We start from the raw sequence: 61,374 nt of genomic DNA, 5'->3' as shown, positions 1-61,374 counted from the left end.
TAACTATTGTTCAAACAAAACGTTGCTTTTGAACCATAGGAAGAATTGCAGCTAACCATTTTAAAAACGCCTTTTAAATTATATAAAGGATGTTTGGTTAGCTACATTTAAAATATGGAATGGAAATGGAAATGAGAATGGGAATGAAGTATTCTCTTTATTAGTGTTTGATTAAATAAATTTTACTTGAGAACGATAATTATTGATTCCCTTTTCTCTTCGCATCAATCACATTTTCATTACTATTGATATATTAAGTGAGCTGCTATATACCGCACCTAAATTCCGGTCTACCACCCATTTTTGACATATTTGCCCTCCCCACTTTTTGAAACAAGAAAGTGTAATTTTCTCAAATCCTCTCTACCTTCTTTGCATTTTCTCTCCAAAATCATAAACCCGAACAACAATAATTAAAATTAGGAAAATAATTGATATGTGACAATCTGAACCTCGAAAATGGATTATTACGAGTCGGAAACATTAAGATTTATATTTTTTTTATCAAAGAACTCATGAAAATAATATATATTTTTCATGACGATTTTGCATTTTTCGTCACAAAAAATAGGAGAATTTTTAATTTTTCGTCACAAAAAATTGAATGATTTAGTATTTTTCGCCACTAAAAATTTTACGATTTTGTATATTTCAAAATTTGGCCTAAACGGATGCGTCATACCACCCGACCCATGGCGGGAACGGATGCGGCGTACCACCCGACCCATGGCGGAACGGATGCCGCATCTGTTCCCACCATGGCGGGAACGGATGCCGTATACCGTCCGACCCATGGCGGGAACGGATGCGGCATACCGCCCGACCCATGGCGGGAACGGATGTCGCATCCGTTCCGACCATGGGTCGGACGGTATGCCGCATCAGTTTAAGTATAATTTTAAATTTTCTCTCAAAAAATTTTTTTCTCAATTTTGACAAAATTTTTATGGCAAGGGCAAAATTGTCCAATGGGAACGGTGATAGGGAATTTGGGTGCGATATATAGCAATACCTTATATTAAAATGGAGAAAAAAAAAAGTACATGTCCATGAATAGCCACGATTTCCTACCATTGAAATCATGGTTATTTTTTATTTTTTTAAATGGTTATTTATTTGTTGGTAAGATGATGATATACTATATTTTATTTTATATACTAATATATATATTATAAACCAATTTTTGTTTTTCTTTGAATTCATAAAACATTGTTTTTATTTACAATAATAAAACAAATTATATGAGTAAAAAATCATTAATTTTATTTTAATATACTAGTTTGTTTACACTAATTTTTCTTTCTATTGCAATATCTACATATTTTTAGGATGATTTATTAAAAAAACCAAGTAGCTTCAAAGAGAATATCATTCTGATTCCAAATTGAACTAAACATAATAAATAAATATTCATTCTGATTCTAATTCCGGCATATTCCGATTCCAATTCCGAAGTTCAAACCAAACGGCTCCTTATATAAATCATTTCCACAAACTAATAATAATACATTGAAAATTAAAATATAATGAATAAACCATCAACAAATTAACCGTCGTCTCTAACTTGGAACCAGATACATCTTAACATGAATCCTATCTTAACATGAATCCTAGAAAATACAGAAGGTAAGTTTAACTAATCTTTTTTAAGTACGCAAATTTAGGATTTTTTTCTAGTATATATACTTAGTTTTATAAATAAAAACTAGGCTTTTGACTGAGGTTAAAAACTTTAAATTGTGAAATTTTTTTTTTTCAAAAAATTTGCGCAATGCGCTTACAATTAAAAAAGAAAAAAAAAACCCCACCAGACCCGGATGTGATTCGAACCCATGACCTCCTAAGGTATAGGTAAGCTCTCAACCACTAGGCTAAGAGCTTCACCACAAATTAACTTTTATTTGGTAAGTTAACTTTTATTTTGTTTATTTATTCATTGTTGGTGGTTTTTATATATTTTATTTACTGTTATATATTGTCATATTATTATTTTTATTTATTTAATAAATTTTGATTCCATTCTATTCTTCAACTTCTAAAATCTCCTTTCAGAGTGATGCTAACAAGATTGCCCTTCTTCTTTGTTGATTATTACTTCATTAAGTAGTTTAATTTTCTGCCCTTCATGCTAACACAAAATTTGAAAATTTAATCATACTGATTTACTAATTAAAGTCATATTATATCATATTTTTCAAACATTAATTATGTTTAAAACGTTTACCAAGTAATTAACACAATTACAAACAAACTATAAAAAGCTCAATAACTAATAACTAAATCTCTCATGTATAAATTAATCACAAAAGATTGCATATCTATTATGTTATTGATACAATTATCGACAAACTTACTTGAAAAGTCCAAAACGTGAAAATCAAACAATAGTCAAACCAACTTCTTCAAATTTTTCGTTATGTAAAAGTAAAATTATTTTGCAAACATTAGGATACAATATTACCATTTTGTATAGTTGAGGTTCTACACTTTCCAAAAAATGACCGGAGCAAATTTAAATCTTATCCTTTTTCAGAAATATAGATTTCTAACCTCAACCAGTGGTTCCGAACAAACTTTGATTGATCCGGCCGGATTGGTCCAGATCTGACAACCTTGAATCTAACATAATAGTTTTTGAAACTTGCTTTTGTAGATAAGTTTTACTTTACATTATTAACTATTAAAATGAACATAGAAATGCATATTAGTAAGTTAGTTGTAAAATGTGACTGACTGAACTATAGAATGTAAAAAGTTGCTGAAATATTAAGTCAGAAGTGATCATTTTCTTGTTCTTCAGTACATCTCTTCCTCTCAGCAACTCCAATAAACAAAAATTTGGAGCAATTAAACATCAAATCTTGAGAAATACCGAGTATGAAGCATAATGCTGTCGAATCAGCCGTTACCGACCTAAACTGCGAGCTTCTGTTTCAGAGTTTGTAGATATGGGAAGATGGAGAAGGCGTGTGATCCGTAGTAGCGCTCGAATATATTGAGTAGCTGATTTATGGTATCCACAGAAGAAGGATCATCCTGAGACAGCTGAATACTTGAAAGCTTAACCAGTTCATATCCAATCACAATGTGTTTTTGGCCATAAAGTATTCCAAGTATCTGCTAGTCATATATGATATATATCAGATACACGTTCATTAGCTCAACACGTTGTCAACACAGATTGTTACACATCATATATACTTAATTTCAACAATAACAAATATTATCTGGGATATAAATATAGCAATCCCCTGAATATGGAGATGTCAAACTTTTAAAACATTTCCCTATATAAATGCCAGAACTTAATACATGCTAAATTAAACAGGTCAGTGACACTTGAATTAAATGGCATACTGATATTGAGTAGATAATGAAACAGGTCCAGAGAAAATTTAAATAGGTATAGCTGAAGATTTAAAAGACTTCCGCTAAATTCCTTTGAACTCTTTTAACTTCTGATCATCATCTTCATGAACTTATTCGTCTGAAAATTATAACTTGTTTTGAGCAGTCTATCAATTAAAAATACTTGTAAATGACTATGTTTATGTATGTAATACCTGTCCGATCCATCCTTTTTATAGGGATTGATATGAGGTTTCTCAACAGCGAATTTGTTACATGATAAAATAATTTATCTATTAAAAGAGTTCAAACGTTCAAAGAATTTCATTGATATGCAAATATGTCAGTTTGAGGACTGACTTCAACATTTTCCAGAATTTGGGATTGAATTGAAATAAAACACATTTGATCTGTTAACTGAGGCAAGAAAATCAAGTTCATATGAACATGAAAGCTTTCATCACATGCAAAATGTTACTATAGTTCTAAAACATGAAAACACATGAGATTTGCGCAAGGAAATGATTAATTTCTTTCAAAATTTCAGTGCAGGTATCTCAGTCAACTCATGCAACTGAAGAAAACGAGAAGGAAAATTTTCATTCTTTCGAAACTAATCTCAAAAAAAATTCAAATAGGACAAAAACAATTTACTCTTAATGACTAATGGATGTCAGAAGCATTGTGCTGCCAATTCATTACCTTTATCGATGCTTTACAATGTTCCATGGCAGATTGGAAGTCTCCCACTATACAAAATGCTTGAGCAATATTGTCATGAGCCTGCAAATGATACATCATAGAAAGTCAAGAATATGCTACCGAACACACACTAAGAATTTTCTGCAGGCTAGATGAAGTGCAGATGAACTGTTTCCACCAAGTGTTAGGCAATTTGCTCATATTTGTCAAAAATCACATTCGACTCCAACAACACATAGACCAAATATTCCCTCAATTAAATAAATAAATAAATCTAGTCTCAATAATGCCATATCTCAAAAACAGAATAAAGTCATGACTGGATAAGCGGAACATACCTCTGCAATGTGCTTGTTATATCTATGCAAAACAGGCCTGAGAGCATCAAGGGCACTTAAAGCATCTGAAAGAATCGTAGTTGGCAATTCTTTTACAATAACTGCATCCTGCAACCTGTTGAAAATTGAAAACACATGTTGTCACAAGTTTATATATTTCAATTACCTAAGTCTATTCTGTAGGTTTTGGTTATGATTAAAGGACACTGTAGTCGAATCATAAAGCCATGGCAAGTAAAATAAAACCATACTTTTTGATATAAACCCATGCTTTCCTCGTGGCTTTATGCAGAGCTTCCAAATTGCAATAAGAACTGCACTTTAGACAATATCCAGCTTGAATTGGTAGAGTCCCATTGCTTAGCTCAAGTGCAAGATTAGCCACATTATTGAGTTCATCAACCTATAATAAATTCACTTTCATTAAGGAAAAGAGAAGAAAAATGACAATATCTAATGATGATGATGAGGAAAAAGGTATTTAGCGGATTTTCTAGAGTCATAAGATATTACTTTTCCCCCTTTAAAAATATTCATGCAATATATTTTTGGAGCGCAATAGCACAACCAAACTTGCAAGATTCACCTAATAATAAGATCGGAATTCCATTGCACAGCAACAACAGTACCTTTAGATGTGGTTCCAAGTTCAGTGTTTCAGGAATTTTGGACAAGTTCTTCAGTTTATATGTTTCAGAGTTAATCAGACAGCTATCGAGGACTACACCATCACAGTTCAGATTGGCACAGTGAAAAGCATTTATAACCATGTCAGATAGATTTAATCCTGAGCAGCCATTACATTGACATCTAAACGAGTACTTATCTTCTAAAAACTTGAGACGGTCTTTACTGTCTGATTGCCCAACCTGTAAAACAGAACTCCACATTCAGCAATATGCCTAACATAATAAAATATCTGTTCCTCAACACAAACAAAAAATCAAATGCAAAAAAGAAGAAAAGATAAGTCAAAACGTCAAAAGCACATGGAAACAACATAAACAAAGAAATGTGCTTGAAAAGGACCTGAGGACAATAGGACAACTCCAGAGGAGAACCTGTCGTTACGAATTCTGTTGTTCGAATACAGAGAGTACGGGAAAGAAAATATGCATGGATATTTGGCTCGCAAGAATGGTTGAACAAACTGCCCACTGTATAAATCGCTTGACCCACTGGAACCTATTAAAGATAACCACCATGTAAGTCTAACATAGACAGGGGAGCTGATTCATTCTCAACTTAGAAAAGGACATAAGGAAATAGGCACTTATTTGCAAATGACTATCATGAACTACTAGGCACCCGGCAAAGAAATAGAGATGAAAAATTAAGAGCATATGAATGAACCTGTTCCACACTACTTGTCGGAGCACTTCCAGTTTGGGAAAAATTCTGAAACTGATCTATTGGGTGGTGAGCATCAACAGATTTCATTCGGACAACTGCCATAGCATTTACTCTAATTTGTGATAAAAGTATGATTGTCTGCATGCAGAGAAGAAAACAGAATTTCAAACTGGAGAATGATTAGATTGCATAACTGAAGATAAACGTCTTGGATCTGAATTAAGAAGTTCATTATGAACCAAGAAGGTCTTGAAGGGTCTATTTTTTGTCAGAAATATAGGAAGAAGAACTAGAAGTCTTTTAAGACATCCCAGAAATTATAAAATTGTTTGGACAGCCTTATTTAGATTCTCAAATCTTCTTGTAGTCATTTTGACTAATTCAAGATAGAGTTGAAAAGGCCATCTAGAAAGCAGGTTAAATGAGGAAATTGATTTTACTGTTATATTAAGTTTCAGTTCTAGACTTGAGTTAAGAAAAATCAAATAAGATTAGAGCGAAGAAATTATCTAGTAAGATTTTTTTTTTTTATCAAATGTTCAATTTGCCAAACAATGACTATCCATAGTATAATCTCTCTACTGTTCTCCTTTTCATGAGAGTTGAGGTGGTTGAGTTGTGAGCCTTTCCCATAGCCTTAAACTATCTTAGGGCACTCATGGTCAACCAAGGGAAGAGAGAGAGAGAGAGTAAACCTGTGATACAGAGACTCCATTAATGGGAATTTCAAAGCCAAAAGAGTTCTGAAGACAGTGTAAGAGTACAATAGCATATATATGTAATTCCATTTTGCTTTCTGGATTGATCTGTGAATAACTGTAAGAAAGATCCTACAATTCAATAAAAAGGAAGTGAATTCCTTATGTAAACAACTATAGTTTACAATAACTATACAGTATATTGTCTGAGACATACCAGGGTTCCCAGAAGGTTAGAGTCCATAGAACCTCTTCTTAGAAATATAGTCTTTGCTATTATTCTACCTGCCAAAACTATATCAGATGGCAATACTGCAGGCCAGTGCACACCACGGCATTCATGTTTATGCTCAAAAAAGCATTCAACGGTTAGTTCAGAGTCAGTAGAAGAAGTGACATCTGCAATATGCTCTTTAACATTTTTGGGAAGGCTATCATCAATTCCTTCTTTCATTTTGTAGTAACTGATTGTCTCCCCACTTGCTAGTGACTGGCAATGCTGGGAGCAGTACAATGGTATAGAACAAGATATACAAGGGACTGTGTCAGTTGGCAATTCATTCAAGCAGTAATGACAGTATTCCTCTCGACAACTCTTCAGTATAATCTGTGAAGGACCATAGAAACTCATTATACAATCAGAGAGCACGTATAGTATATTAAAAACAAATGCATATGCATGGTAGTGTATTAACATTTATAAAACAGCGGACAGAACAAGGGGAATTAAGTCCTGTCTATGTTGTTCACCACTGCATTTCTGTAAGAACTACAGACATGCAATTACATGTTCACAACATATTGTCAAGAAACCAATTGAACCAAAAGCTTAAGCTGATAGTTAAGGCAATTAACAGCTTTTATATTAATCTCTGACAGATTCCAAATGTTGGATCAATCAAGGAATGACATAGAAAATGTTAATCGGAACAGCTTGCGGAGCAGTAATTTTGAGGAATTAAGAATTATTAGTCAAAGTATATGAAAACAGATTGCTATTTTGGTGAAATTTCAATAAATTTAACTAGCTAAAATGGAAGTGCATAAATTAATCTCAGTGAGTTGTAGGTGACATATTTAAGTGTTTTCAGAATGAACCATGAAGAAGAGGTTTACAGAATACATATTAGGTTTCGCTTTAGGTGTTCAATGTGCTGTTAATGGCTGTTTTCATCACAGAACCGTTGTAACAGTAGTTACATTTGTGTTTCAGAAAAACCTATGAGTCAATACGGAAGTCTGAATTCTCTTTACATAAGCATCCTGACTCAATTATGCTTCATTATTATTCCTTTTGGAAAGCAATCAATTGCACGCGTATTCTATGCGATTTGGAGCAGGGTTAGAAGTAATGATTCCTTCACAAAAATATAGGAAAAACTCCCTTACCCATGTTTTCATTGCTATTCGCAATAATTTATAAGCATCTAGTTCTAGTACTACTTCACTTTACAATTCATAGAAGCATGTTCGCTACCCCGTTTTTAAAGTAGCTTTTAAAAGACGATGTCATAAGTTAAAATGATAAGTTACATGAATTTGTTTGGGTGGAGCGAAATTGAGACTTGGAAGGGTGGTACCTGAAACTAATTAAAACTCTTTTCAATTGAGCAATCAAAAAAATCGTGGAGTTTTTCATGCAACTTATTTTGTAGAAACCAACGTTTCCTTACTTTATAAAATCATGAAAAAGAAGGGTTCTTTTGAGTACCAGGGCATAGGGTGTTTCCTTATGGACCAAGGAAGCTTGAGGAATGTCACATGACGAAACCATACCTCTTCCTTTGTCTGCTGTGGTGACACGTGATAACTTTGTTTGTAGTGGCTCATCTGCCATCAAAGATCTATAAACATTTCATTTTCAAACTTGCAACCTAAAACACTAATAATAGAGATTAACGTAGCATATACTGGTAGACCAGAAGCTTGACAGTATGATATCAGTTTGGGGGGAAAATGACATGATCACCGAAGTAATTGATGCAACTACAGGTTCCAATGAAAATACTGAGAAAAGATGAAGTGAAAGATGAAATTCAAATACTGAGAAAAGATGAAAATCTCTTACCGAAGTCACTCAAGATATTCCCAGACCCAGTATGTTGGACCGATCTACTACCCATGCTTTTATATTGGTCTACAATAATCTTCAATTCACTTTCTATTTGTTTCTTTCCACCAAATGACAACTCCACGTTCTTAGCGACATTCAAGTCATGAACTGCATTTTCATAATCACCCAAAGCAGCATTCACCTTGCCCCTCCTGTACCATGCCTACAACATAAGAATGCCATTTCATAATAACCAAAAACTAGTATTGAAAAAGAGATTGCACTTGCATTAGAACCTACTAGTTACTACATGAATACAAATGGATGTTCAACCAGATAAGTAATGACCTCAAGAATTCAAGCAAAGGAGAACATGTGTCAACGAACCATTTAATCCAAAAGCTTAACCTGATAGATAAAGTCCAATAATAGTGTTTACACAAGTTCACTTTACCTTGTGCTGAATTTTCATTAAAAAATGGAGTTGCCACGGTTGGAACCCTAGACACCTCTTGGTCTAGTAGACTCCAATACCATGTCAAGAACCAATTAACCCAAAAGCTTAAGTTGATAGGTAAAGTACAAGAATAATTCTTATCCCTGACAACATGTATTAGAAGGTTCATTCATTGATCCTTTATTTTTCTCCATCACCATTTTTAAAATCATTTCTATCTCCCACTTCCTTTTTTTCATTATGCATGATAATTATAAAAAAAAAAAATAATGCCTCTTTTTTGTAATAAGATTTCAAGGGCCAATGACCAGAGATTTTTAGTTTGAAGATACTTAAACGTGTAGACACCAGTTTTCGCAAGTTTACATGTTGAAGATAAACCCATCAAAAACAGAGAACTTCATATCAAACAATGATGGTAAACACTTCAATCACATAGAGATAGGTAGATGCAAAAGGCATCCTTCCCCTTTGAACCGTATGACAAAAGGAGGGAGTCAAGAATATATAAGACATGCATACTGACCTTCGCATAGCTTGGGAAAATTTGGAGGGCCCGGTTGCAATCCCTTATACTCTCTGTTAGAAGTCCCATTTTCTGTGAACAATAGATGAATTGAAGTTCACTCCGTTCAGTATGGTAGATTAATATAAAGGAAGAAAAAAATACTTCAATCTGCTGATGCATTATTTTCTATTTTGGATCCTTTGGTAATCAGGCCATAGTTAGTTCCAAACCACTTCAATCACAGATCTACTTAGTTAATGGCCAACTACTAGAACTTTTATCAACTTCAATACCATGGTGTATTCTGGTAAAAATTATGGTTTTGCTATTTTGTAGTTGGCTGATAGAATAAAACACATCTGTACAGAACTGCAGGATATACACTTTGTAGCAATTCAAAGGCTTTCTTCATTGAAGACAGTTGTTATTCTAATCCCTTGCAATTAATGATAAAAAGCAGGTACTGTAACTCATATTTGATACCTTTTTATCATTATGCAATCACATCATATTTTCAAGTGTATTTCTTGATTCTCAAATCAGCTTCCGAACCTCAAACTTCTTTGTTTTCCATGGTTTGCTGCAGAGTTCTTTGAGCTCCTAGATCCAAAAGAAGTAACTCTGAGGTATCATTACAACCCCAATTCAAATAACCAATAACACCAGTTTCTTTTCCTTCATGAGTCTCATCCTATTAGTTTTTGGGGCATTGTCTTTTCTTTCGTTAACACCTTGGATATGATATGCAATAAAAGTAATTGATCAGGAACTGCCAACACTTATTTCCAAATTGACTTTGTTCAGGTTTCTCTTTGGTTAATAAGTGTCCAAATTTGTCAAAAGCCGTGTAGCCTTAGAAATTAGAGCAATTATAAGCAATTTCTGCAATATGGAAATAGATAATAAATAGATAAAGAAAATAAAAGGACCCACATGGAATAAAGAGGCTCGATTGAGATATAATATAGCAACCAGATTTTTGTCCATCTCTACATCATCTATGGGAGCAACACGCAATGCCTGTTGGATGGAAGGAGGAAGAAGAATAACACATAGATGCAGCTAGGAGTTAGTCACAAAGTTAGGTTTCTACCCACAGACAATTATAGGAGAAGAAACTTGAATAAGCAACCAAAGACAAGATTATAAGAGCACTGTCCGCACTTAAAGACCCTCTAGAAGTTCCTGCACACACCAAAAGGGAAGCAGAAAAATCGCAGCGCTAGATAATAGTTTACAATCTTAATCTTTCAAATTGCAGTCTCTTCCCCATCCAAATGCTCTCTAATACAGCAAAAAGTAAAATAAATAAATTATAATTCCAGTGTATCGCCTAAAAAAATATTGGCCACCGCACCTTGAAATCTTCATCCTGATTTTGAATTCCAGTAGCCACCATCCCCCCACCTCTAATCCCAAAACTCACCAACAATTTGTTGATAAAAGAAGAAAATTTATCAAGACATAGTGTGTAATGTACGATATGATACCTCACTCACTGCATAAAAAAACAGAATAAGTCGAAAAGAGGACATATAGCAACGCCCTCAAGTCACCCTCTAAACCTCCTGAAGAAGAAATCATAATAAAACCAGAAGACCTACATCACCCAATTACAAGTATGGATAAAAATTCATTGAGATTTCTTCTAAATTGGTTAATCTTTATTGCAGCAAAAACTGCATATTTGTTCTCGCCCCTGCACATACTTAAAAAACAACTCAACAACTAATTTATCTTATGCGGCTCCTTGAAATTTCCATATTCAAAAGGATTTTCCAGGTATAAAACATAATATTAAATGAGTACACAATTGGAATATAAAATTGAAAATCAATAGTGCAACAACAAGAGTCAAGAAACACAGAATTATCCACCACAATATTTACCTGGGAATAGCAAGCCAAAGCTGTATCATAATCTCCACTTGTATAGCATTTATTTGCCTTTTGCTTCAATTCCATAGTTGCATCCTTATTCTTAGCACAAAGGCCAGCTTCAGGATCTGTCAAATCTCTAATCATCTAAAACGAAAGAAGTAAAAGAAAAGGTATACCATTTGTAAACTCTGAAAACAAGGACTATGTCCCCTCCAGGAAAATTAACAAGAAAATAAGAACATAATAAGTATCATATGATATTTACTTGGTAAAATTGTGACAAGTTCGTGAGAAAGTTCAGAAGCGAAGAAGATGTCGATTGAAGATCATCTGCATTGCTATTTGCCACTATGCCTTTTAGACTGTCCGGAATAACAGACTTTAGCTTCTCCATTATATGAAATTTTTTATAAAAGGATATATTATGCAGGATCTGTATGGACTCCTGAAAATTGAGTTACGACATCAGATATTGATTTTGTAAACACAAAATTTTCAGACAATAAAGGTACTACTGCTAATATAAATGCTATGAAGAGTTTTGTGAAAATAGAAATTACCATCACAAACATCATTAAGATAACTTGTTCATTAAATCAAAAAGTTAACAGATTATCAGCATGACATGTATCAATCAAAAATAAAAATATCTATTGATGACAAAGACCTAGGTTCATCAATCCACTCCATTTGCAAAAGGAACAAACAGGACTAGTTGGTTGCTTTCTTCCCATATTCAATCAGCAAATGAATCAGTACCAACAGAGCACATAAAGAATAAGAAAAGAAGAAAGAGCCAGGTGCATTAGGAATAATTCATTATTTAATTCCTGATTAACTTTTTTCATTTTTTTTATTATTTATCCAACAGTATTGTAAGGAGGTTTTTATATTTACCTTGACCATATTTATCAACTTTCCATACCAAACAACAACAAACACCGCCTGTACCATACCACTATCACAGCCACCCATACACTCACCTATAAACTTAACAGTTATTGCCACCGTGCAACCACCCTTACCCTTCAGTATGTTGCTGTTAGTGTACTACCTAATCACATATCAAATTACCAACGACATTGGATTGGCACCAGAGCACCAATTTAGTGATTTCTTCTTCGGGCTTATACCACCCCTGCCATCTTGCCATTACTTCCGGGACCACTAGCATCTTAATCGTTGTTGTCAAACCCAGCCAGTCAAACCGGGATAACCAGTGACTGGCTGCAAGGCCAGGCCAATTAACCCTTATTATCCCATTTTAACTGACAATGGCTTACAACCCAACCAGGAAGACACATTGAAAGGGTTTAATTTTTCTTACAGAATATTTGTTGTGATCCAAGCATATCATGTATCAAAATTAGGCCATATCATATTTCAAATATACCTTATAGATTTTATTGTAGAATCAAGCTGTTGTCAATTTGAAGTACTTAACATAAAAACTTGTTGAATCTGCCTCAAAATATAAAAACTATTTCTTATTGCTTTTTGTTAACCGTTAACACATTCAGGATATTGGTTTCCTCAGTAATAGCTATGCTACATAGATGTGTATTTCACCTCATGTTAAGATATCTGACTAGTTGTTAACTTAATGTCACCTAAATAAAATTTATATAGGAAACCAAGGAAATTAAAGCGGCATTCTATATTATTTCATAAAGTCATGTACCAAGAATTAGTTTTATACCCAAACCTCATGCATACAACTTCCAAGTTGAAACCAAGGGATTTTAATGTAATATTTACTAGATGAAAGATGTACATTCGGCGAATAAACAAGTAAATCTTTGACAAATCTGCAAAAGATAAAAGAAGCAGCTAATTTATCCTTTTCATTTGAAATTAAAGCCTATAAATCCCATAAAAATTCGATGACTATAAGACCAAGTTTGTTAACGTTTTGGATAAATACATTTGGTTTGAGCATCATCAACACCTAAAAAATATTACATGGCATATGCACCAGTTCAACACCTGAGTTCCACTTGAAGTATACAGAGAACAGAGAATCCTATCAATTACAGTACATGTGTGAAATTAAAGCATTCAGCATTTAACTTTTTTGAGATGTTCATGATATACATTTTATGAATCATTCTTCTTTCCAACAGTTCGTCATTACTAGTATCTCTAAACAAGAGTAAAATGAACTTTGCTGAAGATTTAAGAAAGTAATCAATCAATTGAAGTCAAATTCCCACTATTGATAGCAACAACTGAAAAATAGCTAGTGGAGAGAGTATCATTATGTTATTCAAGAGTTAAAGAAGCTCGAGAAAGAGAGCAAGAGAGAGCACCTTCGCCAATTGAAGGTCGGTAAAAGGAGTATCGCCGGTCTTTGCCCTGATGTCAAGGCGGAGCTGTTTGTCACTCACTAGCGGTCATTGTACAGGGAGGGAGTGTCGCCGGTCTTTGCCCTATGCGCACCGTTTATTAAGGCTTTGAGGGGTAAATTACCATCCATGACCCCTCAATTTGTATTTACTTTCAATGTAACACTGAATTTAATTCTTAAGGTTATAGCCACTTAACTTTACACTTTTTTTTTAATATCGATTATTTTGACGAGTTGGTTAAAAATAAATGGCCATCAGTATTAAAAAAATATAAATTTAATAGTCATATCATTAAAAATTGAACTTCAATTTTTACGATGTTAAAATGGGTAGAGTTGAATGAATGGACGGTTTTAGAGAGAAATATTTAAAGTTTTATCTAGGTTGGTTTTCCTATTAGAATAAAAATAAAAGACTTACTCACTAAGGTATTGATTGGATGGAGGGTTCCAGAGAGAAATATTTAAAGGTAAATTACATTCATGGTCACTAAATTTTGTTTCTTTTAATGGTATGGTCATAAAACTTTAAAATGTAACATAAAAGTCATTTAATTTTATACTTTTTTACATGTATGGTCACTCAACTTCTCAAAATGACAGTTGACAACCTCAAAATAAATAATTTCAAGAATTAATGATATTCTAAACAATTTTAATTTTTTTTAAAAATCATTTTGAAGTAATTTAGGTGTTATTTGGTTAAGAGATGGAATAAATTTTTTAAAGCGAAAGTTCAAAAAATGATGATTTTGAAAAATAAAAAAAATATGATTTCATGGTTTATATCGTTATGAACAGCTTTAATTCTTGAATATTTTCATTTTAAGATCGTTAAAAGTGAGTCTAAGGAGTTAGTTAAAGTTTAGTGATTACGGATGTTAAAAAATGTAAAGTTAAATAGCTTTTATGTTAACCTATGAAATTTAGTGGTTATACAAAGCAAAGTTTAATGGCTATGAATGTAAATTACCCAAATATTTAGAATGATCAAGAACAAAATTTCTTATTTACCCTTGCAAACTTTTCCCTACAACCTTTCATCTAATAAGTGGATCCAAACAGAAAAAGGGTTATGCTTTTGCACTTCTTTTTTTTTATAAAAAAGCCATATTTCATTCCATAGAATCACAAATTACAGATAAAACTTCCCACTCATATAGGCTATAGCCAGTATAAGAACCACAAAGGGAAGAAAATAGACTATAAAGAGCAAAAAAAAGACTACAAAGAGCAGTAAAAAGACTACAAGGAGCAATAAAAACCATAAAGGGTACAAATACAACAAAATAGAAATCATATACTCCTCGGAAGTCGAATCACATCGAAAAATAGCTGGAATCCATTCTTCATCATCTAGCCTCTTACGGACATTCGCATCTGAGTCTTTTCTTTTTTTGCAACCACGCAGATCTATAGATCTGCGGACAAGATGAACCTTTTCCGCTCTTGCTAATACCGAAAAAAAAGAATAAACGATAAAAGTATAGCTAACAGGTATATATCTGACGGAAAAGAGATTCGAGAAAGTATATGGACTTCAAACTAGGAATAAAAGATAAAATTGAAGCTAAAAAAACAAAGACTAAAACATAAATGGGATGAGGAAGAAGGAAGACAAGCTTCCTTCTTCCTCCTTTAAGGGAACCTGAACAAAGAAGGAAGCGAGACGGTGACGGTGGCGGAAAGTTGGAGAAGAAGAGTAAATGGGAAGAAGAAAGTGTAGACACCTATATGCTTTTGCACTTCTAAACTAGGTTTGGTTCATGTATTGAAATAAAATAAATATTACAAAAGAATATATGAAAAATAATAAAATAGTTATTCTTTAAAAATAACTATTCTTATATTTAGCTGATAGAATGAAATAAAATAAAATATCTAGTTTTATAATCTAAAATGATAATATTAGTCTCAAGTGCAATTTCTTATTTATTTTAAATTTAAATATTACCATCAATTCTTCAACTACTTAATATATATTATTTAAGAAAAAGAGTGAAAAGGGTAAAAATAGAAAACAGGAAAACGTGAAAACGGTAAAAATAAAACCATGAAAAGTGGTAAAAATATAAAAACGAAAAAAGTGATTTTTTTAAAACATGAAAACCACAAAAACGGTGAAAAATGTAAAAAACGTGAAACAACGAAAAAAGTGAAAACACGAAAAAACTTGAAAATTTAAAAATTTAAAAAATAATAAACCAACCAAAACTTGAAAAATAGAAAAAAATACTTGAAAAAAAATAGGAAAATGAAAAAACGTGAAAACGTCAAGGGTTTAATATCCAAATAAAAAATTAAAGACTTAATAAACCAAAAAAATGAAAGTTCAGGAACCTAATAATGTTTTTTTTTCCTATTTTGTTTTAGGCAAAAAGCATCATTAGGTCCCTGATGTTTCATTTTTTAGTTTATTAAGTCTTTGATCTTTTATTTAGATGCATTAAGTCCCTGATTATTTATTTTTGGTCTCATTAAGCCATTAATGACCAAAAAAGGTAAGTTTGAATATAAAATTCGTTTAACAGACAGTTATTCATTGCACATGCATTCGAAATTTATATTTTTTCACTGTTTGGTAGCAGTTTTGGATGTGTAATGTGGCTAAAGGAAAACTTTAAAAACCTTAATTAAAACTGTAAAATATATATTTTTTTTAATAATTTCAAATACAATTGATGTCAATAACGTATTTTTAACAGAATTAGATATTCACAACTTATTAATTTGGTGATCAATGGCTTAATGAAACTAAAAATAAATTATCAAGGGTTTAATGTATCCAAAATAAAAGATAAGGCTTAACCTAGGAATAGTTATTCCATTATTCATATTTTCTTTGATTCCCAAATTAACCTTATTATAGGGTTAAATGCATCATTAGTCACTGAACTTACATGTTTATCTCAAAATGGCCACTCAACTTCAATTTGTCTCAATAAAATCACTCAACTTTGAGTTGTGACTCAATTAGGTCACTTTGGCGATTTCAGTGATTAAAAAGCATCGAAATGATGACATATATGATATATACGCATGAGTCAACTCAAATCTCTGACCAAAACGACACATGACATCCACATATACATCACATGGCTATCACATGTCGGTTATTTTCATGAAAAAAAACAAAATTTAGTTTTTTTTCATAAAAATAACCGACACGTGGATGTCAAATGTCGCTTCGGTTCGAGATCTGAGTTAACTCATCTGACATGTCACCTACGTTATCATTTCGATGCTTTTTAATCACTGAAATCGTCAGAGTGACCTAATTGAAACAAAACTCAAAGTTGAATGATTTTATTGAGACAAATTGAAGTTGGGTGACCATTTTGAGACAACCATGTAAGTTTAGTGACCAATGGTGCATTTAACCCTAAATATTATTATTAAAAAAAGGCTTAATACATCATTTGCTCCTTGAACTTGTCCAAAAAGCTTGATTGGTCCCTGATTTTTCAAAGTGTTCCGATAGCCTCATCAACTTGCATAGAATGCCGAGCTAGCCCTTGACTTGCGTAAAATGTAATCAATTAATCACTCAGTTGCAACAATGCAAGTTAAATGCAGAAGATATATTGCCCGCATGTAAAAAAAATTAGAACGACAAAGATCGGGGTATACGGTTTTAATATTAGAGAAGACAAGCAGGGGCGGAGACAGCCCGAAGCCTAGAGGAGCTCCAGCCTCCCAGACTCCGGCACTACCCTTAAGGAATAGTGGTTCAATCCTGTATAGTACTTATATTTTAGGCTGTGATCATGTAACATAAATTTGGATTTGCACTATCGGTTTAGGTGTTATCTAATAATTTCTTGGTTATCATGATAAGCCCGGGTTGGAGCACTCTACTCTTCATTTTTTTTTCTTTTTTTCCTATTTTGTAATGTACTCAGTTTTTATCTAAATATATTCCATATTTTTTCTCTTTTTTTTCTATTGTATAATGTGAATATTAGTTTTTTTTCATCATTGTTTTTTATTTAATTATACTTTTTTTCCTTAAATTAAAATATCAATATTATTATCTAATTTAATTATTTTTCCATCATTATTATTAATTAATTGTCATTTTTTCTTTAATCAAAATACCAATGTAAATATTCAAATAAAGAATAATATATTTATTTAGGAGTTTTAATTTAGGAAATTAGCGTTAAATTTTAGAAAATTAAATATGTATATGCACTAAAACGAAACAATTTATGCTGGAGAGCAAAAAAAAATTTGTCCAGCCCGGGCTGGACATTAGAAAATTACTCTAAACCGTATGGCTAAAATTAGCCCCTCCATATATGAAATCCTGGCTCCGCCACTGAAGACAAGTTTTACGGTTGAGAAAGTAATAACTTGTTTTTTAATCTATTTTGTGAATTATGTAATAACATTTTAAGGCGCGTGCAACACGTTTTCCTCATACAATTTATTTGTTTTGCAACCGAGTGATTAATTGATTACGTTTTACACAATTTCAATGAGACATTTTATACAAGTTGAGGAGCTACTGGGACACTTTGAAAGTTCAGGAGGTAAATGATACATTACCACTCAAAAAAAATAATCGAACCAAGTATGTCATGAACAAATATAATCAAACTTGCTCATGAGTTTATTTATAAACCTATAATCGAGCTTGCTCGTGAGCTTTGTCGTGCTCAAACTCGGCTCATTTATAAATCGAGCCAAACATGATCAAGCCGAACACTAAATCATTCATGAGCGGCTCGATTCGTTTACACCTCCACTCACACATGAGGTTTGGTTGACTGCACCAATGCAAATACCTAAAAGCATTGTCACTACTATAATATAAATTATATAATATGTAAGAACATTGTCACTAGTAAATGGTTTAACTCTTCTTAATTTAGACTTTAGAGACTTAACAAAATCAAACACAACTTCAGGACTCAGGAGACGGCCGGCCAAAGCAGCAGCAGCAGCAGCAGCAGCAAGGCAAAGGAGGCGAGAACATGAAGTTCTCGGTGAAAACATGGAGCAACGGCAAGGCTCGGACTGGGCTACTTCAGCTAGGGAACTGTCCTTCCCCAATTGAAACTCCTGCTCTTCTCCTTTCTACTCGTAAAGGCCTTCCCTGTTTTATTTCCCCTGACCTTCTTCCTTCTCTTCCTTACCCTGACTCGCTTCTCCTCCAATTTAGTCCTCTTCACTTGTGAGTTTTTCAATTTTATCCTCTTTTCTGTATGCTTTTACAAACTGCAGCACTTGATTCTATGCACAAAAGGTGTTTGTTATATGGTTTGTGAGAGCACTGTGCTATCACAACAAATATAACACGAATAAAGTTGCCTCATGGCCCGTTTAAGCAAATTCCTTCAGTTCAGCTTAAAGTTATGTAATGTTTTCATATGTTTTACACTTTTAGAAATAGAATGAGACAGGTAATTAGTTGCTTGCCTATGGTATTCCAATTTTTGCCAATTTTTTTTTTTTTTATCTATCGTTTACTGAAAATTAAACATAATGTTTGGAGAGCATACAACTTTGGATTCAATGGTGAATGGCATATGGATTATGGTTTGTTTAAGTGAATGGTGAATAGCATGCAATTTTTTTTAATTTTGATTTAGTTTATCTGATGATCTTTGCGCCATATATGCATTCTGAAGCTTGGAGGGCATTTCAGTGAACACGATATCAAACATTGGAGGAATCCATAAACTTGTTGGATTAAATGAATACGCATTTGTTGCTGTGCCGAGGGATTCCGTTCAATGTCTTCCAGAAAGTGTTAGCACAAATAAAAATGGAGCATCTTTTGAGACTCCTTGTGGAAGATGTTTGGTAATTCATCTGACTTAATTTCTAATATCAAATGTTACAGAGCCTCTCATCCCCTCATCTCTGCTCGTCTTTTTCTCTTCTTTTTCAAATTTCATCTATGGGAGGGATTGCTTTATGAACGATTCCATATTGAACATATTACAGATGAGACCTACACAATACATGCAAATGATTTCTTCCATGAGGCCAAACATTTGGGCTACCTTGGCAGATGAAGTACCTGCTTGGGTGTCTGCAAAGAGGAACACGACGTCAGTGGATCGAACTGTAAAATGGGTTGATGAATGCATTGCACATAGTCCGGTGAGAACCATACATATTCTCTTTATAGCTTTCCATCTAGAGAATGTAAGGTTCTTCCGTTGTTGGATGGTTTGTGTTTTTAGCCATGATAAGTTGTCATCTGGATTCTTAATAAGCAGACATTCTGCATTGTTAAATATATAGATGATTAAGACTTTGTAAGTTGACTTATATAGTTCATAGTATATAACCAACGATGATGTATTTAATGACAGCATGTTTTTGCACTCCATTTTGCAATCAGCATGTAGATTGCATATCAATTATATTCACTGTTGTTAGAATCTTACGATTCACGATTTGAATTGTACGATTCGATTCAGCTCTATTTCGAGTTGAATCTATAGGTGAATCTAAATTGTAACAAAGTCTTATGATTCGCGATTCGAATCATACGATTCGATTCAGCTCTATTTCGATTCGGATCTTCATCAATGTTCATCAAAAACTTCAACAACACTAACTACTAAATCCACTATCCTCTAGTCCGATTGTTATTTAGCAAGTTATCAACTCAAACTAGTTTAATTCCATCATTATCAACTCCATCTCCACTAAGTTATTAAACAGAGTCCGATTTGTGAATTAGTTTTATTAGGATTGCATTTGCATTAGATTTGAATTGTAAGTACTTGGTTGATATGATTTCTTTTTTGACACTAAAATTGCATTTCTAGACTAATATTTGATAATATTTTGAGTTCAACATGGTAAATATTTTATTTTCTATAATATTATGAATTTGAACTGAATCTTACGATTCACAAGTCACAATTCACAAAATGTGGATTTCGATTCACGAGTCGAATCTCGTTTTGACAACTATGATTATATTCAGTACTTTCTAATCCTTGTAGAGCATTGTGCTAATTTTTTATCCTTAGGGTCCATTGATTTGTTGTGATCTGCCTTATGCATAGTTGTATTTGATTAAGTTACCTGGCACCAATTGATTGGGTCCAATCTATTGGTGCCATTTACAATCAGGGATCTAACACCATATATGGACGAGGGAGGGTGTCTTAATTTATAGTCTATAAACTGGATAATACGTGTTTCGGCTGATTTTGTTTTCTTTTTCTTTTAAGTTGCTTTATGGCCAAAACTCATGCTTTATCATTATTATTTTCTTTGTTATTATAAGATAACTTTTGAAACGGTTATTGCATGCTTTTACTTTTCAATGTAATTTGAATATTAAATGTTGAACCTGGTAATGGCCATTTTTTTGGTAATACATATTGGCCATGCATTGACTATTAAACTAGGCAGATGGAGCTGTTTTTGGAGCTGTTGTTGGAGGATCTGATATAGATGAACGCAAAAGATGTGCACAAGAAATAGCTAAGAGAAATGTATCAGGTATTATCTCCAGATTGTTGCTTTACACGCATGTATTCAATTGAAATATGCATGGGGAACTGGAAAATGCAGATGCAATATGCGATTATGTTCCCTCTTTCGGGGGTTTTCTTCCTAACTAGTTCACAATAGTAAGTAAACCAAGTTCTACTAGTACTACCTTTGTTAGAATGTGAGAGATAGGATGCACTTTGTCAACCATTCTCCATGTGTCTTCATTCTCTCAGAAATACCAAATTCCCAACAATAGCCCATCCACCATAAATTGCACCTTTCTTACCTTTCCTACCTTTCCTAAATAATATGTTCTCTTTGAATTTCGGTTGCATCAAAACATTTTCTTTGAACTGCAATTGGACTTGCCAGTTGGAATTTTTTGTGTGTGTTTTGAGAGTTACAATTGCAAAACCTGATCCATTTCCGCGGATTTGAAAAATTAGATACAGACTGCTCTAATAAATTTTAATTTGGACCCTAAAATTTAATTACAAGCTTTGATGGCCACATCATTTATAATTCAACAACAGTCAACCAATGACTGTTGACCAAGAACAACTTTCACCTTGTCAATGTTCATTAGCAATGACTGGAAACTGAGACAGTAGAGATAATTGACTGCAATTAACATTTGCAATTTCCACTCTCAATTTAAACCCAATATCTTTCTATCTATATGCTTTACAATCTCATATTCTCTCCTCATCCCCAGTGTTGAGCAGTTCTCCATTTTTATCAGTTCTTCTGGTTGATACCTAATCACACATTTTCTTTTACTTTCTCCCTTCTATTTTGACTTATTTGTCTTCTGCTAGCAGTTAAAGTCAATGGGCATGATTCGTTGTTCTGTTTTCTACTATAATGATCTTCCTTCTTTTGTTGGACTTATGTAATTTTTGTCTATAGATTCTTGCCTTTGTTAGAAAAGAGGTCCTTGCTTGATTATGAGGAATGTTTGCATAATAAGAATAATGGTCGAGATTCGTATTGAAGTATACTACATCAAAATTGCATTTCTAGCCTGATTCTAATTCTATGATTTCTGGAATTGGCTTTACGATTGCAAACTTAAGTTCTGGTTCTGTAGTCCAAACAGACTTGGAGAGGTCTTGTGAAAGCATAATATGAATTGCAATAGGGCCTTTGGCAATGGTTAAACTTTAGGAATTGAAATATGATTTTCCTTCTGTTTTTCATCTTGGCAAAGTGATCTGGATACACTTTCTTCAGGTTATTGGATTGGAGGATTTGGACTTGGAGAGAGCATGGATAAGCGTCCTGCCTTGCTTGATGCTGTAACTGTAAGATGCTAAGCCTCTAACCGAAATCACTGATTCCCGTGGTTGCAAAATGCACTTAAATAGGAAGATACTAACCAAATGAATGTGAATTCAACCCGCATCCCTTGATTGCAACTAATTTTTTATTTATTGTTTTTCTAAATTGGGAGCTATATGGATGTCCTATTTTTCGAGTTTGTGGTATAGGAATATGACTAATACCACCATGACGGGGCCTGATGGACAGGCGAATTCAAGGAAATTATGTTGGAGATATTTTTGTTGCATCAACAGTGTATTTCTAGGTTAATATGGTCTGGTTCTAACGCATACTGATTTATGCAATTCTCAGGAAAATCTACCAGAGGAAAAACCGCGCCTTGTATGTGGACTTGGATTACCAGGTAAAAGTTGACTCTAGATAGATACTTATCAAATGTTTTTTGCTCACTGGTGATGGCCCATTAACTTGATATTGTAGATTGCTTATTCCCCTCTCAGAAAACTGTCAAAATCAGTGAAAATTTGAATCTTGCCATAGTAAAAACTCGGCCCTTCTTGTGATTAGATGTGATTGATAAATGGTCCTCACTTCAAGTCAGAATTTTCATCTCTATTTCAAAAATTAATACTGTGGTTTCGAGGTTCAACTTTGCATTTCGGCCTGCACTTTTTATGAAGGCTTAGCATGTAAGTTGTATATTCAGATTTTTTGAAGGTTTCACAAAGGTTGTTCATGGAAGTTGTAGATTCCTGTAGGAAAAACAATGTTCTGAAGTGGGTTTCAATTTAACTCTAGTTTGTTATTGATCTCTGTGTGATTGCAAGTGCTAAGACTGCATCACTGCCTCCATGAATTAGAATATCTCTAGTTTCTTTGTCTGCTCTTATATTCCTTCCTTTTCGAAGATATTCTAAGCAAAAATAGGTAAAAATTTATGTTTCCTAGCGCATCATTAACTACTAATTTTTCTGAATTCGGTTAGCCAGTATTACCATGCCCTACAGTTTAATCAACAAATGAGGTTGCCAGGATTCGAACCCTTGACCACTTGATTAAGGAGATTGTGATACCATGTCATGAAACCAATTGAACTAAAAGCTCAAGCTAATAGTTAAAGGTCCACTTCATATTAATTTCTGACAACTGACAATATGGCCACGAGTGCGAACAGAATTTGCAACCATAGCACTGTTGTCCCTTTTCTAATGGGTTAAGTAACATGCTAGCTTATCTGAATTCACCTTGACATATAATTTCAAGGACCTAATTGGTTTCTGAAATTGATTTTATTTACTTTTCTTTTCTGTGTGTTCATATGAAGTGGCCGAGCTTGGTTACCTACTCATTGTTTATTATCATTGCTGGTTTATATGGTCTTAGTAACGAACATATTCCTTTTCTTTGTCTGCAGAGGAGGTGTTGCAGGGTGTTGCTGCTGGCATTGACCTTTTCGACTCATCGTATGAATTCAGTTCATAATTTCCTACTTCCCCGACTTCCTTTCTCTCCTTAATCTATCTCAGAAAGTCGACAGGATTTACATTTTTCTTTCTTTCTTCTACTTGTTACAGGTATATTTATCATCTTACACTCGGAGGTTTTGCTCTCACCTTTCCTATGGCAAGTACTGAAACAAACGCATATTCTTTCCAGTCAACCAATATGGGAATGGACCAGACAAAGATTAATTTGAGAGCAACGATTTACAGGTAAAGATGCCTAGTCCTGTCCTCTTTTCTGTTGCTCATGAGCGGTTCGGTGGTCAGCTCGAGTCGGCTTGATTTATAAACGAGCCACTCGCGAACACGATTTAGAGTCTCGATTTGTAAACGAGCCGAGCTTGAGCACGACAAAGCTCGGCTCGAAAACTCGTGAGCAGGCTCGGTTATAGACTCGTGAACCAGTTCATGAACAAGCTCGACTATAATGTTCATGAACAGCCTCGATAGAGGCTAGTGAACAAGCTCGATAGAAGCTCGTGAATAATATCAAATATTATTTATATTTAATAATTTTAATTTGATATATAGCCTGTTCCAAAATTCTTTTATTTGATATAATAGTAAAATATAAATTAGGTTAGAGGATGGGGAAGGGATTTAGGATTCACTTCTCCGGCTTCCATTCCTCTTTTCATTTCCACATCCCTCTCTTCGCACTATTCTTTATTTAATGATTAAAAGGAGATTTTTAATGTTTATGTATATAAAACTCTATTATTTCATTTGTTAAACATGCTACTGTTTTATTTGATATTATTTCATTCGTGAACACAATCAATGAGTTTGTTCATGAACATGCTTAACTGCAAAACTCGTGAACAAAATAACTGAGCAACTCGCAAGCTAAGCTTGTGAACAAGATAAACGAGCTTGCTCGTGAACACACAAGCTTCTAAACAAGCCGAGCTTAAACACAAATTTGAGCTCGAGCTCGTTAAATTATGACGAGCCAAGCCTGAGCAAGCCAAAGCTCGGCTCGGCTCGATTACAGCCCTATACATAATTTGCTGTAACCTTTTAGTGAAAATTCAGAAAGGAACTAATCTATTGCCTCTAAAAAAAATTCTTTTGCGTCATTTTGATGGCGGATTAATGTAAATTTCTTTCAGGAAAGACACTTCACCAGTTGTTCCAAGCTGTACTTGCTACACTTGCCAGAATCATACTAAGGCTTACATCAATCATCTACTCAATGTCCATGAGATGTTAGCTCAGATTCTCCTAGAAATGTATGAATCATCTTTGTGCTTTGCAATTATGATTATCACGACGACGGTGGTATGATTTGTGTTTTCATTTTGCAGACATAACACCCATCATTACCTTCGATTCTTCGAATCAATAAGAGACACGATCAGGGAAGGCAAGTTTGAGCTATTTCGGGAGATGTTCGTTGAAAGACGACGTGAAATTGTTGCTGAACTTGCTGCATGTGCATGAGTTGCTATTTTCGTCGATCATTTTTCTTTTCTTTTCTAGATCTTTTTCTACAGGTTGCACTAGAAAGGAAGAGCTAAGTTTCGATGCTAGGAACAACGAAAATGCTTCTTTTTTTTTTTTATCAGAAAGAATTTCTGAAATTTGTCATGGTGATGTATTTCTATTTCCTGAACATAATCCATTTCCATTGTGTAACTTATATTCTCATATCCTAGCTCCTCTTGTATGTGAAGCATTTCCAGTTACACCCTAAGGTGCCGTTTGATATATATTATTGAAGAAAAAATGTGAAAAACGAAAAAGTGTGAAGAAAACGTGAAAACGGTACAAACATGAAAAACGAAAAAAAAAAAAAAATAGTTAACATAATTTTTACCTTTTTTTACGTTTCACATTTTTATCATTTTCACTTTTTTTTTTTTCGTTTTTCATGTTTTCTAATTTTTCACATTTTTACTATTATTCAAGTTTTCAGATTTTTTTGTTTTTCATGTTTTTTCCGGTTTTTACGTGAAATGTGGAACAAATTATCAATAGATATAATAAGGTGGTTAAATGCACCATTGGTCACTAAACTTACATGATTGTCTCAAAATCACTCAACTTTGAGTTTTGTCTCAATTAGGTCACTTTGACGATTTCAGTAATTAAAAAGCATCGAAATGATAACGTAGGTGACATGTCAGATGAGTTAACTCAGATCTCGAACCAAAGCGACATATGACATCCACGTGTCGGTTATTTTTATGAAAAAAAAACCAAAATTTTGTTTTTTTTTTCATGAAAATAACTGCCATGTGATGTATATGTGGATGTCATGTGTCGTTTTGGTCAGGGATTTGAGTTGACTCATGCGTATATGTCATCATTTCGATGCTTTTTAATCACTGAAATCGCCAAAGTGACCTAATTGAGACAAAACTCAAAGTTGAGTGATTTTATTGAGACAAATTGAAGTTGAGTGATCATTTTGAGATAAACATGTAAGTTCAGTGACTAATGATGCATTTAACCCATAATATTTATGTAAAGGGGAAATATAAATCAATTGTAGTTTTGTGTAAAATTTAGTTTTATAGGTATCAAAACTATATAGCTTTGTGTTAAAGAAATTTTAAATCGACTGAAGTTCATAAACTGAATTAACGAGTTGTTCGCGAGCAAAGTTTGGAAATAAGCTCGTGAGCAAAATATTGAACTCAAATTCGAGCTTGGTCTCATCAATTTTCTAACCAGCCGAACCTGACCAAGCTAAAGCTGGGCTCGGCTAGATTACAGCCCTAGCTGTGAGGGAAATTGAAGTGGAAATAATGTACAAAAACATTTCCAACAGCTTCTTAATGACTCCTCAAATTATTAAGAATCTTTTTATTCTTTCTATTATCGAGGAGTTCCTATAATAACTTCTTATTTTACTTTTTATTGATAATTTATTATTGAGTATCCTATTTCCTTTCACTATTAATATGTATTATTAGGGATGATAAATATTAGTCACCTCTTAAATCACTAAAAATCAATAGTTTATATTATTTTTAAAAAGTGGACTAAAATATGTTAGAAATGCTTTTAGATGTTTAGTAAAATATACCATAAAAGTTATGAAAGTCAAAGAAAAAAATATATATTCAATTATATTGAAAGTCATTTAAATTGTGACCGGTACTTTTATGAAAATTTGCAAATTAAAAGCAGAGGAAAACAGTTTTGATTTACCAAATAAGCATTTTAGCAGGAAAAGAAAAAAGAAAAAAAATTGGTTTTAGACTCTTGGAAAGCAAAACATTTGATTTCTGTCTAACTATTTGGTCTTTTTGTTGAGTCAAATAAATTTTAAAATGAGAAAAATAACTTTTATCCTAAAAATGATAAAACATTTAGCTTGTTTGGTTCGCGGAATAGAGAAAGAATAGAATAGATATTCTTAAAGAATAGTTATTCCACTTTTTGTTGAATTTTTTGGATGGAATAGCTATTCCATGGAATTCCTATTCATTGTTTTCATGGAATAGTTATTCTTTAATTTAGCTAAGGAATAGCTTATTTTTAATATTGTATTTTGTAATTTACAAAATTTCTTCCATTAAATCTTCAATTTTCTCTCTAGCGAATTTCTTAAATCCTATAAATTTTGACGAATCTATAATTTATATCATAAAAAAACTTGAAAAATGGAAAATTAAGAAAAAAATTAAAAAATATAAAAATACAAAAATTGTGAAACACGGAAAACGTGAAAATGAAAAAAAATGCAAAAAACATGAAAAACGTCAACAAATGCAAAAAAAAAAGTAAACTCACGAAAAAACACAAAATATGAATAACGCGAAAAAGTGACAAAATACTAAATATACCAAAACGTGAAAAATACGAAAAACACGAAAAATGCTAAAACACAAAAAGTGAAAAATATGATAAACATGAAAATGCAAAAACGCAAACAAAACAAGAAAACATAAAAAACATGAAAACATGAAAAAATACGAAAACCATAAAAAAACGTGAATAACACAAAAAAGTAACAAAATGCGAAAAATATAAAAACGCGAAAAAAGGAAAAACTAAAACGTGAAAATGCGAAAAAAACGAAAAAATGCAAAAAAAAAAAACAATAACGTGAATAACAAGAAAACGTGAAAAAATACGAAAAACATGAAAAAACGTGAATAACACGAAAAAGTAACAAAACGCGAAAAATACAAAAAAACGCGAAAAAACGAAAATGCGAGAAAACGAAAAACTAAAACGAAAAAATGCAAAAAAAAAACAATAACGTGAATAACACAAAAACTTGACAAAATGCGAAAAGTACGAAAATGTGAACAAACACGAAAAACAAGAAAACTTGAAAAATACGAAAAAAACAAAAAAAACAAAAAAAAACATGAAAATATGAAAAAAAACGTTATAAACGCATTTTTCATATTTTCGTGTTTTAACGTTTTTTCACGTTTTCGTGTTTTTCGTGTTTTTCGTTTTTTCATATTTTTGTGTTTTTCAACTTTTTTCCTGTTTTTAATATTTTTTTAGTTTTCGGGTTTTTTTGGATTTTGCATTTTTTGTTCACGTTTTAGTCTTTTTAACAAATTTTCACATTTTTTTTCGCGCTTTTTCGTGTTTTTCATATTTTTCCAGGTTTTTGTGCTTTTACATTTTCGTGTTTTCCATTTCATGTTTTTTTATGTTTTTTGTGTTTTTTTTTTTGCATTTTCTTGTGTTCATGGTTTTTTCTATATATTTTTTTATTTTTGCATTTTCATAGCTTTTCACGTCTCTACATTTTTTTTTGTTTTAACGTTTGCACATTTTTTATGTTTTTTCATGTTTTGCGTGTTGTTTTTGTGTTAACAAGTTTATATGTTTTTCACGTTTTCACCATTTTTCACTTTTATTTCATTTTTTTTCTTTTGTTTTTGTGTTTTTAATTTGCGCTTTTACATTTTGTGTTTACTGTTTTCCACCTCTCTTTTTTCGTGTTTTTACAATTTTTTCATTTTTCTATTGTTCGTTTTTTTTCGTGTTTCATATTTCAAATATTTCTTTTTATATATATTTTTAAAATAATATATATTAAATATTTGAATAATTTATAATAATAATTAAAATTTTAAAATAAATAAGAAATTACATTTGAGGGTAATATTGTCTTTTGAATAAAAATTTTATATGTTCCATCCTATCTTATTCCACCAACCAAACATAGGAATAGTTAATCCTAAAGAATTTATATTCCATTCCTCGATATTCTATTCTTTTGAAATATCAATTCTATTTCATTCCATTCTATTCCGCGAACCAAACGGCACCTAACATTTTATGTTTTATGTTTTTTTTTTCTGATATAATTTTCCTATTTTGCTTTTTTTTAGGGAAAATTACACAGAAATTCATATTTTAAAAACTATTTACAATTATGAAAATCGCTTTTATGTATTTTATCATTATATGATTTTAAATTTTAAAATATCAGAATATCATAATTTTATTTCTATTTTTGTCAAATTTTCAGTTATTCAGTTGCAGGAAATAAAAACAGTTTTAAAAAAACCACCAAATATGACATTTAAATAAATTTGTTTAATAGTCTGACACAGTTATAAATAATTTGTTAATTATGATCATTGTGTAATTTACCCAAAAAAATATATGAAGAGTGATTTTAGAAATTTGGATTTAGGACGGAGGCCAAAAAAAAATTTGGCCCATAAAAAATTCTAACTTTTGGCCCTTTTGGGCTAATTTCGATTGGGGCAGCCCAGCCAAGTTGAGCTACCTCTTTAGCACTCCATCGACATAATAGAAAAGCTTTTATAAAAAGCAATTCACACTTATAGCAAATCATATTTTGCATTTTGTCAACTAGGAAGTTATCAATAAATGATTGGTTAGAAATGGTTAGAGAATGTTAAAAGATGATAGAAATTCAAAAATATTTGACAGTTTTAAAATAAAAAATGATATATCTGATATAATACTAATAAAATTATTAATTTGATTAAATTATAAATATTTTTATCATGTAAAAGACCCTATCTTCATTTCTAAGAAATAGGGGACGGAATCACCACTGGTTAAATTGATCAAGGACTTAAATGTGTATTTTTCCAAAAATTTACTAATAACTATCAATATTTGATGGATAAATATCACATATTTTATACATGTTATAAGATTACTTCTTGTAGCACGGATAACTTTTAATGTGATTTGCATCGAAAGTACGGATCACCATGATCTTCGTATTACCGATCACGCTCAACTATGTCGAGGTTAATTAGGAGAGAAAACGATTGATCCGTAAATCAAGAGCGACTATAGTTGTGAGGGAGAGAGAGAGGAGCAGTTGTAGACAGAGCCTACCTCGACAGGCTTTCACCTGTGGGAGGTTCGTCATGACGCTATAATACTGTTTGGATTCGGAGTCCAATCAAGAAAACAATAAGCTCGGTAGGACAAGTGACAAAGAAAGAGTTGTCACTCGGATTTTAAGTCCAAGAATGTTACTGAGATTCCTTGCGGGAAGCAAATGGATTCAGGAAGTTAGGTATGCTTGGAAAATGTTAATATTCCCTCGAAATGAAATATTAAGCACCGCTAAAATCATTTGATGAACCCACCCGCATCCTACTCAACATTTCTAAATATACTCAAGCTATTAATAACTCTTTTAAGCTATTTAAATTCGTTTTGAATGCTTGCTTTGTTTAGAAAAAAAATCATGTTTTATGTCATATTACATATTGATAAACAAAGATAAATAAACAACAAAATATTACAATCCCAAAAGCAATTAAATGAATACAAATCAAATAAAATTACATTCGTGCATTCCCGGATTGTAAAATCTTCATTATTGAAGGGATGAATCCTAACAAGCTCTCAAAGAGCGTTTTGGGATAAAAAGAGTGGTTTTGACCAATTTTAGAGGTTTGACTACTGAAACAGCTGATTGAAGTGTTTGGTGGAGAGAGGTTTGGAAGAGAGTTTTGGGATGAAAACGCTAATTTAGAAAAAGCTCTTAAAAGGAGCTTTTTCAATTAGCGTTTTGGAATATTAAAATTAATGGACTTCTTTAACCCTAATAGATAGACTTCCTCTTCTCCTGCGCCAAAATTAATGCTCTTATTTGTCTTTTTGCACAAACCGCTATTATCAATCAGCTAATTTTTACCAAACAGGTCTACACAAACATCTAGTCAAATCAGCTAATGTAATCAGCTAACAGCTAACAGCTAATTCCCAAACAGGGCCAATATTTGATTGATAAAAAGTTAAGTGTTACAAGTGAAAGAGATGAATCTGTATCATTTCTCAACCTAAAGATGAAATTACATAAAGGTTGAATACATACAAATGAAACTTAAAGGGTAAAATGAGATAGAGGTAAATGAGTGGCATGAGTTCTAAATAAGGAGTGACATGTGTTGTAATTGAGGGGTGGTAAAGTTGTAATTAGAAAGAAGTTGGAGTGAGGGATAAAATTGGTCTTGTTTGACATTTTTAAAGTCTACACGACTTATGGGCTTATTAAGTCGAAAGGGAGCTGCTAGTTTTAGTAGTCCACATGCCGTGTGGGATTCCAACACAGCGTGAACCTCTGATGTTCATTTCATTAATCCATACGACGCGTGGGTTTTTCATATTGCGTGTGGCCATGTTTTTCAACAAAAGGCATTTTCTTTGTTTTGGTGTGTTACACATTTGATCCGACTTCGTCCATCACTCATCTCCTCACATGTAGTTGGTTGGATGCACCCATCATGAATGACTCGTTATAAGAAACCATATAATTGTAACCAAGGGAGTAGGAACAAGGAGTATAAAAAGCTCCCTGTATAGTGCCCCCAAATTTAAAGGTCCAATTTTTTTTATCATATAATAAGGGCGGCCCGGTCGCATTATGCGTCCCCGCTGAGCGAGGGTCCGGGGAGGGGTCCCACCACAAGGGTGTATTGGGGGCAAGCCTTCCCTTGCCAATTTAATTGGCAAGAGGCCGCTCCTAAGACTCGAACCCGTGACCTCAGGTCACACGGCAACAACGTTTTACCGTTGCGCCAAGGCTCGCCCTCTTTTTTGTAGAACGTTGGCGCAACGGTAAAACGTTGTTGCCGTGTGACCTGAGGTCACGGGTTCGAGTCTTGGGAGCGGCCTCTTGCCAATTAAATTGGCAAGGGAAGGCTTGCCCCCAATACACCCTTGTGGTGGGACCCCTCCCCGGACCCTCGCTCAGCGGGGACGCGTAATGCGACCGGGCCGCCCTTTTTTATCATATAATATCTAACTAAATTATTTTTATTATTTATTATGTCAAAAATTAAGTGAATGTTAACTTATTCAAGAAATATCTAAGTATCTTAAGAGGTCCAATTGTTTATTATTGTTATTACACGATATCTAATTAAATTATTTTTATTATGTTAAAAATCATGTTAAAGTATTTTGGTATTCCATTTTGTAGAAATATTTTTATTACGTAAGAGTATTCATTTCTTTAATAAATAAGGTTTAATTTTTTCATTTAACACAGTGTTCCAAAAATATTTAAAACGACATTGATTGTAACAGACATATTAGAAGCACGTTACAAAAGCCATGAAATTGTAACAAGCTCCGGTCAACTCCTTCCCGCTCGCAAACGATTTCTTCTTTGCAAATAGAAAAACATGAGACCCGTATTTATAAATTTTTAAACCATAAAAATATTTTTACAAATACACAAAAACTACAAGATTTATTATATATTTATCCTTTATTTATATATATATTTTTTTATTACAGGGAGGAGTCGAAGCTCCGGGGTAGAGAACCTTTATTTATATATCGTAGGGATAAGGTATCAAAATATGTCTAAGGTTTTTGGAAAAGTGTCAATTTAGGCCCTACGTACAAAATAACACCAAGATAAGCTTAACGTTTAAAAAATGTACCAATTTAGGCATTGATAACAAAACGTGACACGTTATTCATATTATTTTATTCAAATCTTTCAGTTGTACATGGGATAGAAACCAAAACTTCACGGATTAATATGAATAACATGTCATATTTCGTTATCAAGCCTAAATTGATACACTTTTTTTAAACGTTAAGTCTGCATTAATGTTATTTTGTACGTAAAACCTAAATTGATACTTCCTCAAAAACATTAAACCTATTTTAATACCTTATCTCCGTATAGTGTATGCTATTAATTATATATGATATTCATACTAAAACAATAATAATCATGTTAGTCCAACTGTTTTATAAATGGTAATATGTATTAATATTATAATAATCCCCAAAAAATAGTATGGGAAATGAAACTTTGGAGTATTTGATGAGTGACTTTTTTTTTTTTTTTTTGAATACATTGATGAGTGACTTGAAAGGTAAGATTTGAAAGAGTTACGAGACCATGTGATCAAAGACAACCAACTCCCACAAATTCTGTGACTATTTTCGAATGGGGTAAAAAGTTTACGTGGTCACTGGGTGTTTGTTAGAAGCAGTGGCGAATACGGAACTGCTCGATAAGGGGGGCCAATTTAACACCAAGCCGAGCCGTCCAATTTTTACACCAAGCAAAAACGTAAAAAAAAAGCAACGATATAAAAAGTAGTAGCTATACCAATAATTCCAATAAAACGTAGTTAAAAAATACACCGCCTAAGAATTTTTTGGCCTGTTAAGGACCAAAAAGACGTCGTTTTGGTCTTTAACAGGCCAAATACGGATGACTTGAGGCAGCCCAAAGCTGGGCGCCTCAAGTCAGGGGGTGCTAATTCAGCACCCCCAACCTTAAACAATGGAGACAGGGGAGCCGGAAACCACCCTTACTCAGGGTGGTTCCGGCGGCCGGAGGGGCCCGGGCACCCCCAGGCACCCCCCTGGTTAGAAGGGATATAGAAGGTGGGATGGGGATAAAAAATACGAGACAAGTTATCCCGTGTTTGTTTGTGAGATAGAAGAGTGAGACATATTATCCATCAAATCCTATACTCAAGATGGGGTTGGTATAAGGAGGTGGGATAAACTCCTACGATTTTAATAGAATTGAAATTATGTAGTTTAAATAAGGTTAAAATAGTAAAATGTATTATTTTATCCCTATCCATATCCCACATACCAAACATTGAATAATAATTCTCGACTATCATATTTGTATTCTTATCCCAACCATTTATCTTTATCCATATCTCAACATTTATCCTTATCCCTATCCCAATAGAATACCAAACGCAGTAGGTGCGTTGTGTATCGGTAGTTAGTATAATAATTTTTTATTCGGTAAAATCACTAATTACGTTAATAAAATTACTATAGTCGGATCCAACCATGTAGACTATCAAAAAAATTGACATGGTTATCATATAGTAACAACTCTTCACAATATATTTGGCACGTATTGTCACGTGGCATTCACATGGTGACACGTGACAGTTAAAAGATGAATTTTTATTCTTACTAGTAACATGGATACCAAATTAATATAATTCTTTTTTTTTTTTTGGTAAACACTATCATGAGATCTCCTTCTTTCATTTTTTAGTTAAGTAAATTTTTAATCTTTTATTTTGACATATTAAGCCATTTATAATTTATTTTTTTTTGTCTCATTACGCATTTACTTATTGTGAACATCTAATTTAGTCAAAAGGGCGTTATTCATTTTATCTGTTTTTGAAATTATATCTTTTACAGTTTGAATTAAGGTTTTATAGTTTCACTGTAGTCCACATTTCACATATCAAAAATTGCATTCAAACTATGCAAAATATATATTTCGAATGCAGTTGAAAAAACTAACACATATGTTAACTGAGTTTTATGTTCAAAATTGATTTTTTAGCCACTAAGGGACTTAATGTGACAAAAAAAAAAGCAGATGCTTAATATAGAGCTATGGCTTAATGAACAAAAAAAAAAAAAGATCATGAGCCTTATGATATTTTTTGCCTTCTAGTAACTTGTTACCTGCTTTCGCTTACGAGTCCAAGTCGTCTTTGTGATCCGACGTTGTTAATAACCTACAAAATAGTAACGTAGGGCAGACAGGCTGGAGTCCGACGAACCCGCTCTGATGACTAAGTCAGTTTGTGATTAAGACCGAATAGAAGGGTATGAACTGGTTGTGAGATAGTAGTTAATGTAACGTATCTTGTGTCAATGCCTCTTTATTTATAGGGTTTTTAGGTTTAAACTCTTCACCTCTTTTGGAATCCTAGTGAATTTAGGATTCCGTATCACTTAAGGAATCCAAGTTCTTAGAGGAATCCTTTATCACGTAAGATTCTAGAAGGTTCCTTTGTTTAAGGAAGCCAGAGCTCCGATTGCTGCTTTTGTGCAAGCTCCTCCACACGTAATCTTAAAAAGGGTGGAGCTGACATTATTCATGTGATGTTGATTTCCATCGTTACAACATACATCAGACATATCATGAAATGTTGTTGATGTGGCAACTGCAATAAATTTTCGATTGTTTTAACATATATAGTAGTGAATTTATTAATATAAATTTGCTATTTTAGTGATTTTATTGAGTTAAAAACTATTTTAATGCATCAGTGTACAAATTTCATACTTTGGTGCCATAAAAAAATTTACCTTTTCAAATTAGCACACTTAAGAAAAAACAATAAAAATTTCTTAGAATTTATATCTTTTTCTCAAAAGAATTTAAATTAAACCACATTATTAGGGATTGAAAATTGTCCAAACTTGCACCACTAATCCGGGCTCTTTTCATGATTTAATGGCAAAAAGTTTTTAACAAAGATAGATGCTTGATTTAATTAGTGCTTTTAACAAAAAAAAAAAAGTTCTTTTAAAAAAAAGTTAAAATGAAAATTGGAGCTGTCTTATCATAATAATATGGTATGAGATAGTACTACCTCCGTTCATATTACATGTCTTTCTACGGATTCTTTTTTATTTCATATTACATGTCATTTTATATGATTAGTATATGTTAAGTCATCTTTTTTTCTGCTATAAAACGCGAGTTTACAGAAATTAATTAGAATAATGGACTTATTATAGAATAAATAAATTTTAGAATCAATAAATAAGTGGCAACAATGTCTTTTTTTCAATATCCTTCATTTCTATACAACTCTCTAAAAAGACATGTAATATGAAACGGAGTATAGGGTAAATAATTTATTAATCCTCACTTTTTTACATGTAACACATTGTTTACTATTAGTCCCCTTTATTGTAAAAACATATTATAAAATCTCTATTTTTTGATAATTTTAATCCTTTGGTCTTTTTATATATTTTTTATTAATTTTTAACCGAACATATCTTAATTTTAATAAGACAATAGTACTATACAAAATGGTCATGCTATTCTATTATTTTCTGTCTGTCTGTTTATACTAAATATAACTGCTAAAAATCTAAAAGATATAGACAAAATGACCAAATGGTTAATACTGACAAAAGATAGGGACCTCATAATGTTTTTTTTTAAATAGAAAGACTAAATAGTATGTTAGGTAAAAAGGAGGAACTAATAAATTATTTATCCTTATTTATATCTATTAAAATGATTATATATAAAATAAAAATAATAATAGTGTAAAATGTGTCATATTAATTGAATTATTTCCATAAATTAATACCGACCATTTAAACTATACTTGTCAAAGTTGGATGGTAAAAAAAAAAAACTAAATAAAATAAAATATCTAAGGATTAAAAATTCAAACAGGAATCAACCATAGTTTTTTTTTTTTTTTTTGAAAGAGAATCAACCATAGTTTTAAAAATCAAATAAAACACTTTCATTCTCATTTAATCTTCTAATGTAATTACAAACCTTTTTTAAGTAAAAATTACAAACATTTAAGATATCAAATTAATGAATTCCATATATTTGATCATTAAACTTAAATTATTTAATTTAGTAGACTTTTAAAATTTATTTCATACTGTTGGGGCTAATTAAATTTTTTTTTTGTGTGTTTTAGCATAGGTTATAATTTTTACTCTATAGTTATTTTATTTTAATTAAATTCATTTTGCAATAAAATAAAAATATGATAAAAAAAGAAAATAATTTCAAAAGATTATTATAAAAAGAAAACAAGAATAAAAAGAAAAGAAAAAGAAAAAATAAAAATAAAAATCAGGGGCAAACTGGTACTATTTTTCAGTAACCTGTCCAGCAACTTCGATAATAAAAACGGACCCTGAAACAACAAGATATCAGACAGTTATTATTTTTTTTAGAAAATTCGGGATGTTAGCTTTTCGGAATGTCAAAAACGGAGAAAAACAGAGCTAAAACGAAGCCGGTAGAATTTTTCAAAGACAAGCAGTGCTGAAAAACGGGTTGAATCTATCTACATATTTGAGGAACGTATTTCACGACATTACCTCTATTTTTCCAACTCCCAACTCAGCCATTTTCTTTCTTCAACTTATGGGAAGCTAATGGGATCATGGGTGAGAAGTTTAAGGGCCACTAACATGGGATTTATTACTTAAAATCCAGTTCAACTCTTTCATTCCAATCCCCACTCAAAATCAATCAAACACAGAACAACTCAATTTTTCTCTCAAATTCCTTGCAAAATCATCAATCATTAGGTTCGTAGAAATCGTTCTTTAGCATCTAATTAGTCTAAACAAACTCTCAATTTCCAGAATTAGTTCTTCAATTTCGAGTTCCTCAGAAAAGCTTCCAATTTTCAGAAACTTCAAATCCGAAATTCTCTTAGTTTAATCAATCAATTCTCAAATTGTTTTTTGCAATCTCTTAATTAAGTCATCAAAATCATTACCCAATCCTCGGTTCAAGCTTTCTTAGTCTAAATCAAATTTCACCATTGTTATATTCTTCAAAGCTTCAAGCATTTTCCGTGAGACCAAGATCACGAAACCCCATTTTCGAGTCATTCTTAGTTTACACACCTATTCCAAATCATGTTTAGAAACTTTTTTATTGATCTCAATCAATTAAAAAAACCCAGAAACAAGCTTTTGAGTTTTTCATCATTGAAAAATTCATCAAACAACTTTTATGGTAAGTCGTTTTCCAAATTTTATTTCGAGTTCGTTAGGTGATCATTTTAGCCCAAATTAATTTTAATCTCTTTATTGACATCAATTCTCGAATTCTCAATTTTTATTCGTAAAAAATATCCTATAGCCTTCTTAATCGCTCCTAAAGTACCCTCCACGAAACAAACAGAATCAAGCTTTTGGTTTTTTAACCATCAAACAATTATTCTGTCAGCCAATTTTCAATAATTTATTCTGACTCATTTACTCGACCTTTTTCTGAAATTCCAGTTTTAAACCCTTCCTTCGCACACTAACTTTAAATACTAGCCTTCGTTTCGCTATAATCCGACCTCTACAGCTCCCGAAATTGAGGCAGAAAGTCCCAAGAAATCACTGTTTTTGTTCCACAAAGTGCTGCGAATTTATTAGTTTGGTGGTAAATTTCTGCTTAATCCCTGAACCCTCCGAATTGCTCCGAATTCACCCAGAATTACCCAGACAATGCAACAGCCCCCTGAGCCGATTTTCTGGAGTTCCAGTCTTTAATTTTGCGCATCCCAACGACATCAAAGAGATCAGTTTAATTTTATTTCATCCCGTACATATTTGTTTTTATGACTTATTTACATTTCTAGCTTTAAAGTTATTATTTTTTTTAAGTTGTAATTTTTATGCTTTATTATTATTTATAATACAAAAAAAACATTGAAAAATATTTACAAAATCAATAAAAATATAAAAGAAAATTAAAAAATTTATATCTTTGTGTTGTTTTATTGTTTTTATTTTTGGTACTTATCTTAAAAATTGTTTTTCCGACTGACCTGTCAAGTAACGTCGGGGCCTAAGACCGTTGTTTTTATTTTTAGTCCTTGTGACGGTCGTCAATCGCTTTTCGTTTAGAATTCAAGTAATTTAGGCGCACTATATTTATTTATTTTATTCAATTACCATTTTATCCTTTGAGAAATAGCTTCTCTGGCACGCCCGCATTATTTTTACCATTTTTAATCCCCGCAAACGCGTATCAAAATTGAAAATTGGGATATTTAGAAAATATCGCCAACACATACATATTTAAAGTTTAAGTACTATATATATACTGTTTTTCATAAAAAAATACTATATACTGAAATTTTTATAAATAAAATACTAATTAAATTTTATGAATATTGATAAAATAAAATATTTTTCTATTGAAATATAAAAGGGTTAATTAAAAAATATATGTGATTAGAAAAGAAACCAACACCGAGACAAAAGCTAACCTGGGATCAGCCTAGAAAAGCTAACCCCAACTCTGTCCTCTAAAAGGAGAGAAGAAAGATAGATAGGAGGATAGAAAGGGTGGAAACACCTAACATCCCCTCATGCCCAGCCGCCGCCAAGCGATCCGCAATTCGATTAATAAGTATTTATTTATTTTCTTGTTCTTTCTTTTTCACTAACTTAATTTCATCATTTTCACCTACAAGTACTCACGGAGGATGCCTCCTAGGAAGAACACCGGGAAAGATCCAATTCCATCGAACTCCGAAGAGAATCGAAATCAAAACCAAGATCACAACAATGAGTCCGGAATGCCCGAAGGCTTTGTGGCCGAGACTGTGAGCCATAGTGGAGGTGCAAACCAACAACCACCTCAAGGCCCGCCCATATTCGACTTGACACCATTTATAACAAATATGGAGAAGCAAATCAACCAATTTCTACATGGGTTTACACTGATGAATGACTGGGGTTTATTTGGTCAAAACAAGGATCGTTTTTTTCGATATTTACACATTGAGAACTTTTGGGTTGACATTGGCAAATTTAATTGTTAACAACCTCAAAATAAAAAAATTTCAAGAGTTAAACTTGTTTAGTATCATATTTATTATGAAACCAAATTTTTTTTTATTAAATCATCATTTTCTAAACTTTCACTCTCTAAACATTAACTTTCTATCTACTCACCAAACAACACATAAATAACCTGTTGTAAAAAAAAAAAACAACAACACATAAATAACCTCAAAACTAAAAAATTGAAGAATTAAAGTTGCTAATAATATCATTAAATTCTTGAAAATTAATATTTTGAGGTCTTTAAAGGTTAAATTTGGTAATGTCCATCCAAAATTTCTCGATTTCCAAATGTCGACTAACACAATCATCGTTTTGGCCATAGTCATTCATCTGCAAATCAGTATAATCACGTGAGTTTTGCTTGGAATTAATCAATATAAAATAAATAAATAAAAATTTAAAATATTTAGTTTATATATACCCTATTGATAATATATTATTAATTGAAGATTTGTAAACATATTTGCTTAGAATCTTCACAGATGTAAGGTTCAAACCTCATATAAAATATATTTTGTTATAAAATATCCAACAAATCCTTAATTAAATATTTCATTTTCAATTAGTTAACATGAAATTGTTAATTAGATATTATGATTTATTTGACAGGTGTACCAACCTAATTGATAGTACCAATTAGGCAATTACAACATAGGTGTTGTTGTTGTCTTGTCTTCATCAACCTCCATCTATTCCTTATATCTTACTTGTTTCATTTCTAAGATTAATTTAATAAATCTTCACAAAAACACCAAACAGATTTTTATTTTTTATGTCCAAAATTTATAATAATATCACCAACTTGTTAGTTGAGAATTCTTGGGTGGTGGGTGCCATGATTGGAGGCCTATGGTCCCATCATGTTTAGAGTGAATTTCTTTAATTATTAGTAAGAGTTAAAATATGATTATGGATTGTCCTTAATTGATAGAATGTATAGTTTGATTACCTTAACTTTAATAAAACTTTACAAATTAAATTAGGACATCCTCTATGTTACTTAGTATATCAATAAATATTTATTATACTTCATACATAAATGTCACTAAAGCATAATTGGGAACAATATTCCTAGGTGATGTTATTTATAATTATAACGAAGCCTTTATTCGAGCTTTCAAGATTCCGAGATGAGGATTCTTTCCTCCAAAACTGGAAGAGGCGTTAGGCCTCTATCAGACATATCACGATTTCTCTAACGTGGTGATCAAAATGGATGCGCAGAAGTAGACCAAACAATTCATTCATGCATCATAGACCTTTTTTAATTTAGCTCTGACATTAGTTCTTGTCATCAATCGTGTTCCATTGCTAGTCATGGTGTGGAAATAGACCAATCAATTCATTCATGCGGCGGAAGTAGACCTGATGGTTAATGGGAATTAATCGTGTTCCATTGCTAGTCATGGTGGCCGAAAATTGTAGTGAGGAGAGAGAGAAACAAAAGTTGAGGATTGTTAGACATCTTTTAGCCCGATACCATAAAGACTTTTATCTTAAGTGAATATCTTAATTAATTGAATGAGCTTTTTAAAGACTTTGCACGATATACAATTACAACTAATTGTATTTGAATTATAAACAGATTAATACGAATCACAAACTATCAAAGATATTATCAAACTAAATTTGAAGGAGTGAAATCTCCAAATTCACAAGCTAAAACTTTAAGAATTAAAAATCCCCCGTTGACAAAAGAGATGTACCCTAAAACTCTCAAAGAGAGATTCTGTATTGATAGATAAAAAATTACATTCTTACATTAAAGAGATGAATTTATATCCTTGCTTAAAGGATAAAATTACATAAAAACCTAATAACATAAATAGTTAAACAAAAGGTTAAAATGGTAAAATAAGATAAGAATAAAAGGGTGGTAGGCTTGTAAATAAACCGATGGTAGGAGTTATAAATAATGGGGGATGAAGTTGTAATTGGAGGGCAGTCGGAAAGGGACAATACTGATTCGCAAGTCTTTTAAAAATTGAGAAGGAGAAACTCATTTTGGATCCACACAACATGTAAGTTTTTGACACGCCATATAGATTCTGTTTTTCATATGAATTGTCATTTCTTCTTTTTGGTATGTTGCTCAGTTGACCCGACTTCTCCTACTACCCTTCACATATTTGATCATGAATCTTAAATTAATTCAAAATAATAATCTCCAACCACTAAACCGATACCCTATCAAAGAAGTATATTTTAAGGATTGCCGTTGATTATGAATTTAACAAAAGACATGAATTTTTTGTTCCCCACAACATGAGTATACTATTAATTTAGACTAGTTTAAAATTAATAAGATTTATACGTATTCTATTAATATGGTAAATTTTGACAAAATAGTAAATGAATTTCAATCCTCCGAAATAGTTAAGACCATAATCAAATTCTTTATGAACTCAGTCAACCACATAAATTTGAAATTAATAATAATAATAATAATATAATAATAATAATAATAATAATAATATATACTTCTGAATTTCTCTAATAAGTTTTGATTATGGCGTGAATTTTTAAAGTATCCCGATAGTTCCATCAACTTACTTAAAATATTATAATAACCTTTTTAACTTGTTTAAAATGTACTCAATTAATCACGCGGTTACAAAGAAGTAAGATATATACAGACTATGGCCCCGTTTGGTTGCTACTTTTCATGCGCATGTTTGCCTTTTCATTTAAAAATTGAGAGTTTTAGGTGTTTGGTTAGTGATCTCCTGTTTGCCTTTTAAATTTGAAAAGCAGCATTAGGTGTTTGGCTAGTGACCTCCTGTTTGTCTTTCACACCTGAAAAGCAGCCTTTTACAAAAACAGAGAATCTCTGCTTTTTGGAAAAGCAGCTTTTTCAAAAAGCAAACAGCAAACCGTAACAGCAAACAGCAAACCGTAACAGCAAATGGCAACAGCAAACAGCAAACCGTAACAGCAAACAGCAACAGCAAACAGTAGGTAAAACAAACGGACCCTATATTGCATGCGTCTTGAAATGTTATTACATAATTCCCATAATAGATTAAAACATATTAATTATCCTCTCTAATATTAAAATCTCATACTCGATCTTGGTCGTTTGACTTTTCCATAGCACATACAACACACAATTACTTTTTTACAACCGGATAATTAACTTATTACATTTTAAACATTTTAAACGAGTTAAAGAGACCATTAGAATATTTTAAAAGTTTTTCAAAAAAATATTTTTAAAATTTAGAACACCAATCACCCTTTTAAACAAAAATAAACGTATTAACCCATAATAATAAAATAAAATTATGTATGTAGAAAACTTACTTTAATTGAGAAAGGAATCGAAATCAAACAAAATAAAAAAAATAAAAAGTGGGTTAAAATGTCTCTCTCTAATGATAGAAATAAAAGAGACTGCTACCATTTTTGCTGTTCAAAGAAAACAAATATTTATAACACCTCTTCCGTGTCTCCTGTTCTTCTCCCTCTTTCAAGACAAAAGCACCAAAATTTTCAGTTTCAGTAACAACAGATTCACCAAAATTTTCAGTTTCAGTAACAACAGATTCCATTTCCTTCTCACAGGCAATTCATCAAACACTATCATCACATTGCATCAATGAGGTCCAAAACACCATCTCCGACGACTAACACCAAGCTAATCGCTCTCTGTTTCTTCTTCTTCTCCATCTTGCTCTTCGTCGTCTGGTCAAATTCATCATCCGATCATCACAACAATTCTCATCCAATTTTACCTCCTACACACGAAACAACTCACATATCAAATTCATCAAACTCCGATTCAGAATCAGAACCTCAATCTTCACCCTGTGAATCACTCTCTTCCTTACCCCAAACCTGCACAAAAGCCCCCCCTTCTTTATCCAACGCTCTAGTCCATTACGCAACAACAAACATCACTCCACAACAAACCCTAAAAGAAATCTCAGTAAGTTTAAGAGTGTTAGAGAGAAAATCACCTTGCAATTTCCTAGTCTTCGGCCTCGGCCACGACAGCTTAATGTGGACATCGCTCAATCACGGCGGCCGTACTGTTTTCCTCGAGGAAGATAAATCGTGGATTGAACAGATCAGGGAGAAACAACCTAATTTAGAATCGTACCATGTGAGCTACGACACGAAGGTTCACCAAGCGGATACGTTAATGGAGACTGGAAACGGAGAAGAATGTAAATCTGTGAGCGATCCGAGATTCTCGAAGTGTGAGCTTGCGCTGAAGGGGTTTCCTAGTGAGATTTACGATATGGAGTGGGATTTGATAATGGTGGATGCGCCGACTGGTTATCACGATGAGGCGCCGGGGAGGATGTCGGCGATTTATACGGCGGGGCTGATGGGGAGGAATAGAGAAAACGGCGAAACGGATGTGTTTGTTCATGATGTGGATAGAGTTGTTGAAGATAAATTCTCGAAAACGTTTCTTTGTGAAGGGTATTTGGTTGAGCAAGAAGGAAGGTTAAGGCATTTTGTTATTCCTAGCCATAGAACTCGTTTGGGAAGACCATTTTGTCCTAATTAAAACTTTTTTTTTTTTTTTTTTTTCTAGAAGTTTAATAAATAAAATTGCTACATTTCCATCATAATATTTCTTTGAAACATAATGTAATGACATTCCTTCTTTTTAATCATAATATACATACATTTTTATAAAATTAGGATAATTTGTAATGTATTAACAATACGGGGTAGTTATGGGTGTGTTTCACTAGTTTTACTAACTGATAAGTTGTTCGTTGGTAAAAAAAAAAAAACGGGATACATATTAGCTAGGATTTTGTTTGAAAATATAATTCGCGAACAAATTAGGAAAAAATTCTTATTGTCTGCGGATTTACGGTTTCAGTAGTTACTAGCAACAATGAAGAAGAAATCTCTATCTATGCAATTCATGACTATGTGGCGGTGCACGGGATCTTAAATGGTATGATCACTCAGCCTTATGACTCTTATTCTTATTCTATTGCTCTTATTGATTAGATTGTGTGCAACATCAATGCGGTGACGATCAATTATGCTTCTATTGATTGGTCGTTCATTTTCTCTATGTGCTTGTGGTGACTTTAGAAGTGGAAGAATAAGCATATTTCTTTGTTACGGATGGTTGTAATGATAAAATCTAAATTATTGTTATTAGTTATTAAATGATTTCAGTAGATTGGAAGCCACTAGAATTTTAATATAGATGAAGCTTTTAAGGGCAATTGTAACTTTGCGGCGGATTAGGGTTTATTAAGAGATCCAATGGTTTGGGATCAGAGATTTTGTTACAAATCTTATCATTTGTATTGCTCTAGTTGAGGAGTTACACGATTTGTATTCTGGCTTACTCTTATCTTGGAATAAGGGGTTCAAATGGTTGGTTGTGGAGATGAATTCTAGAGTGATGTTGAGCTTCATATGAGTCAACCTGGCTGTTAATCATCATTATTCTTAGTTTACTGGTAAATGTAGATGACTAAGGGATAATAATTGAATACTGAATTTGCATATTTTTACTGTAAGAATAATAGAACTAGCATTTGAATGATAAATTTGCAGGATCATTTTCTTTAAATCATCTCGAGTGTGATGTGTTTTTTATAAACCTTTGGAATATTGTTGTGGTTGAAATTTTTGAAAAGTTATACGAATCTAATATTCTTTATTTCTTTTCCCTTTATTGTTTTGGGATTTTATTTTCTCACAAAAAAAAAACCATTAGCAATGATTTTTTTTTTTGTTTTTTTGAAAAGCATAGCAATGTTATCATTTTGAGTTTTTTTCTTAAGAAATTGATTTGACTAATTTTTTGTTTGATATTATTTTATTATTAGAGCTTTAATGAGTTAAGACTTGTATAACCACATAGAGAAAGCATGCATTTGAATTTGACTAGCTTATGTTTTTTTGTTCGAGTATTGTTGGGGCACTCATTTATAAAGTAATTGATATTATTATGTTTTACGAGAAAAAGTTAATAAAATAAAAAAATTATGTAGCCTATTTGTAAACATTGTTGAAAACATTATTGGTATTTGCCAAAAATTGGGTATTAATATCGGACAGACCCATTATAGATACGTCATTACAAATAAACTTATAACGGTTACTAGGTCTATTACATTTAATAATTGATAATTTTTGGACCACCCAAATTAATAAAAATATTATATTATGTTACTTATATCTGAAAAAACATGCAATTTATACATAAATACATACATTTGATCTTCAAAGATTAAAACACTGAAATGAAAAAAAAAAAACACTTTATAGAAATCAGTATATCAGGATCAACCAAAATTAATATTTATAGTATATATTGTGAGATATTAACATGGAGTGGACCTTGAATTATTAATTTGAACTTTTAATTCAATTGGTTCCATGATATGGTATCACAGATTCACAGTTGGTTTCATCAAGTGATTCAGTGTTCGATTCCTGACAGCCCCATTTGTTGATTAAACCATTACAGGCTAATATTAGAATCGCATCAGGTGGCCTGACATGTGGATAAATATTAGTTTTTTAATCTTCGTGTAAATCTCAATCAGAAATTCATATTTACAAAGTAATAACCATATATGTAACCAAACAAAATTACTGAAACATTCTTAAACGAGAAGAGCAACAAGAAGATAAGATGATTGCATGGAAATACAACCAGAGCGCAATCGATAAACATTCTACAACGATAACATATCATCCTACACCTCACCTCACTCGATCATCTCATTCACCAATCACAACACATGATTACGTTGCGCAATAGCATATTGCCACCTCACCATTTCTATCTCTTTTCTATTATTTTTCCTTAACTATAATCAACACCTTTTCTCTTAGTTGGCCTAGTGAGCCTTACTATTTATGCTTGTAATCCTTTTGACTTTTTCTTAATGAGAAATAAACAAGGTATTCATTGATTACGTTGCGCAATAGCATATTGCCATAAGTTTGGTATTGCACAAGGTTGAAAATATTGTATGATGAGTTACTGATGCCAAATTGAAACCACTATCCACCTTGTAGTTGTAGGGTATTCAATGAGCGCAGAGGTCAGTAATTAGATCAATTTTTTTTAGAAAAAAAAAAAAAAAATATTCGTTAATAGCGAGACATTCTTAGAGCATCTCCAATGGAGTATAATGAAACTTCTTTTTATTAAGTTATTATAGGCATCAACCATTGGAGATGCTCTTACTTTTAGTTTATTTTTTACTTTTTCTCAAAAAATGACAAATAAAAGGCCTAATACATCACCAGCTCCCGAATTTGTCCATAAAAGTAGATTGACTTTTTAAACTTTACAAACGTCTCACCAGCTCCTTAAACTTAATTATTTCGTATCACAAACTCCCTAAACTTGTCCATAAAATAAATTAGCTCTTTGAACTTTATAAGTGTCTCACAAACTTTCTAAACTTTCGTATTCCGTAACAACTAAATACAAAAACCATAATATTAACTCTCAATATTTATCCATTCGATCTCTCAAACCTGCAATACTAATTCTTATAATAGGTTGAAAGATAGAAGAAGAGAAAAATTATCTCTCGAATAGAAGAATATGTATTTTTAGACTTTAGGTTTAGTAGTTTTTTTATTTAGTTGTTACAGAATAAACAAATTCAAAGAGTTGGTGAGACACTTATAAAATTTAGAAAGCTAATATTTTTATGGACAAGTTTAGAGAATTCGTGCTACGAAATAATCAAATTAAAAAAAAAAACTATTAGGATACAAAATATAAAAAGTTAATTTATTTTTATGGAGAAGTTCACACAGCGTATTAGGCCCGGATAAAAAGATCAAATACATGCCAAAATTGGAGTAGAGCGATCAAACGATGACTATGCCAAGTAGGATTACCCAATTCCACATTGCGAGTGAACTAAAACTAGAGCAAGTTTATCCCAGCAGCCAAACACAGGGTACATCATCCTTATCTATCTTGCTCTCCATGCCGTAGTCGGCATTTCAGGCGGAGCAGCCACGGAAATACCAGAAATCAGCTCCAAATGGCAAAAGGGAAGAGAGAATTGTTATCAAAAGCGCCATGGAGGGGCGACGCCGACGACGACGCCGACAAGTTCAAAGACGCCAAGCTTAAAGTTACCAGTAACCCTGGTTCCACCTCCACTATGCACGTCCCCGGCAAGAAGAAGAAAAACCGTCGCTCCGACGAAGACGATGACGAAGATAATCCCCTCGAGCTTGACCCTGAGCTTCGCTACAGTTTCCAGCGCAATTTTCAGGTTTTTGAGCTTAGAATTCAATTGAATTGATGATATTTGGAATTCCGATTTCGTTCCTGTGTCTGACTAATTAATTAATTTCAATCGCGTCTCTATATGTGAAATTGGTGCTAGATGACTAACTGGTCTTACTGTTTGTGAAATTATCAGTTTCTTCAGAGAGTTTTTAGTATTGATACCGTTGTTAAGCCTCTTCCACCGGCCATGGCATACAATGTTTCTCGCAATTTGAGCTTTTTCACCCGCATCTTTACCCAGTTCTTTGGTAAGTCTTTTCATCTCCTTGCTTTTAGTGTGCTGCTTCTGAGATCACTTCTGTAATAGTTTTCTGATTGTAATGCTTATTTTTATAATAGCATTTTATGTTTTCTACTACACAATGATAATTGCCAAGTATTTTGGTAAAATGTTACACTTAGAGTTAGATTCTTTAACTTCTTTCAGTAATTAAACAGGAGGTTCTGTGGTTCAGATCATAATAATTGGAATGGTTTTCAAACCTTCCTAGTCATGAATGTAGTGAACTAGACCTTTTGTGAATGGTTTTGCCACAAGTTTTACTAAATCAATGTGCACTGATGTATTAGATGAGGAAAATGGAGATCTGAACAGCGTACTGATTTAATTTTATATGCAATTTTAGTAGCCGAATCAGGTGTCATTACCCTGGCTTTTTTGGGGCAATTGTTGGGGCTTTAGTGGAGTGTTTTGAAGTTATTGACTAATCTATTTAGCATGATCACCTCTTATACGTTTTAGGATATACTGTGATACTGAAATAATAGAAACTATAGTTGTTAATGGCGCGCCTAAGGCGCCAGGCTCCCCTTCCCCTATGGAGGGTGCGGTAACTATGGGGCATTCGGCGTTTGTGCGCCTAGGCGGTGATCAGAGGCACACCATGGTGGCATAGGTGCCTTTTTAGTTTTTTTAAAAGAGTTTAATAGTCACCGTTGGATTAGACACATCCAGGATCCAAAATAAAATAAAAAAAGAAGATACATTTGAATTTGAAGAGATGCAATCTTACAACATAGAAAAAGAGGAGAGAAAGAAGCAGTGGGAAACAGAGCAATAGCGTACTGCATAGATAAAAAATAATAGAGTGATCAAAGAAGCAACGCCAGAGAATTGTTTTTGAAAGTGAAGTGTAGAGAATTTCAAGGACAGCCTGAGAAGTAGCTATTAGCTATGTTGCATGGAAACGGGAAATGAAACGGAAACCGTGAAACGTTATTTCTATGAAAAATTAGCTAGGAAACGGTAATGGTAATGGAAATGAAACGGAAATGGAATGGACATGAAATGCGGAAACGCTAATGAAGAAGAGTTTCCGTGCAACATAGGCTGTTAGTCAATCAACTTATTAACTCATTATTATTTATTGAAGTTTAGATTTAGAATATGGGGTTTATTGCATGTTAGAAGTTCTTTATGATTAAGAATATTTCACGGTTTAGTATGCAGAAAGCTTTAATTGGGAGAGTATCCATCTAAAAGTGCATGACGAGTCTCGAACCGAGAAATCGGACAAACTATCAAAAAAAAAAATATTATCATTTATGGTCTTATAAGTTATTTTGTTAATGGGCCTTGTGTTGCTTAGGCTCACGGCGCAGGCTCTAGGACCCCCTTGTGGCTTAGTGCATCTATGATAGAAACTAGTTTCAACTGCGTGTTTGAATTTGTTGATGGAGCAAGTTAATTTTTCTATGGATGCTTTTTTGTACCGTTAATTTATCTTGACATATCAGGATTTTCTTTAACCTTGCCATCCGTTTTCGGGTAAAAGTAGCAAAAAGTTACAAATGCTTCTCTTTCTTACTTTGTTTCATCCACACACATATAGCAAATGCATAGCTGAATGAGCAAGAAACATAGCTTAGCCAGATTAAGTGATATACTGCAAATACCATAGCTGAATGAGCAAGAACCATAATAAGTTCATCTTGATGTGCCTAATAATGTCAAATGGAAATTCTCAATTACATGATTTTCACATTTTCATGGCATGACTTTTACTTCAAGATATATGCTGTTATCTTTTTGTCAAATGTTTTATATTCTGAGCAGCTGTATTTGATTTATTACAGATCCTGAAGGTATTGCAAATGCGCAGAAATCACTCGGCTTAGGACAGGAAGAAAAAGCTCGAAGAGTTCGTTGATAAAGAGCATTCATTCCTTTTTCCCTTTGATATTGTAATTCTTGACTGTATCATGTGAAGAATATTGTTGAATTGTGACAAATATATTTTCCCCTTAAGATCTGAACTTCAGCCATAATTAAAATTCTTGGGTAATTATTCAGATTTAGCACTTCTTCAAGGAGAAAATGTACTTTTATTATGCAGAATGGAAAGAATTCATGTTGCAGTAGGATCACTTCTTAAATCCGTACATAACATAATCCATATTCCTGCATGTTTTATTGTTACTGCTTTATTTAATGTCACCAAATTAGACTTGTTTATGGATCCGTCCAAGCCAAATTGTGGGTTTAACTTGGATATGCTTGCGGGTCAATTACATGAATATCATACTTAAGTACAAAATTACAACTAAATCGTATCACCAATCTTAATTCTTAATGTATCATTATCTTCTATATATTATGATTTTACACCCTAATTTAAAAATTCTAGACTTCAATTCATGAATCATAAACTTTAGAAAATACATTCTAGACTCCTAATTTATAAATTTCAATCCTTAAAATATATTAAAAGTACTGATTTTATTAGTTTGATATAATCCAAAATTATGACTTGACATAATTGTAAATAGTTTCTCAAAAATGAATTTCTGTGTAATTTTCCCTATGCTTAATTGACATTAAGTTCAGCTTGATCAAGTCCGTAGATGCCTGCACATGAAATGGGTTGGGTTAACGATTTGTCCAAAAGCCCAAACTTGGCTGGTCGGATCCGGCCGTGGTAATGGTATAATGGAATTTAAAAGCTAGATGATAAATTATTAATTCTAAAGAAGGTGTTGGAGAATTGTGCTTTTCTGTTTTTAATTTCTCTGCTGCATTATTTATCGCTGGAATTCGAGCTATTTGAACAACAAAGTAAAAAAGACATTAATAAATATTAGCCGAACGGTCGAGTTGGATATGGGAATGAGTTTTTATAAGGGTTTTTTAATAATAATATTTTGGCTTTAATCAAATTGATAATTGATAATTTTTATTTGTATATATCAAATAGGTAGTCACCATCTTTAAATTCCCTTCAAAATAATTAGTTATTGATAATTTTCCTAATGATAAAATTCAAAATAAGATTTGACCATTGGTGTGTTCTTTTCCCTGTATTTTTTTTTAATTTGGTCCAACCCGATCTGAACCCAATATAAAGAGAAATTTACACAGAAAATCATTGTTTTTCATGAATTAAGGGTCGAAGATATATTTTTTAGGGTTTAGGATTTATGAATTGAGGTCTAAAATTTATAAATTTTGGACATAAAATCATATTTTATTTGTGATATATAGAAAATAATATATTTTGTAATATGATTTAATTGTAATTTTATAATGGGTTTCCTACATTAATATCATGATTAACTACAAAAATTACAACTAAATCAGATTATCAAACTTAATTCTGAATATGTCATTATTTTCTATCCCCACGCCATGCACTCCGAATTAGATCATTACATTTTCAATGATGTCACGGTGCTATTGGAGTTAAGATGAAGAGAAAAAAATAGAAATTCAAGAGTGATATGAACAATTTCTACCAATTAGATGACATATTTTTATCATCAAGCTGTTCTAGATCAAAGTTCATACTGCAAGTCTTCAATTACAACACTGATAAAATCTTTACATTCATAAAAATGATCCTAATATCTCACTACCATGAGAGAAAAATGCAAAGCCAAAAAGAATAGTAGCACTATACAAATGGATGCACTGTACAATAAAATAAAATGGTATTCACTTCTGTTAACAGGCAGAATACACCTTCTCATTGATGAATGCCTCCTCGCCGGTGCTGGTACCCGCATTCGCTAATACCGCATTCCGATAGAAACTTTTGATAGTCATTTTCAACTTTGCTGTATGCATCTTCAAATACATTTTCATCTTCATCTTCTGGACCACTCTGCAAAACATAGTTCATTATAGCAAATCTACAACCATTTGAGAAGTATCGGAACAATCATTTCAAATAAGGCGAAAAACATCTTATGTAACTTAGAGGAATATCATATCAATATGAAACTGAAAGCAGATAGAAAAGGGGTAAATTACATACGTAGTGTACAACCTTTACAGCCGGTTTTTGTGTACAGCTGGTCAACTATGCCACGTCAGAATTTTTCAGTTGTAGAATTAAAAAAAATGGGACCCACCTTTATGGAATTACTAATATAGCCTTAAACTTTATAAAATTACTAAAATACCATCTATCTTCCTCTTTCAACCAAACAACACACCATCTTTCCTCCCTCTTTCATTCTCACCATCATCATATACTCAGGGCTTGTTTGACGCCGTCACCACCATCTCCTCTGGGTTTGTTCGCCGTCGCCACCACCATCTAATTCGGTCTCCTCCATCGCCATCTGTTTCAGATTTCTGTCTCAACTCTCTCTATATCAATTGATAAACTAAACACTATACTCCCCAATTCTTCAATCAAACAGAATCTCACAATAAACACACTAAAATTTGGTTGAGTTGAAATTGGGCATGGATAAAAGCAAGCTGCAACACTAAAATTGTGGTTGAGTTGAGATTGCAAATTGGGTTTCTCATATAAATGGAAAGAATTTTGATTGTCTGAGAAATTGGATTGAGTTGATAAAATTGAATCTTGCAATTGGGTTATGAGCTGGAGCTAACGGAAGGAGCCCTGAGGATGAGCTAATGATTACACGAAAAACTGAAGGATGGGGAGTGCAGCATGATGAAATGGGGGATCAGAGGTGGATTTTGTTTGCTTGATTGATTTTATTTGCATGATGAAAAGGTAGGAATCAGAGGTAGATTTTATTTGCTTGAAAAAACACATGCAATCCGAGAAATTAAGATTGAGAAGAGCAAACAAATTTTTTTTGGAAGAGAAATCAATTTTCTCATTGACGAAAAACTGGAAATGCATCTAATTAAAGACCCATTGAAACTGGTAATTATGGGTCAATTTGTGTTTTATTCTACGATTTTGCTTGTTTTTTTTGTTAGACGAGAAGACGATGAGGCAGAGACAGAAGTGGAGAACACGATGTAAGAGGCGGAGGAAGAGAGAGATAGGAAAGAGAATTTAGGGGAGAGAAAATATGGAATTAATAGGAAAGAAAAATAAAAAAACAAAAGAAAATATAACTAAGGGTAAATTAGTCATTTAACATTAGATGAGATCCACTTTTATTTGTTAGGAGATTAAAAGTGATGAGGTGGCGCGTTGACCGGTCAAAATTACCGGATGTACACTTTAGTGGGAGGTCACTAAAAGGTTGTACAGTTTAGTGTGACAAAATTTTGGTTGTACACCAAAGTGTGATTTGGGGTAAAGGTTGTACACCATGTATGTAATTTACCCGATAGAAAAGGTTACCTCAGAAACAGTATTATCTGTTTCACTATTGTAACTTAAAGCGTGTTTCCATCTCGTACTCTTTGGCTGACCCTTATGTTTCCTTGATTCATCGAAAGCATGGCTTTCGTTGTCTTTTTGTACTCTTGTGCAGAAGGCACCAACTAGGCATGTGATGCAGAATGCAATAAGAGGAACCAGAACTAGGAAATAACCACTGGATTTAGCCTGATAAAGATGAAAATTTCGGTTCAGATTACCGCTATTGATTCATATTTAAGATAAAAGCAGTCAGAATATATGAATGCTCAGTGTTTTCAAACATGTCTTACATGAGGAAAACCATGGGTAGTAGTTAAGATCCTCAAAGGTTTTTCTTCTGAGTTCCTATCAAATGAAGACCCAACAAGTCCTACTTGATGAACACTAGAAAAGTTACTTCTCTTGATCTGTAAGCACATATTATAAGTGTCATCAGAAGCCAAAAGTTGGAAACAAATTTTGATAATTAGCATTCAACTTATGTATTTAAAAAGTAAGTCCTTCACTAGAAAGCTATGTTGCAAGGAAACTCTTCTTCATTAGCGTTTCCACGTTTCATGTCCATTTCCGTTTCTCTTCCGTTTCCTAGCTAAATTTTCTTAGAAATAACGTTTCCCGGTATCCGTTTCCGTGCAACATAGCTACAATACCTAGTGACACTTTCAAACAAAGAAAAGAAAACCAACTGAGATAAATGATATGAAAACTAAATCATTCAGAAGACTTATAAGAGAGCAACCATAAGATATATGGCAGTTGTAACAGGATTAAGGCCTCATACATTCATTTCCTAGCCTTATAATTGTTCATAAAAGCCCTCTATATTTTAGAAACGTCCTATTTACTTCCTGAACTTGCTTAAAATGATCTATTAACCCCTTTAAGTCACGCGACAGAGCAATGAGATTTTCAACAAGTGTAAGTGCATATCACTTTAAACAAGTTTAGAAAGCAAATAGATTACTATAAACAAGTTCAAGGAGTCAACATGTCACTTTAAGAAAGTTGAGGGAGTCCATACGTCGCAGTAAGCAAGTTCAGGAATAACTAGGGTGTTTCCAAAATATAGGGTCAGACTTTTTTGTACAAGTACAAGGAGCTAACGATGCTATGTTGCACGGATACGGCCATGGAAACCTATTTCTAAAACATAACCTTCAGAAAACAGCGTTAAAAAAAAAGGAAACGGACACGGATAGAGACACGAATGCTACTAAAAGAGAAGAGAAGTGAAGTGTCCCTGCAACATAGTAAGGATGTATTAAGCCCAAAATTAAAGTTCCCAAATGGATTATGACATTCAACTTACCAATTGATTGGCTGCCGGGGCAAAAGTAAGACTGCCGAGGAGCTGATATTTAAGAAGAAAATCAACATCCATTGTATTTTTATTACCAGCTGCAATCAAATCAATAGACACTCCATACTGCCTTAAAATTGAATTCAAAGTCTGAGCCCTGAGCCACCAAAGGTGAAAAAGTAAATTGAATTCAAGTTATTACTAAATTGAATGATTTTTCAAAACTCAATCAAGGAAATTGCAGCATACAGATATAATCATATAAAGACCCAGAAATCAAGATCGGATTGTACCTTTTGATCGCATGAGCTGAATGATGCTGGTTGGGGTTTTGAATATACGGCTTTAACATTTGCAGAATATGAAATCTCCATAGCTGTGATAAAATCAAAAGACTGAAAACAAGAGTAGCTGAGAAGGGAAGGAGGGAGGGAGGCGTAGAGTACCTCAAAATGCTTCCTAATGGAAATCTTGGTGTTAATCCAAGGTTTGAAGCGGCAACTAACAGAAATTACAGTGAGAAGAAGCTGTGAAAGACGCAAAACAAAATAATCAAAGGAAAGGAAAGGGAAGATACCAGTGAATTGATGATGGCAATAAATTTGGAAGAGAAGGAGAGAGATGGGTATCGTGGCTAATGCCATTCATATGCTGCTTCAGTTCCATCGCTCATTTTTTGTTTTCGTCTTTGGTTTTTTTGGTCTTCAATTCTTATTTCTTTGGCGCTAAAAGCCAAAACTCTATAAAGAAAAAGCAAGCACACATTGTTTTTTTAGGCATCATACCAATTTAGCTCCTCCAACCAAACTAAAGCTTCAAAATCAATTAGTATTTCATTAGTTACATTCACATAGACTCTAATGACCACGTAAATTTGGTAATTCACTATTAGATTTAGACGGATTAAATATAAACTTTAGGATATTTTGAATCTCCATCTTACGATTTTAATCCGCCTAGATCTAACGGTGAATGACCAAATTTACGTGGTCATTCGGATCCATGTGAATGCAATTGAATATCTCAAACTATCAAAATCATGAAATTCCTAAACTACGTAAAAATTATCAATTGATTTTTCATTTTAAACAAAAATATCAATTAAAACCTCATCGAAATCATTCGGTTGAATAGTTTCAAACTTTTTCCTCCAAACTCATTTTAAACCAATACAGAGATTATTATAATCTATGTTTAATAATCACATTTTCTGATAATAGAATAGGATAGGGACTTAATTGATGATTTTTATTTAGTTCATGGACCTAATTAATGATTTTGATAGTTTAAGGTGCTAATTGACTTTGAAACTTTAATTTGAAAACAAAATGAGCGTGTTATTATTATTATTAATAATCATAATTGAAACATAGGGACATAAACCGCGAGGATTCTCCATTCTTATCAGGGTTTCCATTCCGATGGGAATGTGGAATGTCGGATAGTAATATTTTTCTAATATATAAATAAATTATGATGGGTTATGGACTGGTATTGGGTACCCATTACCCATCAAATATCTACCGGATATTCTGGGGGTATTCTCATACATCATGGGTAATATTTTTGATCCCATACCCATTTCATACTCTTTTATACAAGATACGGATAGTTCCATTAGGATCAGATAGTGCGGGTACCCACAGGTACAATACATCAAAGTTACATTCCTGTCATCACAAAAAATATTTTCATGCACAATATTTTTCAGCAAACAAACATCGAAGTTACATTCTTGTCATCACAAAAAAAAAAAAAAGTTACATTCCCGTAAAATACGCTTTGGTCGTGTTTTTATCTTCATTTTGCATGTTTAAGAAAAACAAACTCCAACAACAAGCAAAACTACACGTTTTTATATTAAGTACCGGGTCTTCCACGTTACTTGACGGACACTCAATTTATATTTGGACATATGTATTGTGGCCCACTTAATATTTAAGATAATTCACCCTCTTATAATATGCGCGGATCCATATTACATATAGCAAAATATATATGGAAAATCATACATTTGACACGGAGAACCGGATGCTCCTAATAATTTCCCCAAAACCACAACCCAGAGTACCAAACACATTCATTCTATTCATTTAAAATACAACCTTTTCTAGTTTTGTATTTCTAAAATAACAAAAATTAGTATCAGACACCTCCTTTACATGAGAAGTGATTCAATGATGTGTCCTATGATAAGTGTACTCCCTCAACTATAGTTAGAGAGGGTAAAAGTTCACACGATCCGATTACACAACACAAAATCGATATGTAATTTTAGTGTTTGAGTTTAGCTTAGTAGGTAATATCATTTTTGGGTTGATACGAAATTGACACCGAAATTTTTGGGTTGGGTTAGAGTTGACATGCTAACCAAAATGACATGAATATTTAAAATTATTATTATATTCTATCGTATTTTTATATGTCATTTTATTAATAAAAATAATAAAATTATAATTATTACTTACAAATATGATTCGAACCTCCTAAATTATTATAAACACATTACATGAATCCTTGATATTAGCAGACTTTTCGATGGTTAGTATTAGCATACTAATATAAAAATGACATATTAAAAAAAGTACCATATCTTTTTATATTTTTAAAAGTTATTATTATGCATAACAAAATTACAAGTAACCCGAAAACACGATACGAAATCGATCCTAAATCAAACATATTAACACGATTATGACATGAATTTTTTTGGATTGAGTTTGGGTTTATTCTTTTCAACGCGAACACAAAAATGACACGACTCGAATACAAAATTGTCAGGTCTAACTATAGTTGTGGGAAATCTTGTGAAACCGCTGTGAAATATTTCTGAAACATTTTATTTTGACATTGTATCTTAACTTTTTTTTAATTGCGATAAATATTTATACTTTGATTTTAATTACATTTAATATATATATTTAATATATCTCGTTGTTTTGATCGATTCTGTGCCCATTTGAACTTTTATAAAAAAAACTGTGAAACTATTTTTCGGGGTTTTACGTGAAAATTACATTAGATGCATGTTTTATTTACATATATCTCATAATTTTACTAGATTCCCCCATCTCTTTCTTCTTTAACCATTTTCTTTTATTTGAAAGAAGAAATAAAATATAATAATATCCGGATATTTGAAAATTGAACAAAAGTATAATCTAAACCAATTAAAATACAACCAGGTACATAAACATAATAATTCAAATATGATATACCAATTAGCGCTAAAATGTTTGAAAAAAGTTTCATCAATGGAAAAACACAGAAAATCGTAGAAAAATCACAAAATATCATTTAAAAAATGAATAAAAATAAAAAGAACGTCGAAAATAAGAACAATAACGCTGAAAAAATGCAGAATAATGAAGAAAAGCGCAGAAAAGTAAAGTAAAACAATAAAAAATGCAGAAAAAAGAAGAAATTAAATTGCTGAACATTGAAGAGAAGAAGAAAAAGAAAAAGAAATTAATTTCAATAAAATAATGAAAGTGAAAAAGGAAAAGAAAAAGAAAGAATGAAGATCATCTTTGAATTTCAAAACTAACCTTGGTTTGGTTTAAAAGTGGAGATATCAGAATCTGAAAAGTGAATAAAAGATGTATCGGTGAAAGATGTCAGCTAATATTAACATGCAGTTTGGTGCTGCAAATTAAAATTAAAGATCGGTTAGCTAACATCTTTCAGAGATACATGTTTTTTTCTTTTCTTTATTTCTTCTTCTTCTTCTCGTTGATCGTTGCGCAATATTAATTCTATACTTTCCAACATCAATATATAGGATATGATTTGCGTTTTAATCTCTAACTTGGATACTGTGTAGGGTTTTGGTTCTTCTTATTAGGCCCACTTCCCTCTCTTTCCGGCCCATTCAATTCTTCAATAGTACTATATCAATAGCGATCTCAATTTGTCCAAAAAGATTGATCATAGTATCTTATTAGAGCATCTACAAGAGGTTATAGCGATCCGCAAAGTGTTATTATGGGTTAAGGATTTCAATCTAGGATACGTCGAATTTCAATTTGATTGTTTGACGGTGGTTCGTGATATTCAACATCAAAACATTCGATTATCATATTTATCTGATGTTATTTGTGAGTGTTGTGATTTATTACGAGACTCTTTTGTGAAACAATCAGCGAATTTAGCAGCTCATAGTCTTGCTAAGGCTGTTACTTCTAGTTCTGTTCGTGGTGAGTGGGCTTGTCCATCATCGTTTATTCTTGATGTTTTATCTTCTGATTTAAGATAATAATAAGTTATGTTTTATTAAAAAAAAAAAAGAGTGACTAAGACATATCATCTCCAACCATACTTTTTATATTCACTCATTATTTATTATTTTATCATTAAAATTATTAATTGTTGTTATATTTACCAATAGTGTGGGGAGAGAGACTCCTCAATAATAAATTATTAATAAAAAATGAATCAAGAGGCACTAAGAGGTGGTGAGAGTCTATCTATTAATAGAGATGATGAAGATGCTCTTAGTGATTTGAGGAGCCACTAAAAGGTTGTTGGAGCTGATTTTTCATTCTTTCTCCTTAAATTTTAACTTAAGAGCCAACTTAAGAGGCCGTTGGAGATAGGGCTGTAAATGAGCCGAGCGGCTCGGTGATCGGCTCGATAAAAGCTCGGCTCGACTGAGCTCGATTTGTAAACGAGCCACTCGTGAACACGATTTACTGGCTCGGTTTGTAAACGAGCCGAGCTTGAGCAGACCAAAACTCGGCTCGAAAGCTCGCGAGCAGGCTCGATTAGAACATATATGAACAAATTTTAGTTTTGTAGAAAACTATATAGTTTTGTGTTAGTTTAAAAATATCTAAACTTAATATTATTTCATTTGCTATTAGATGAGTTTATTCATAAACATAATAAATGAGTACTATACGAACTATTTGTAAGCATCTTGTTTATTTATTCACGAACTTTGCTTGTTTATGTACACAATTAAAGAGTTATTTGTGAGCAAACTTCACAAATATAATTAACAATTTACTCACAAACAATTCATGGTTAGATAATTTTCTCAATGAACGAAGTCCAAAAGAGGATTTTGGGCTCGAAATAAGCTCGAAACTCGGCTCAAGCTCGTTGAGCAAGCCAAAGCTCGACTCGGGCTCGGCTCGGGCTCGAGCTCGAGCTCGTTAATTTTATAGCGAGCCGAGCTTGAATAGGCCAAAGCTCAGCTCGGCTCGGCTCGGCTCGATTACAGCGCTAGTTGGAGATGCTCTTAACACTCTCAACTTGGTTAAAATAATCTATTGACCATCTGGATTTGTTTAAAATGACCTATTGGCCTCCTGAATTTGATTATAGTAATCCATTTGTCTCATGAATAGGTTTAAAGTGACCTACATTGCAATTTGCCTAAATCTATAAAAAAATCAAAATTTAAAAAGTAAAGGCTTAATTCGTGATTTTAAGTCTTTAAAACAAATTAAATTTTTATTTTGTATGTTTTTGTGAGGTTTTTATAGATTTAGAGACTTAATCATGACACTTTAAGCAAATTTAGAAGGCTAATGAAACTAGAGCTGTCAATTAGTTTGGAATTCTCCATCTTTATTGGAGACCCGTCCCATTGGGGATGGGGCCTGTTTGGGGGTTTAGGGTTTAGGGTTTAGGCTTTGTCTAAAGTACGGATCATAATATACAACATCAACTACAGATGATGCCTTCATATCCACCGATAAGCATAGCCACTAAGCAAATCCAAAAGTATTTTGATGAAAATAAAAAGTTGATTAGGACAATCTTGGAAAAAAGTAAAAAAAAAAAAACTTAAATGGAGATGGGAAATCTCCACGGTGATGTGGATTTCTCGCGGGACAAGAATTGTAGCCAAAAATTTTCTATATGTTATTCGGGGACAGGAATAGGAAATCCCCGATAGACTAATAGGGTTAATTTAATAACTGCCCCGTCCCATCCTGTCATGTTTACAGCCCTAAATGAAATACCTATAAATTGAGAGAGCTAATCAACCTTTGTCCAAAAATTTCAGAGACACCTGAGATATATTAATCTATATAGAAGTTTTTTTATTTTTATTTTATTTATTAAAAAGTCGTTTTTTATGCTTTTAGGTGGAGTTCTTTTCTTAGTGGATTTTAGGCTGAGCCCATCGAAAACTTGAGATGAGTCATTTTTAGGCGAAAATTCATAAATGTAATTTTTTTTTTGAAAATGGTAATATCTAGTGATATATAGATATGATTTACTGTTTCTAATCTTGCTAAATCATAAAAAGTTATAAAAGAAGATATTATAAATCACACATATAATTCGAATGGATTAAAAGATCCGATAAAATATATAAGTTTGTTAATAAGGTGGGTAATACCCATATCCATTAAGTCTCTCGCTCCATTAGGATTGAGGAGTCTCCAATACCCATTTTTATGTGTTAGGGATGGAAAGAAAATTTTATTAACTTGAATTCTAATTTTTTTATTATTATTTATCTTGTAATTTTAATTTATATTTGTAATCTATTTAAT

The 61,374-nt window shown here is 32.4% G+C and overlaps 5 protein-coding genes across 9 annotated transcripts; 3 read left to right on the top strand and 2 right to left on the bottom strand.

Moving 5' to 3' along the window:
• Positions 1–2,387: 2,387 nt before the first annotated feature.
• Positions 2,388–13,782, bottom strand: LOC136200987 (uncharacterized). Of its 4 annotated transcripts, XM_065991504.1 has the most exons (16): positions 13,647–13,782; positions 11,603–11,782; positions 11,347–11,481; positions 10,391–10,477; positions 9,476–9,547; positions 8,508–8,715; positions 8,151–8,269; positions 6,657–7,046; positions 6,437–6,571; positions 5,742–5,879; positions 5,418–5,573; positions 5,018–5,257; positions 4,640–4,791; positions 4,389–4,503; positions 4,051–4,131; positions 2,388–3,117 (listed from the first exon to the last, which is right to left on the bottom strand). In XM_065991504.1, exons 2-16 carry the CDS (start codon positions 11,729–11,731, stop codon positions 2,914–2,916), a joined length of 2,361 nt encoding a protein of 786 aa, XP_065847576.1. In that variant the 5' UTR covers positions 11,732–11,782; positions 13,647–13,782; the 3' UTR covers positions 2,388–2,913. The 4 variants fall into 4 exon arrangements, with proteins under 4 accessions (XP_065847576.1, XP_065847577.1, XP_065847579.1 ...); XM_065991505.1 differs by lacking the exon at positions 13,647–13,782 and having other exon boundaries at positions 11,347–11,462; positions 11,603–11,720; XM_065991507.1 differs by lacking the exons at positions 11,347–11,481; positions 11,603–11,782; positions 13,647–13,782 and having other exon boundaries at positions 8,508–8,704; positions 10,391–10,421.
• A 4,752-nt stretch (positions 13,783–18,534) lies between these two features.
• On the top strand, positions 18,535–25,636 carry LOC136201334 (uncharacterized). Its single transcript, XM_065991986.1, has 10 exons — positions 18,535–18,863; positions 19,321–19,495; positions 19,640–19,798; positions 21,067–21,160; positions 22,388–22,458; positions 22,790–22,841; positions 23,853–23,901; positions 24,013–24,150; positions 25,053–25,172; positions 25,248–25,636. Exons 1-10 carry the CDS (start codon positions 18,664–18,666, stop codon positions 25,381–25,383), a joined length of 1,194 nt encoding a protein of 397 aa, XP_065848058.1. The 5' UTR covers positions 18,535–18,663; the 3' UTR covers positions 25,384–25,636.
• Positions 25,637–43,127: 17,491 nt separating this feature from the next.
• LOC136201473 (glucuronoxylan 4-O-methyltransferase 3) lies at positions 43,128–44,384 on the top strand. The gene has a single exon (XM_065992151.1). The coding sequence runs from the start codon at positions 43,328–43,330 to the stop codon at positions 44,246–44,248; it is 921 nt and encodes a 306-aa protein (XP_065848223.1). The 5' UTR covers positions 43,128–43,327; the 3' UTR covers positions 44,249–44,384.
• A 3,261-nt stretch (positions 44,385–47,645) lies between these two features.
• Positions 47,646–50,284, top strand: LOC136201498 (uncharacterized). Its single transcript, XM_065992177.1, has 3 exons — positions 47,646–47,969; positions 48,120–48,234; positions 50,063–50,284. The coding sequence occupies exons 1-3, from the start codon at positions 47,733–47,735 to the stop codon at positions 50,134–50,136; spliced, it is 426 nt and encodes a 141-aa protein (XP_065848249.1). The 5' UTR covers positions 47,646–47,732; the 3' UTR covers positions 50,137–50,284.
• Positions 50,285–51,685: 1,401 nt separating this feature from the next.
• Positions 51,686–55,599, bottom strand: LOC136201467 (uncharacterized). Of its 2 annotated transcripts, XM_065992136.1 has the most exons (7): positions 55,440–55,599; positions 55,309–55,363; positions 55,156–55,238; positions 54,872–55,019; positions 53,853–53,969; positions 53,542–53,748; positions 51,686–52,086 (listed from the first exon to the last, which is right to left on the bottom strand). In XM_065992136.1, the coding sequence occupies exons 1-7, from the start codon at positions 55,526–55,528 to the stop codon at positions 51,949–51,951; spliced, it is 837 nt and encodes a 278-aa protein (XP_065848208.1). In that variant the 5' UTR covers positions 55,529–55,599; the 3' UTR covers positions 51,686–51,948. The 2 variants fall into 2 exon arrangements, with proteins under 2 accessions (XP_065848208.1, XP_065848207.1); XM_065992135.1 differs by having other exon boundaries at positions 55,156–55,363.
• Between the last annotated feature and the right edge of the window lie 5,775 nt (positions 55,600–61,374).

This window comes from Euphorbia lathyris, chromosome 7 (genome assembly GCF_963576675.1).
Source record: "Euphorbia lathyris chromosome 7, ddEupLath1.1, whole genome shotgun sequence".
In the NCBI taxonomy this organism is placed as follows: domain Eukaryota; kingdom Viridiplantae; phylum Streptophyta; class Magnoliopsida; order Malpighiales; family Euphorbiaceae; genus Euphorbia; species Euphorbia lathyris.
The sequence above is the reverse complement of the archived record's forward strand: the minus strand, read 5'-3'. Positions and strand labels throughout refer to the sequence as shown.

Bases quoted from the DNA above. Each gene is read 5' to 3' on its own strand.
- LOC136201467 (XM_065992135.1), bottom strand. From the start codon at position 55,506: ATGGCATTAGCCACGATACCCATCTCTCTCCTTCTCTTCCAAATTTAT. The intron at 55,020-55,155 runs GTACAATCCGAT...TTGGTGGCTCAG, and splicing joins TCAGCTCATGCGATCAAAAG to GGCTCAGACTTTGAATTCAA. The intron at 53,970-54,871 runs GTAAGTTGAATG...ATGTGCTTACAG, and splicing joins CCCCGGCAGCCAATCAATTG to ATCAAGAGAAGTAACTTTTC.
- LOC136200987 (XM_065991504.1), bottom strand. From the start codon at position 11,731: ATGGAGAAGCTAAAGTCTGTTATTCCGGACAGTCTAAAAGGCATAGTG. The intron at 6,572-6,656 runs GTATGTCTCAGA...ATTGAATTGTAG, and splicing joins CTAACCTTCTGGGAACCCTG to GATCTTTCTTACAGTTATTC. The intron at 5,574-5,741 runs GTTCATTCATAT...TATCTTTAATAG, and splicing joins CGACAAGTAGTGTGGAACAG to GTTCCAGTGGGTCAAGCGAT.
- LOC136201498 (XM_065992177.1), top strand. From the start codon at position 47,733: ATGGCAAAAGGGAAGAGAGAATTGTTATCAAAAGCGCCATGGAGGGGC. The intron at 47,970-48,119 runs GTTTTTGAGCTT...TGAAATTATCAG, and splicing joins GTTTCCAGCGCAATTTTCAG to TTTCTTCAGAGAGTTTTTAG. The intron at 48,235-50,062 runs GTAAGTCTTTTC...GATTTATTACAG, and splicing joins CATCTTTACCCAGTTCTTTG to ATCCTGAAGGTATTGCAAAT.
- LOC136201473 (XM_065992151.1), top strand. From the start codon at position 43,328: ATGAGGTCCAAAACACCATCTCCGACGACTAACACCAAGCTAATCGCT.
- LOC136201334 (XM_065991986.1), top strand. From the start codon at position 18,664: ATGAAGTTCTCGGTGAAAACATGGAGCAACGGCAAGGCTCGGACTGGG. The intron at 23,902-24,012 runs GTATGAATTCAG...TACTTGTTACAG, and splicing joins ATTGACCTTTTCGACTCATC to GTATATTTATCATCTTACAC. The intron at 24,151-25,052 runs GTAAAGATGCCT...AATTTCTTTCAG, and splicing joins TTGAGAGCAACGATTTACAG to GAAAGACACTTCACCAGTTG.